At 36.0% G+C, this 72,089-nt stretch overlaps 1 protein-coding gene and 1 long non-coding RNA gene across 2 annotated transcripts in view; one reads left to right on the forward strand and one right to left on the reverse strand.

Annotated features, from left to right (window-relative positions):
- The first annotated feature begins 27,037 nt into the window (after positions 1-27,037).
- Positions 27,038-27,760, forward strand: LOC136040221 (uncharacterized). Its single transcript, XR_010620642.1, has 2 exons — positions 27,038-27,392; positions 27,457-27,760. It is a non-coding gene; the product is annotated as an uncharacterized LOC136040221 (long non-coding RNA).
- A 36,313-nt stretch (positions 27,761-64,073) lies between these two features.
- Positions 64,074-72,089, reverse strand: part of LOC136039984 (ubiquitin carboxyl-terminal hydrolase 36-like) — a 22,046-nt gene continuing 14,030 nt past the window's right edge. Inside the window, exon 5 of the mRNA XM_065724048.1 lies at positions 64,074-64,652. Within this exon, the coding sequence (XP_065580120.1) occupies positions 64,074-64,652 (579 nt within the window). The remainder of the gene's footprint in view (positions 64,653-72,089) is intronic.

Genomic DNA, 72,089 nt, shown 5'->3' on the forward strand with positions numbered 1-72,089 from the left:
AAACTAATAAAAAAAGTAAAAAAGCTAAAAAACTAAAAAAACCAAAAAAAGGCAAAAACTACAAAAAAAAAACTAAAAACTAATAAAAAAGCTAAAAAACTAAAAAAACTAAAAAAAGGCAAAAACTACAAAAAATACTAAAAACTAATAAAAAAAATAAAAAAGCTAAAAAACTAAAAAAACTAAAAAAACTAAAAAAGGTAAAAAACTAAAAAAACTAAAAACTAAAAAAAACTAAAAAAAGGAAAAAAACTGAAAAATAAGCTAAAATAAAGGTAAAAACCAATAAAAAACTAAAAAAAAAACTGAAAAACTAAAAAAAGGCAAAAAACTACAAAAAAACTAAAAACTAATAAAAAAAGTAAAAAAGCTAAAAAACTAAAAAAACTAAAAAAACTAAAAAAACTAAAAAAAGGTAAAAAACTAAAAAAAAATAAAAAATAAAAAAAAACCAAAAAAAAGGAAAAAAACTGAAAAATAAGCTAACATAAAGGTAAAAACCAATAAAAAACTAAAAAGAAAAAAAGGAAAAAACTAAAAAAAATTTTCATCTAAAAAACTAAAAAAAACTAAAAAAGGTAAAAACTAAAAGAACTAAAAAAGAAAAAAATAAATGACGACACTCAAAGAGAAAGCGACCAGGACAAAAGGAATGTTCGATTAGCAATCAACAAAGCACCGGGACACAGGGAGTATAAATGACGACCAGGACATAAGTAAAAAAAAAAAATTAACAAAACTAAAAAGAAGGTAAAAACTACAAAAAAACTAAAAAGAAAAAAAAACTAAAAACTAATAAAAAAACTAAAAAATCTAAAATCTAAATAAACTAAAAAAGAAAAAAAAAGGAAAAAAATAAAGGAGAAAAACAAAACTAAAAAACGAATGTATATACAGACCGGTACACCGGGATACAAATGACGACCGGAACACAGGGAATATAAATGACGACCGGGACACAGGGACACAACTACAACGGGGACACCGGGGGAAACAGGGGGATATAAATGACGACCGGGACAAAAAAACTAAAAAGAAAAAAAAAACTAAAAACTAATAAAAAAACTAAAAAATCTAAAAATCTAAATAAGCTAAAAAAGAAAAAAAAGGAAAAAAATAAAGGAGAAAAACAAAACTAAAAAACGAATGTATATACAGACCGGGACACCGGGATACAAATGACGACCGGGACACAGGAAATATAAATGACGACCGGGACACAGGGACACAACTACAACGGGGACACCGGGGGAAACAGGGGGATGTAAATGACGACCGGGACACCGGGACAGGGAATGGTCGATTAGCAATCACCATCAACAAAGCTCAAGGGCAATCATTAGAATCATGAGGTATAGATCTGAATACAGATTGTTTTCCCATGGACCATTATATGTTGCATGTTCAAGAGTCGGTAAACCTGACAATCTATTTATATGCAAAGACAATGGGACAGCAAAGAATGTTGTATATTCGCAAGTTTATATCTATATATATAAAAATAAGTTGTCTGTGGATGGATGGATGGATGGATGTGTCAGGTGACGTCACCTGAAAAAACTGGATCAGGTGACGTCAAAACTGAAAAAACTAAAAAAAGGCAAAAACTACAAAAAAAACTAAAAACTAATAAAAAAAATAAAAAAGCTAAAAAACTAAAAAAACTATAAAGGTAAAAACCAATAAAAAACTAAAAAAAAAACTGAAAAAACTAAAAAAAGGCAAAAACTACAAAAAAAACTAAAAACTAATAAAAAAAGTAAAAAAGCTAAAAAACTAAAAAAACTAAAAAAAGGTAAAAAACTAAAAAAAATAAAAATAAAAAAAACTAAAAAAAAGGAAAAAACTGAAAAATAAGCTAAAATAAAGGTAAAAACCAATAAAAAACTAAAAAAAAAAAGGAAAAAAACTAATAAATGACGACACTCAAAGAGAAAAAAAAGGCAAAAACTACAAAAAAAACTAAAAACTAATAAAAAAAATAAAAAAGCTAAAAAACTAAAAAAACTAAAAAAAGGCAAAAACTACAAAAAAAACTAAAAACTAATAAAAAAGCTAAAAAACAAAAAAAACTAAAAAAAAGGCAAAAACTACAAAAAAACTAAAAACTAATAAAAAAAATAAAAAAGCTAAAAAACTAAAAAAAACTAAAAAAACTAAAAAAAGGTAAAAAACTAAAAAAACTAAAAACTAAAAAAAACTAAAAAAGGTAAAAACTAAAAGAACTAAAAAAGAAAAAAATAAATGACGACACTCAAAGAGAAAGCGACCAGGACAAAAGGAATGTTCGATTAGCAATCAACAAAGCACCGGGACACAGGGAGTATAAATGACGACCCGGGGGAAACAGGGGGATATAAATGACGACCGGGACAAAAAAACTAAAAAGAAAAAAAAACTAAAAACTAATAAAAAAACTAAAAAATCTAAAAATCTAAATAAGCTAAAAAAGAAAAAAAAAGGAAAAAAATAAAGGAGAAAAACAAAACTAAAAAACGAATGTATATACAGACCGGGACACCGGGATACAAATGACGACCGGGACCCGGGACACAGGGAATATAAATGACGACCGGGACACAGGGACACAACTACAACGGGGACACCGGGGGAAACAGGGGGATGTAAATGACGACCGGGACACCGGGACAGGGAATGGTCGATTAGCAATCACCATCAACAAAGCTCAAGGGCAATCATTAGAATCATGAGGTATAGATCTGAATACAGATTGTTTTCCCATGGACCATTATATGTTGCATGTTCAAGAGTCGGTAAACCTGACAATCTATTTATATGCAAAGACAATGGGACAGCAAAGAATGTTGTATATTCGCAAGTTTTACGTAGTTAAAACCATATATATATATCTATCTATATTCACAGGTGGGACATAGGGACACAACTACAATGGCGCGTAACTATTATGGCGCGTAACGACTTACGCGCGCGGGGGGGCTTGGGGGGGGCGCGAAGCGCCCCCACCAACTAGGTGTTGGGGTGGCGCGAAGCGCCACCCCAACAGCTAGTATATATATATATATATATATATATATATATATATATATATATATATATATATATATATATATATATATATATATATATATATATATATATATATATATCTATATTCACAGGTGGGACATAGGGACACAACTACAATGGCGCGTAACTATTATGGCGCGTAACGACTTACGCGCGCGGGGGGGCTTGGGGGGGGCGCGAAGCGCCCCCACCAACTAGGTGTTGGGGTGGCGCGAAGCGCCACCCCAACAGCTAGTATATATATATATATCTATATATATAAAAATAAGTTGTCTGTGTGTGGATCTGTGGATGGATCAGGTGACGTCATGTTTGTTCGCATATGACGTCTGAATTATTTCACACTAATACAAAAGAAGAAAAAAACTAAAAAAGGTAAAAACTACAAAAAAACTAAAAAGAAAAAAAAACTAAAAAAGCTAAAAAACTAAAAAAAAAACTAAAAAAATGTAAAAATCTAATAACTAAAAAAAACTGAAAAAAATAAAAAAAGGCAAAAACTACAAAAAAAATAAAAACTAATAAAAAAACTAAAAAAGCTAAAAAACTGAAAAAACTAAAAAAAACTAAAAAAAGGTAAAAAACTAAAAAAACTAAAAACTAAAAAAGAAAAAAACTAAAAAAAAGGAAAAAACTGAAAAATAAAAGAGAAAACGAAAACTAAAAAAATATGAATAAATATATATAAAAATAAGTTGTTTGTGGGTTATGTCTGTCTGTCTGTCTGTCGAGTGACGTCGTGTTTGTCCGCATATGACGTCTGAATTATTTCACACTAATACAAAAGAAGAAAAAAAACTAAAAAAGGTAAAAACTACAAAAAAACTAAAAAGAAAAAAAACTAAAAAAGCTAAAAAACTAAAAAAAACTAAAAAAAGGTAAAAAACTAAAAACTAAAAAAAACTGAAAAAACTAAAAAAAGGCAAAAACTAAAAAAAACTAAAAACTAATAAAAAACTAAAAAAGCTAAAAAACCAAAAAAACTAAAAAAAGGTAAAAAACAAAAAAAAACTAAAAACTAAAAAAGAAAAAACTAAAAAAAAGGAAAAAACTGAAAAATAAGAGAAAAAGAAAACTAAAAAAATATTAATAAATATAAAAATCATAAATATAAATATAATATAAATTAGCAATCAACAAAGCACCGAGACACAAATGACGACCGGGACACAGGGAGTATAAATGACGACCAGGACATAAGTAAAAAAAAAAAAAAACTAAAAAAACTAAAAAAATGGTAAAAACTACAAAAAAACTAAAAACTAATAAAAAAACTAAAAAATCTAAAAATCTAAATAAACTAAAAAAGAAAAAAAAGAAAAAAGGAAAAAAATAAAGGAGAAAAACAAAACTAAAAAACGAATGTATATACAGACCGGGACACCGGGATACAAATGACGACCGGGACACAGGGAATATAAATGACGACCGGGACACAGGGACACAACTACAATGGGGACGCCGGGGGGCACAGGGGGATATAAATGACGACCGGGACACCGGGACACAAGGAATATAAATGACGCCCGGGACACTCAAAGAGAAATCACAGACTGGGACACTCTATCTATAGAGTGTCTATATCTATCTATATACACAGGTGGGACATAGGGACACAACTACAATGGCGCGTGGCTAATATGGCGCGTAACGACTTACGCGCGCGGGGGGGCTTGGGGGTTGCACGAAGCGCCCCCACCAATATATATATATATATATATATATATATATATATATATATATATATATATATATATATATATATATATATATATATATATATATATATATATATATATATATATATATATATATATATATATATATATATATATATATATATATATATATATATATATATATATATATATATATATATATATATATATATCTATCTATTCACAGGTGGGGCACAGGGACACAACTACAATGGCACGTAACTAATATGGCGCGTAACGACTTACGCCACCCCAAACAGCTAGTCTATATATATAAAAATAAGTTGTCTGTGTGTGTGTGGGTCTGTCTGTCGGGTGACGTCATGTTTGTGTGTCGACTGACGTCATGTTTTCAACTGACGAAATTACAGACCGGGACATCGGGACACAAATGACGACCGGGACACCGGCACATAGGGAATATAAATGACGACACTCAAAGAGAAAGCGACCGGGACAAAAGGAATGTTCGATTAGCAATCACCATCAACAAACCACCGGGACACAAATGACGACCGGGACACAGGGAGTATAAATGACGACCAGGACATAAGTAAAAAAACTAAAAAAACTAAAAAAAAGGTAAAAACTACAAAAAAACTAAAAAGAAAAAAAACTAAAAACTAATAAAAAAACTAAAAAAGCTAAAAAACTAAAAAAACTAAAAAAAAAAAAATAAAAAAGGAAAAAAAAAATGAAAAATAAAGGAGAAAAACAAAACTAAAAAAACGAATGTATATACAGACCGGGACACCAGGATACAAATGACGACCGGGACACAGGGAATATAAATGACGACCGGGACACAGGGACAAAACTAGAATGGGGACGCCGGGGGGCACAGGGGGATATAAATGACGACCGGGACACCGGGACACAAGGAATATAAATGACGCCCGGGACACTCCAAGAGAAATCACAGACTGGGACACCGGGACACAAATGACGACCGGGACACAGGGAATATAAATGATGACCGGGACACAGGGACACAACTACAAAGGGGACGCCGGGGGCACAGGGGGATATATAAATGAGGATGGCGACACAGGGAATGGTCGATTAGCAATCACCATCAACAAAGCTCAAGGGCAATCATTAGAATCACGAGGTATAGATCTGAATACGGATTGTTTTCCCATGGACCATTATATGTTGCATGTTCAAGAGTCGGTAAACCTGACAATCTATTTATATGCACAGACAATGGGACAGCAAAGAATGTTGTATATTCGCAAGTTTTACGTAGTTAAAAACATATATATATATATATATATATATATATATATATATATATATATATATATATATATATATATATATATATATATATATATATATATATATATATATATATATATATATATATATATACTAGCTGTTGGGGTGGCGCTTCGCGCCACCCCAACACCTAGTTTGTAGGGCGCTTCGCACCCCCCCCAAGCCCCCCGCGCGCGTAAGTCGTTACGCGCTATTGTACTTGTGTCCCTGTGTCCCACCTGTGAATAGAGATAGATATAAATATATGTTTTTAACTACGTAAAACATGCGAATATACAACATTCTTCGCTGTCCCATTGTCTGTGCATATAAATAGTTGTCAGGTTTACTGACTCTTGAACATGCAACATATAAATGTCCATGGGAAAAACAATCCGTATTCAGATCTATACCTCATTATTCTAATGATGTGTCCCTGTGTCCCGGTCGTCATTTATATTCCCTGTGTTCCGGTCGTCATTTGTGTCCCGGTGTCCCAGTTTGTAATTTCTCTTTGAGTGTCCCGGTCGTCATTTATATTCCCTGTGTCCCGGTGTCCCGGGCGTCATTTTTGTCCCGGTGTCACGGTCTGTAATTTCTATTCGAACAATCCCTGTGTCCCGGTCGTCATTTATATATCCCGCCTGTGCCCCCGGCGTCCCCGTTGTAGTTGTGTCCCGGTCGTCGTTTATATTCCCTGTGTCCCGGTCGTGATTTGTGTCCGGGTGTCCCAGTTTGTAATTTCTCTTTTAGGTTCCCGGTGGTCACTTATATTCCCTCTGTCTCGGTCGTCATTTGTGTCCCGGTCTGTAATTTGTCTTTGAGTGTTTTTTCTTTTTATTTTTTTTTAGTTTTTTACCTTTTTTCTTTTTTCAGTTTTCTTCTTCTTCTTTATTTTTCAGCGTCACTATGAAGTACATATCGACGAACCTTTGTTTTTTTTAACTTAAATCTGGTAGGCATTGATGACCTTATCCAAGTCAAAATCCCAAACCTAATCATCTTCGCTATCATTTTCAGTTTTGATATGTTTTGACTCTCGCTGTCCAGGTGGATTTTCATCTAACTGCGCGGTTTTGCGTTCTTTAGCCGCAAGCCTGTTTTCTTGCTGTTCTTGTGATTCCCCGGCACGCTTTCTTTTCTTACTTTCTCTATCAGCTGCAAGCCTGTTTTCTTGCTGTTCTTGTGATTCCTCGGAACGCTTTCTTTTCTTACTTTCTCTATCAGCAGCAAGTTTTTTGGCATAAACTCTTTGAGCAGCTTCCTCGGCTGTTGCCATTGTAGGTTCAGTCATTTTACAATTAAACATTTTTCCGTGAACAAATGTCTTAAATACCGTTAATGACATCACCGTCATAGCAAAATGACGACAACTAACTTCATGACGTCAGTCAACACAGAAGCATGACGTCACCTGACAGACAGATAACTTATTTATATATATATATATATATATATATATATATATATATATATATATATATATATATATATATATATATATATATATATATATATATATATATATATATATATATATATATATATATATATATATATATATATATATATATATATAGAAGATATATACATGTATATATACATATTTCTTTTCTCATATATATTTCTCATATATATGAGAAAAGAAATCATCAATACAACACAAATACAGAAATAAACATAAACTATAAAAAAAACAGACAGAAGGAGAAAGGAAGACTGTTTTCCTACATTAGTAATTAAATTTATAATATACTTTATATTTACTTTATATAACTTTATAGCTTATGTAGTTATAGTTATTATATACTTTAATAATATATATATATATATATATATATATATATATATATATATATATATATATATATATATATATATATATATATATATATATATATATATATATATATATATATATATATATATATATATATATATATATATATATATAACGAAATTAAGCAATTGTCACGTTATAAAGCTAATTTACGTTATTTGAGATACTTGTATATATTGATGCAACAAATTGCCTAGCAATACAAAGCTTAGACACTATATTTTTCTTTGAATCAATTTTATATTATTGGAATTTTAAAATCTTTTTTTGTTTCTTTTTGTATTCTGAGCCTGAAACTTTTTGTTACCTGAGTTATTTGGGCATGATGAACTCTGCCGCGATAAAGATAGGACAGGACGTAAATTCCAGCTTTGCTCCCACTTTCTCTGACAACAAAAGCCCTAAGAAAAAATAACACAAAAACTAAATAAAACAGAAGAAAAAACAACTTGAAACTTCAATACATATAAGTTATACAATCTGCGTTACGTTCTTCTTATTAAAATGACTCTCAGGTTTTCAGCAAAGATATGTGCTTATCTAACCTTCGTGCATTACTCGTTAAATAGTAGACAATTATTTGATTCAAATAAGCAGTGAGACGGTCAAAAAGAGAGAGAAGGAGTCACATTTCCCATTCTGAAACCTGAAATTACTTGTAAGCATGTATTTTTTCAGGCATGTCATTGGTTAAGTTTTCCCCCCTCAAGTGGACCGCCACTTCCTCACGAAACTAATATAGCGGTTATACCCCTCTTCATTGGCATCTATTACTAAGATAGAAAAAAAAATTGTGCATCAAAGGCGGACATCCTTTCTTCCTACATAATCTGCTTCTCTTATATAACATAAGCCATCACGTCTTTCTTTTTGTTTTACTGGTCTTTTGTCAAATTAAAATTAAATCGCCAAAAAGTTTCAATAAGTTTCTTCTGGGTCCTCAAATTCTAATGAAGTCTTGATAGTCCCCATGATTCTATCAAGCTCAAAGACCTAGAAAACAGATTCTATTGAAATTCTTTCTTTTTTTCTTTTTAGGAGATAATCTGGAATCTTTCGAAGTTTTATCAAATAGAAATTACTTCCTATTGATATGCTTACTTAAAGGAGCCCAAAAATTATAAACCGTGCTCATTGGCAAAATTTTCAATTTGAAGAATAAAAACAATTTTCATTTCTGTACTGTTATTATTATTGTGATAACCATGTTATTTTCAATCTCATGTGTTTAATTTTCAATACTTTTCTGAAAGATGTTACCACCCTGTAATAATATAACTAAGGTCGCATTGCCAACGCTATATCATTTTTTGATTGAATAGATGCCAGAATCAGTTTTATCACAAACGTTTTACCAGTACCTCCTGGCGCATCCAAAAAGAAAATTTCTCCAACTTTGTTATCGACACAATGCATTATCGTATTATAAATGTCTTTTTGTTCCGACGTTAACTTGGAAATGTTATTTTGTATATACGACAATAGATCAATCGTTTTGTAACTTTTTTCACGATCCAATTCTACACATGTCGAAACAGCAGCGATACGGTTAGGTGAAGGCATTCCCAAATCCTGAAGAGGTTTGTTTGCCATACGTACGCACAAATCTTCTATAATAACTAAAGTGTAGTAATAAATTTCTGATGTAAAATCAAAAGTCATATCTGACGTCTCTAACTGTTTTCGATGGAGTATATCTTCGGACATTTTTGACTTATATTTTTCCCATAACTCTGTAGGAGCTGATGGAGAGCAAGTTGTTAAAATGATGCCAAACAATGCACGAATTTGACTTCGGGTTGACGTTTCGCACGCGTCATTGATGCAGTTATCCCAGTGTTGGTCATTCTCCAATAAATTCAGAGCTTGGCATGCACTACGGTAAGTGTCATGTATAGTACCGTTTACAGTTCTCAAATACTAAAAGGATGTCGGACCGGGTACATTCACCAAAAGCAGGCGTAGAAAGAAGCATTCATGTTGATTGGGGTGAACGGTGTAGAGTCTTCCTATCGTGGTATTTTTGAAGATGGTAGGTTGGCCGTCGACTGACTTACCCTGTTTTCGATGTTCAAATACTTTATTTTTAGTATTCCACGTGTAATACGAAGGCACTTCAGTATACAGCAGTTTTTTGCAAAAGAATCATTTTTGCAAAGCGAAAAAAAGCTGTGAATGTTGTATCCGGTGGATTCAGGGCTCTTTGTTGCACGTTGGTTTCCGTGAAATAAACACATTGACCATTCTGTAAATGTACCGCTAAGTGAACAACAGCTGGACTACGTTCATGTATCGGAAATGAAAGAATTCGCCAAACAGCTTCATTACTGCTTATGTATCTTCCAGCCTGATATTGTACGATTTCGTCGAAATCTTTGATTTCGGGCTGCAAACCAAAAACTGCCATGTCACTGCCTTTGTTGACGTATTTACATATGTATTTGATTGCCTTTACGGAGTTACAGTATTCAACGTTTATGTGTGCATTAAATGTTTTTGATAATAATGGGGAATATGGAACAACCCACTGGTTATCTACTTCGATGGTGGTACCGTTACGCTTCTTTATTATTGCTGTTTTACTGCCATATTCAGTAGATCTTCTTCTATATTGTGGGTAACCATCATTGCCAGTAATTGTCTTTGATATTAAAAGTCGAGGATATTGCTTTGTGCACCTTCCTTTGGCCATGCATGGTGAATTTTCGTTCAGTGCACCGCAAGGTCCATGTATCATATTTTTTACAGTAACATCATGTAACCCCTTATCGACATTTTTATCAGGTATTTCAGCGGAAATCACATCATCAATTTCGTTCGAAGTAATTTTTTTATGTAGCCAGATTAGTATATGTGCGTGTGGCAAACCTCGTTTTCGCCATTCCACTGAGTACATCCAGCATCGCACTGACCCAAACACTTCAAGTTTTACTATGTAGTTTATCAGTGATTTCAACTTTTGCCGGATGACACGGGCCGTAATGTCATGCCTATGAACCGCCGAATGGCCTTGAAGTAAAAGCTTCAGTATCTCGTCCCAAGATTGATTACATGTAAATGTAATAAATAAATCTGGACGACCATAGAGACGAACATACGCTATAGCATCTTGAGCATATTCATGCATATGACGGGGACTGCCAGCATATGACGAAGGTAAAATTGTTAATCTTCCAACGTTTGTGGTATTACCGTCATTTATAACTGCATCTCGTAAATGAATGTATTGTTCAGAGCGGAGCTTGGTCTGATTCAGGCGGATATATAGCAAACCTTCTGATTCAATTTTAGCATACATATCAACGACAAATTGGTGAAACAATTCACGGCATTTTAAAATATGATTTTTTTCATCCTGCCGAATCATTAGTCTATAGGAATAATAATGCATTGCACTGCATTTCTTATTCATTTCTTTGTTAGTGGCTGGATTCATCAATTTAATATTAAAGTGATAGCCGTCGGCTCCATCCCAAAAAATGATAGGATATTGTAGGGCATCGTAGTATCGATGAGTTTCAGCAATTCTTAACAACTGAGCGTTTCGATTATGAAGAATAATATCTCGAGGTAAAAACTGATCACCGACCATAACGATTGCTACTTCGTCGATAGTTTGAGCATTGTATCTACGCACATGTTGGCCAGGATGCGTTTTGTCAGCGGAAATAACAATTTTATGCGTATCAGTAGGCATCAAATCGATGGCTGTTTTGAACAGACACACTAAATTATTATTTTCGAGGAAAAGATGTTGCAATTGGGAAACGATTGTCCTTTCAACCTTGGGAGAAATTTCGCAACGTGCATTCAATTCAGAATTTCTATCACTGATGAAGTACAATTGTAAAAATTTATGATTCTCGCCTGAGAATGGTAGAAGGGACCCTGCTCTATGATAAATTTGCCCTTTTACTTTGAAAGTAGACATAAATTGATCTGGATTTTCGACTTGGGCTCCAAACGACGTCATTTGGAAACATGAGGAGTATTTTCTGATTTGTGACAAAAAACGCTTAGATTCTGACGTAGATCCAGTAAGGAAAGTCTTCAATGGCTCTGGTGGTGCAGCCAATAGAGGAAGTTTAACTTTTCCTGAGGCGCAACACATTCGCATTGTTTCACCATTGAATTTCAAGGCCTTGCAATAGGGACAAATTTTAGACATTGTCCCGATTTGAACACATCTACTCAAGCTATAATCATCGACTGGGCTGTACCTGAATGCCAGGCGATAACTTTCAGATTGCTCTGATTCCTCGGCACGCTTTCTTTTCTTACTTTCTCTATCAGCCTCAAGCCTGTTTCCCCGCTGTTCTTTTGATTCCTCGGCACGCCTTCTTTTTTTACTTTCTCTTTCAGAAGCAAGTCTGGTTTCTTGTTGCTCTGGTAGTTCCTCGATACGCCTTCGTTGACGTAAATTGCACATTCTTAATCTGGCCATTTCTCTTTGAACCGCAAGCCTGGTTTTGCTTTTTGGTAACATTCTATCTTTTTCAAGGAAAGTCTTCAATGGCTCTGGTGGTGCAGCCAATAGAGGAAGTTTAACTTTTCCTGAGGCGCAACACATTCGCATTGTTTCACCATTGAATTTCAAGGCCTTGCAATAGGGACAAATTTTAGACATTGTCCCGATTTGAACACATCTACTCAAGCTATAATCATCGACTGGGCTGTACCTGAATGCCAGGCGATAACTTTCAGGTTGCTCTGATCCCTTGGCACGCTTTCTATTCTTACTTTCTCTATCAGCAGCAAGCCTGATTTCTTGCTGTTCTTGTGATTCCTCGGCACGCTTTCTTTTCTTACTTTCTCTATCAGCAGCAAGCCTGATTTCCTGCTGTTCTTGTGATTCCTCGGCACGCCTTCTTTTTTCACTTTCTCTTTTAGCAGCAAGTCTGCTTTCGCGTTGCTCTGGTAGTTCCTCGACACGCTTTCTTTTCTGACTTTCTCTATCAGCAGCAAGTTTTTTAGCATAGACTCTTTGAGCATCTTCATCGGCTTTTGCCATTGTAAGTTCATCAGTCATTTTAAACTTAAACATTAATAGATTCCTACGTGAACATATATGTCTTAAATATCTTTAATGACGTCACCGTCATAGCAAAAATGACGACAACTAACTTCATGACGTCAGTCGACACAGAAACATGACGTCACCTGATCCACAGACAGACAACTTATTTTTATATATATAGTAGTGTATGTTTACCTTTTTGGTTATATATGGCTCATTTTTCAGTTTTCGCAGTCATTTTCATTTGATTTGGGAAAATAGGTCCGAACTTTGCCCCCTCAACTGAATTTTGACCAAATTGCATCACTGATGTAAAAAGGTGGAAATATATTTTAAAACGTATCAGAATTATTTGAAAGTACTGACAGGCTATTTTGAATTAAAAGAAACCGTCCAGAAGGACAATTTGATTGCCCTTTCGTTATCAAATTACCCTCAAATCAAATGAACATAATTTAATTCAATTCAGGTTTTTGGCCAAGTAAGCTTACATAAAGAACTGAGAGAAGCTATTTAATCTTGATTAAAGGTGGACAGAACTAACACGATCAGCTGTTAGGAAATAATGACTGAAAAATGGTGTCGAAGGGGGTTCTAGCCGTCCTCATATTTAGTAAATAATACCAAGAACATTGTTTTTCATCAATTGAAAGGTAAAGATTGAGTTTTATGTTTAATTCGTCTTTGTTTTTGTTACACAATAGTGTTAACGAACTATATGGAAGGGCTTATACTAATACTTACCAGAGCTCTTTAAAACGAGTTTCCATATTTAAAAAAAATATATGTATGCTAAAAGAATTAGCTTATTATGGTGATTCCAAACATAAAGCATTTCAAAAGCTTATAGTTACACACCAAAAGTCAAGAGCCTTAGAAACTGTGCTTACTTTCGAAAATGGGAAAATTACCCAAAAAGGGTGAGTGGTATTGACGACCTTTACAATATGAAATTCAGCACATAAGATAGTAAATATCAAGTTCTAACCTACAAAGTGTAAAATTTTGTAGTGTGAAATATCAAGTGTGATTCATTCCCCAGCGAGTTAACTTCAGGGGATCTTGTTTTACATGGTGTATTGTATGCTGTATAGTGTATTTAGTATTTAATAAATGAATGAAAGAATAAATTGTATTTTTCCGAGAAGGTTGGTCACGAATGTGTTTTTATTTGTTTGTTTATTAATGCTTTGTTTTTTGTTTTTTGAAGCGGTGATGGTATTGAGTCAATGGTCCTAGAATATCAGAATAGGGATCATTATAAAGGAGAATCGAATATTCTGCAAACCTATTTGGAACAAAAGATTGCACCGTAACAAAACGCCCCTTTCTCCCATTTTGTGGCAAAAATAGCAATTTAGCCTCAAAGGGGGCCAAACAGGCTCGAAACAAGTGTTGATTCCATGCAAAATTACGTTTTCTACTTAAGCAAGCATTGGACTTAGATCAATTTTTATACAACCGGGGGCATCCCACTCGATTTTCAAGCCCTGAAGAAACAAGTCTTGAAGATATGTTGAAATAAACATTTGCACAGATAATTCTTTTACGTAACAACCAAAGAATCACTTGAAGAAAAAACATTAAGTATTCCACAACGCCCAGTTCTACATAATAATTACCAGCGTCTTGAAGAAAATCAATAGCACCTGCTGGTTATTAGGGACCTGGAACCAGTTGCTATGGCTTGCAGTCAAAATCTGAATTCACCCACTATTCCTGTGTTAGTCGGTGAAAACAAGAATAGAATATATATCACTAATCTTTAAAATAAAATATTTTTCTTCCAAAATTCATTTTTCCTGATATGTTCCCCTTGGCTCCCTCCTAATGTAAATCAAAACCTATTGATCACCCAATAAAAATTGAAACCTGTTGGGTATAGAACTTTAAGCCCGTCAAACACTCCCACAGATATCGGCTGGATCTCTTAAGCTGTCCTGGATAACTGGGACGCACATTGAATCTTATTAGCTTTGCCCTTTCCTCCGAGTCCCAATACAGCTTGCTCTTTCCCCTACACCTTGATTTACCATTTTCCTTAACATTGAGACGGGCAACTGCCCTACCACTTCCAATTAGCACAACCAGCCCCTTTGGCTATACCCGTAAATAGCTACTGTGCCTAGGGATAGACATACACACAATAACAGAAACACTTACCGATATGAGATTATTTTGTAGTACTTCAAAATTAATCAGTTCAAATTTCAAGGCTAGTTATAAATTTCATGACACTTAGGAAAATCTCACGGTACAATAGTGGGTGTTCAAAATTACGATTATTAAATTGTTATTCTTCGTAATTTGGCAAGCAAATAGGAAGATTTATTTGCAAAAGAACTATTATTCGAGGAGAATTTTGGCGGGGGGGGGATCAACTCTTACGCAAGAAATACCGGAAAACACAGAAAAAGGAAATTTTCTTCCCCCATGACAAATTCCTCGATGGAAAGTTCCCCCAGTATATCCTATCTTCTCAACCCCTCCCCCAAACCAAAAAATGCTCCTGAAAACGCCTGTACACTTCCCAATAACCATTACTATATGTAAGCACTGGTCAAAGTTTGTAACTTGTAGCCCCTCCCACGGGGACTGTAGAGGAGTAAGTCGTCTCCAAAGACATAGTTATAAGGTTTTTCGACTACTCTGAATAAAATGGCTATCTCAGAATTTTGATCTGTTGACTTTGGGAAAATAATTAGCGTGGGAGGGGGTCTAGGTGCTCTCCAATTTTTTTGGTCACTTAAAAAGGGCACTAGAACTTTTCATTTCCGTTAGAATGAGCCCTCTCGCGACATTCTAGAACAACTGGGTCGATATGATCACCCCTGGGAAAAAAAAACAAATAAACACGCATCCGTGATCTGCCTTCTGGCAAAAAATACAAAATTCCACATTTTTGTAGATAGGAGCTTGAAACTTCTACAGTAGGGTTCTATGATACGCTCAATCTGATGGTGTAATTTTCGTTAAGATTCGCTAAGATTCTTTTAGGGGGTGTTTCCCCCTATTTTCTAAAATAGCGCAAATTTTCTCAGGCTCATAACTTTTGATGCGTAAGACTTAACTTGATGAAACTTATATATTTAAAATCAGCATTAAAATGCAATTCTTTTGATGTAGCTATTGGTATCAAAATTCCATTTTTTAGAGTTTTGGTTTCTTTTGAGCCGGGTCGCTCCTTACTACAGTTTGTTACCACGAACTGTTTGATTTTTCTGTGTTTTCCTGGAATTTCTTACGTAAGAGTTGATCCCACCCACCCCCGCCAAAATTCTCCTCGAATAATAGTTCTTTTGCAAATAAATCTTCCTATTTGCTTGCCAAATTACGAAGAATAACAATTTAATAATCGTAATTTTGAACACCCACTGTTGTACCGTGAGATTTTCCTAAGTGTCATGAAATTTATAACTAGCCTTGAAATTTGAACTGATTAATTTTGAAGTACTACAAAATAATCTCATATCGGTAAGTGTTTCTGTTATTGTGTGTATGTCTATCCCTAGGCACAGTAGCTATTTACGGGTATAGCCAAAGGGGCTGGTTGTGCTAATTGGAAGTGGTAGGGCAGTTGCCCGTCTCAATTTTAAGGAAAATGGTAAATCAAGGTGTAGGGGAAAGAGCAAGCTGTATTGGGACTCGGAGGAAAGGGCAAAGCTAATAAGATTCAATGTGCGTCCCAGTTATCCAGAACAGCTTAAGAGATCCAGCCGATATTTGTGGGAGTGTTTGACGGGCTTAAAGTTCTATACCCAACAGGTTTCAATTTTTATTGGGTGATCAATAGGTTTTGATTTACATTAGGAGGGAGCCAAGGGGAACATATCAGGAAAAATAAATTTTGGAAGAAAAATATTTTATTTTAAAGATTAGTGATATATATTCTATTCTTGTTTTCACTGACTAACACAGGAATAGTGGGTGAATTCAGATTTTGACTGCAAGCCATAGCAACTGGTTCCAGGTCCCTAATAACCAGCAGGTGCTATTGATTTTCTTCAAGACGCTGGTGTCCCTTTCAGTGGGATATAATAGATTAATCACTGGTTCTAAATCGCTCTGAACATAACCTGCGCCTAAAACGTTCTTTTGAGGCTTCAGTCTTCTTCCACCTATCCGCTACAATACTACAGATTAAAGTTAATCTGTATTTTCCGATGTACGTGCTTTTTGCATTACTAAATTAAAAAAAATGCTACTTTATATCTGCTGTTTCGAAGGTTTTGCCCCCCCCCCCTGAAAAAAAATTCCTGCGTACGTGCCTGACCATCCCATTTAAATTATTTACCTAATTTCTTCCCAGAAGATGGTTCTTCAGTCTACTCTTAAACTGGCTAACATTATCTGATAACCTTGTACTCGTTGGTAAAGAATTCCATACTGCTGGTCCAGCAAACCTCGGATAAAAACTTGCCCTCTGAGAGCTGCGACACTCGTATATCAAATCATCGATATTTCTAGTCTCATAACTGTGGTACGAAGGATTCCTTGTAAGCATTTGACGAAAAATTTCAGGGGACAAACTATAAATACTCTGAAATACAAAATAGCAAGTTGATAATCATGAAGATGGCTAACATTAAGAATCAAGAGTTTCCTATAACAATTAACTGTATCATTTTCACCATGGACATAATTCCCTAATAGTCTAATAGCTTTATTTTATAAAACCTGAGCACGTTTAAAATTTGTATAAAATACACTAGTCCATATCATGCAGCGATAAGAAATACAAGGCATGACATTATAATGATAAAGAGTGAAAAGGGCAGAACGAAGTAACTTATTTCTCAGACCCCGAATCAGACAAAGCCCTCTAGTTACCTTAGCTGCCACCCTGTGTTGCCACTTATGCCGCATTTCGCGGCATTACGCCGCTATTCTGAGAGAAATGCCGCATAAAATTTTGATCATGCCGCACGCCGCGATTATGCCGCGAAATGGCTTTTTATACCGCATTTGTTCCTGTATGTAAAATTTGTCCAACTTTAAGTTTCTTATCTTTTGCAAATGTCTTTGTTGCATAAAATGGGGATTTCAAAGTTTCGCGGAAGTCAACTACGGAACTTAATTAATGACCCGTCGGTCGGCAGCTTGTCCCCTGGGAGGCCAGTGTGTTCGAAGGGGGTTGAGTTATTTTTGCGGGTTTGACGAAACTTTGACGTTTGAGTTTCTCAGTTCTTCTCATGACTCCATGACCTCTGTCAGCTCAGCCCAAGTGTTTTCAAGTTAGCAATAAGGACCAAACAGACTTGTCTTATTTCACAGGATTGTCTGATGGCATTGATGGTAAGTAGTAACTATATTTAAGTAGCCTAGGTGTCGTAAGAACCGTTATTAGCCGAAATGTGTGGGGGGGGGGAGGTATTTATCGACTGGCTGGTCATTTTTACCGACTGTTTTATGCAGACCAAAACGACTATTATGGAGAAAAAACGACTGTGTTTTCAAAAATTCGGCTGATTTTAAGAAAAACAACTATTTTTAAGAAGAAATTGACTGTTTCTACGAAAAATCTACTGTTTCCAAGTAAAAAATTGACTGTTTTCACGAAAAATAGCGGCGCTGCGCATTGACTCGGTTACTTTTTATCGACTGGCCGACAATATTCGGGGGGTGGGGGGCGCGCCCCGCCTCCCACCTAGTCGTTATGGCCCTGGATGTAATCAGGTCAGAAAGAGTTTATTGAGCCAAAAAGTACTGGCCTATCCTAGGGGGTGGGCGGCTTCTATGATCTGTTTTCTATTTACCAAAATGCGTGTTTTAACTAGTTGCCAGTTCGTTACTTCATCATTTCAAAATTCGAATTCATCATATGGTATCAACGAGAGGTGTAGCTCTTACCGAAAATTTTGAAAGCCCGATTCTCACTAGAAGAGATCATCAAAATCACGATGATGAAACAGCTAAGAAATATAATTTTTTTCGAAATTAGCAATTTCCTTGTTAGCACTTGTCGACTGTGTCCAGCCTTTCTACTCTCCGACGCGGCTGGCTGGATGCAAAATATCTGATAACTGAATGTGCCTCTGTGAAAGTGAGAAACAAGACCAAAGGTTCTATGGGATCCCAAAAATTCAATATTTAATCCAGACATTGGGTTTTGTCTTCGCTAGATCCAGTCTTCGCCAGACTCCTTGAACATTTTTACTCTTAAAGATATAGAAACAGATTAAGGCCAAATAGCTAATATTCTGAGAAAACCAATTTCAGATTTAGATTCAGCATGTGTGTTTACCTCTATAAGTCATATCTATTTTGACGATACCGATCGAAACGATCCTGCCTTCTGCCAATTTTCCGGTTTCGCCGATATTCTGGAGCTACTTGTCTGACGAAAAATAGAAGCTCAGAAACGAATTTAGCGTATCTCCTTGAGTCCTTACCCCTAGTTCCAACATCTAGTCAACTTCAAATGAAAAATATACGTATAACAAATTATCCGGTTTCAGCCGGACTCCGGACGAAATATATGTCCGGCTAAAAAACAATTGTCATATACGGTTTCGTCATGCCCTCTTACCCCAAAATCGAACATCTTATCAACTTCAAATAAAACTTTTACTTTTAATTAACTTTCTGGTTTTGGTCGGATTCCAGGTGAACAACTTGTCCGGCGAGAAGATGGTTTACATTGCCGTGTTCAGCATGTTTTCTTACCCCATAATCGACTATCTCATTAGTTTTTTAAAAATATTTTGTCTGTCCCTTAATTTGAATCCTCACCCTTAAGTTTAGGGCTACATAGCCCATCTACAAACTCAACCTTTCCCTTGACCCAAAGGATCCTCCCACCGAGTTTCATCAAAATATCTCATTCATTTCGACAGTTATCGTGCTTAGGCTACAGACGGACAGACGGACAACTTTTGCAATGTCATAGGTATCCCTCCACTGACGTTTTGGGATCCCGACAAGCAAAACAAAAGAAGTCCAAAACGGATGATAGTTGAACAGGTATCATAAATGAACAAAACCAAAGGTTTTTATGGAATCCCAGAATTTAATCTGTGATCCAAACAATTGGCTCTTGTAGGTATCCGTTCTTCACCGGACTCCTTAAAGTTGAACTGAAAAGCAAATTTTTGTATGTGTATTTTAAGTGAATACAATGCAATATCGGATGGTGTTAAGAGGAGTTTTTGGCAATTTTACTGTTTTCTCTAGCATGATGTTCAGAATATTTAAGGCCATGCTCACAGCGCTAAGTTCTACTATGACGCGGAAACTTTGAACCTCAATACGAACTCGGCTTTTCAGTGGCCCAATCAAGTGAGCTTGCTTAACACTGCTCAGTGTTTGAACGCCTATTTGTCGTAAATCGTTTTCGTCAAGCATGCAACACAGTTACTAGCTGTAGAGGTACCCCAAATCTGACAGGGAATATCACTTTATGGAATTTTATTAATCGCGAATATATTCAAGTATACAACGGATATTTTGGCCCTTCTTGGCAAGGGTCCTCGTCAGGCTGTCAAACTTCATGATCAACCTTAGGGAAGGATACTTTCTCTGAATAGGATCGTAATTGACGTATCCGTTTAATTCGTTGCTTGAATCCAAGTCAGCATGGGCCCAAGTCATAGCAACGAAGTAACGCATTTTCATTTGGTCTTTCAGCCCTTTTCGGTAAACAAATTTTACTATTCAGATTTAGAAACAGAAATTTTCATTGAGTGATTTTTGTTGTTGTGTGTGTTATTTTGTACTCTCCCTATTTCTTTCCTAAATATTTAGCTAAACATTTCTCTTGTTTATAGAACAAACGTGTTACAACATAATAGCGGAAGTGATAGATATCGATCAGGAATATGAGGACGGTGATAAAGACTCGGACGATAGTGAACCCTCCAACAAAAAACCGAGGATCACAAAGAAAAGGGCAGACCAAAGATAAAAGACTGAGTGGGAAAGAGAATCTGACTTTAATGAATAGTTACGAAAAGGAAAGGTGCATACCGGTGAAAACAGTGGATATTTAGCTCACTGTCTTTACTGCAAAAAGGATTTCATTTGTAATAAATGGAAACACGACGCAAAAAGGCACAAACAGACCAAAGCTCACGAAGAAAATAAAAAAGCGTGGATAACTTTGTCTTCTAAGACCATGCCATTGACTCTTCATTTTTCTGGTGATTCAAAAATCGAAAGAGTGGCCACTGTTGAAGCGAAGCTAGTGACATTTCTCGTTGAGCATGATCTACCCTATTCGCTTTCTGAAGACTTTCTGAAACTTGTGAAAAGTATGCCAGGCCCAGATCTTCTAAGCCAGGCCACTCTTGGTAGAACTAAAGCAACCAATATTGCTCGACAAGCGTTGGCCCCTCATTTTCATGAAACGCTTCTTGAAAACCTGAAAACGAATCTTTTCTCCGTAGTAATTGACGAGACCACAGATTCCTCTGTAGCCAAACAACTTGCTGTTTATTTCAGCTTTTGTGACGAAGCAATAAATATGCAGGTAGATTTGCTCGCTCTTGTCGAATGCAGCGACGGATCAGTGTCTGGTCTATTCAACCAGCTAATGAAGGTGATGGATGATGTCAAGAAGGCGGGTGTTCCTCTACAAAACTGGGTCGGATTCTGCTCTGACACAACGAATACTATGATGGGGATAAACCACTCAGTCAAAACACTTGTTGAAGGGAAATATTCCTGGGTTACAGTTGTGAAATGTGGCTGCCATCTGTGTGCCCTAGTTGCAAGCCATGCTTGCAAAAAACTGTCCAAGAGCCTCGAAGGTCTATGTCGGATTGTGTGCAATCACTTCAGGCACAGTGCAAAACGCCAAGATGCATATAGGAAGGAATTTCAAGCCTTTACTCAAGTGGAACAGCACAGATTCCTTGCTTTGGCTCCAACACGCTGGTTGTCGTTCCAAAACTGTGCACGCTGTATTCTCGAACAGTGGGATACTCTTACGTTGTACTGTGACTCGTTGGTACTTGATGATCCCTGGCATGCTAATGATCATGTAAGAATGACACTAAACAACCCATACTCGAGGGTTATGATGTTTTTTGTCGAGAAAGTGTTGGGAGAGCTTAATGAGTTCAACACCATCTTCCAGTCTGAAAAACCACTATTTCACCTCATGAAAACCCAGGTGGAAAAACTTCTTCGGACATTAGCCATGAACTTTATGAAGCCTTCATATTTTAGAACAGTCAACCCTTTTGACATGAATCCGTATGACGAAGTGAACTATCTTCCCGACGAAAATGTCAATATTGGCTACAAAGGGTACGATTTCCTTGTGGGGCTCGAAACGAGAGAAGTTACCAGTGGCCGTTTTGTAGCGGAAAGTCTCCGAATTCGTCACTCCGCGAGGGATTTCTACGTCGAAGCTGTTCAACAAATTCTTGACCGTTTTCCATTCTCTGAAAACATCTACGACCTGGTACACTTGCTTACCCCAAGCTCTAGTTATGAACTGAAAGTTCCCAGTCTTCGTCAGTTCTTCGACTAATACGATTCTGCGCTTTGGAATAAAACAAAGCTAGAGCAGGAATGGCGGTCTATACCGAGTGTAGCTCTACCTAGTACTGTCGATCTCCCTGACGTAGATGACATGGACATTGTCGTTTACTGGCGCCACATCTTGGAAACGAAGTCACCAAATGGTAGTCGGATGTTCCCAAATGTCGGAAAAATGGTATAGTACTTTTTCTCACTCCCTTTCTCAAACGTTATTGCCGAGCGTCTCTTCAGTTTGCTCAAGGAAGTGAAAACTGATAAGCAAAACCGACTAAGTGCAGTGACTCTTTCGGCAACACTGAAAACCAAGTGTGACCTTAAGCTCAATTCTAAAGGAGGGCTTGACTCGGGCAAGTCAGTGCTAGAGCTAGAACCCGGACTAGTCAAGCGTGTACTCAAAGTGAAGGCTAGTGCTTCTTCTCGTGACTGTAACGTTTTCAACCAAAGCATTGTGTATGGTCTGGCCAAAGATATTGTTTGTGACACACGTGAACAGTCCGATTCCGATTAATCTTGTCTGTTTGTCTTTTATTATTTATCTGAAATTAATCTTGTCTGTTTGTCTTATATTACTTATCTGAATGTTCCTTCTTGAAGCTTTTGATATTGATTTTCATTAAACATTAATCGAAAAAGGTTGAGATACGAGAATCTAGTTACCCATCAATTATTCTATTGGATAGGCTTGAAGGCCCAAGGGAAAATCGCTTTTAATTTTTTCACTATTCACTTCACATTTATACGGTATTCCCAAAGTGGACTTTCCCTGCTGTGGTACCTCTGCACTTTTCCTTCTGTTGCGTGCTTGACCAAAACGATGAACGACAAATGTGTGTTCACGGACTGAGCTGACCATGCTTACCTTTGACTGCTGAAAAGAAGGATAGAAAGCACGTGTTTTCTCAAATTTATGACAGATCTTCACCAACTTCACTTGAAACTGAATCAACATTCATACTAAAGCGAGATTTTTCACGCATTCTCTCTGAAAAATACAAAACACAGCTTTTCCGAGAATTTCGGGCATGCCGCGGTTTTTACCGCATTTTGGTTCAAGGATGCCACGGAAATGCCGCTTTTTGATTAAGCCGCCGCCGCGGAGCGGTGCCGGTTGAGTGGCAACACTGCTGCCACCTGATCACCATGTACTTTACACCTCAATTCTCTTTACCATTTTAAGTGCTTGTGTCCAATCCAGAGACTAGGGAATGTGCCATTTTGACATTCAATGTTTTCAGTTGCTAAGTCAGTCCATTAGCAATCGCGAATAAATAAGATGATACAAACATCTTATGAAGAATTGTTAGGCTGAATAGTGAAGATCAGGGTATCAACCTTCAGTCTATTCAGCATTTAAAAAATTATAAAACAAATATTTTATAAAGAACAAAAAAATTAAACACTTGAGCTTAGTATATTAGTATTTATAGAACAAAAATATACCAAATATGAATCACCAGTGATTTATGTTTGGTTTATATTTACACAACTCAAAATGGTAAGCAGATTTCATTTAAAATGTAAAATGTTTTCCATAAGATAAGTCGTGTAAAGTAATTGAATACAACTTTTTAAGAGTCCCTTTTTAATTTTGTTGCTTTAGCATTAGAAAAATAAAATGCTTTTGATTGCCTTTTTTAGTAAAGCTGATGTGAATGGGAGAACAGCTCATGATTGAAAATGTCTCTAATAAGTAGATATTTAAAACAGTGACGTAGTTTGCTATGGGACAGGGGGGGGGCAAATGCCCTGATAGACCTTGGTTTGCCCTCCTCCAGACCCCAGTTCCTCCTCTAGGCTTAAATTTAGTTTCTTCAAAAATATTGTCCGAACTAAAATAAGCCTACATAATTCAAGCACCAATAGAAACATGTCAGTTTTCTTTAGTGTATGTTTACCTTTTTGGTTATATATGGCTCATTTTTCAGTTTTCGCAGTCATTTTCATTTGATTTGGGAAAATTGGTCCGAACTTTGCCCCCTCAACTGAATTTTGACCAAATTGCATCACTGATGTAAAAAGGTGGAAATATATTTTAAAACGTATCAGAATTATTTGAAAGTACTGACAGGCTATTTTGAATTAAAAGAAACCGTCCAGAAGGACAATTTGATTGCCCTTTCGTTATCAAATTACCCTCAAATCAAATGAACATAATTTAATTCAATTCGGGTTTTTGGCCAAGTAAGCTTACATAAAGAACTGAGAGAAGCTATTTAATCTTGATTAAAGGTGGACAGAACTAACACGATCAGCTGTTAGGAAATAATGACTAAAAACTGGTGTTGAAGGAGGTTCTAGCCGTCCTCATATTTAGTAAATAATACCAAGAACATCGTTTTTCATGAATTGAAAGGTAAAGATTGAGTTTTATGTTTAATTCGTCTTTGTTTTTGTTATACAATAATGTTAACGAACTATATGGAAGGGCTGTTATTGTGTTATTGTGTGTATGTCTATCCCTAGGCACAGTAGCTATTTACGGGTATAGCCAAAGGGGCTGGTTGTGCTAATTGGAAGTGCTAGGGCAGTTGCACGTCTCAATGTTAAGGAAAATGGTAAAGCAAGGTGTAGGGGAAAGAGCAAGCTGTATTGGGACTCGGAGGAAAGGGCAAAGCTAATAAGATTCAATGTGCGTCCCAGTTATCCAGAACAGCTTAAGAGATCCAGCCGATATTTGAGGGAGTATTTGACGGGTTTAAAGTTCTATACCCAACAGGTTTCAATTTTTATTGGGTGATCAATAGGTTTTGATTTACATTAGGAGGGAGCCAAGGGGAACATATCAGGAATAATAAATTTTGGAAGAAAAATATTTTACATTAAAGATTAGTGATATATATTCTATTCTTGTTTTCACTGATTAACACAGGAATAGTGGGGGAATTCTGGATTTTGACCGCACGCCATAGCAACTGGTTCCAGGTCCCTAATAACCAGCAGGTGCTATTGATTTTCTTCAAGAAGCTGGTATTGATTGTGTAGAACTGGGTGTTGTGGAATACTTAATGTTTTTTCTTCAAGAATTCTTTGGTTGTTACGAAAAAGAATTATCTGTGCAAATGTTTATTTCAACATATCTTCAAGACTTGTTTCTTCAGGGCTCGAAAATCGAGGGGGATGCTCCCGGTTGTATAAAAATTGATCTAAGTCCAATGCTTGCTTATATAGATAACGTAATTTTGCATGGAATCAACACTTGTTTGAGCCTGTTTGGCCCCTTTTGAGGCTAAATTGCTATTTTTGCCACAAAATAGGAGAAAGGGGTTTATTGTTACGGTGCAATCTTTTGTTCCAAATAGGTTTGCAAAATATTCAATTCGTCTTTATAACGATCCCTATTCTGATATTCTAGGACCATTGACTCAATACCATCACCGCTTCAAATAACAAAAAACAAAGCATTAATTAACAAACAAATAAAAACACATCCGTGACCAACCTTCTCGGAAAAATACAATTCATTCTTTCATTCATTTATTAAATACTAAATACACTATAAATATAAATTGCTGTTTTTTGCCACAAAATGGGAGAAAGGGGTGTTTTGCTACGGTGCAATCTTTTGTTCCAAATAGGTTTGCAAAATATTCAATTCTCTTTTATAACGATCCCTATTCTGATATTCTAGGACAATTGACTCAATACCATCACCGCTTCAAAAAACAAAAAACAAAGCATTAATTAACAAACAAATAAAAACACATCCGTGACCAACCTTCTCTGAAAAATACAATTCATTCTTTCATTCATTTATTAAATACTAAATACACTATAAATATAAATTGCTGTTTTTTGCCACAAAATGGGAGAAAGGGGTGTTTTGTTACGGTGCAATCTTTTGTTCCAAATAGGTTTGCAAAATATTCAATTCTCTTTTATAACGATCCCTATTCTGATATTCTAGGACTATTGACTCAATACCATCACCGCTTCAAAAAACAAAAAACAAAGCATTAATTAACAAACAAATAAAAACACATCCGTGACCAACCTTCTCGGAAAAATACAATTCATTCTTTCATTCATTTATTAAATACTAAATACACTATAAATAAAAATTGCTGTTTTTTGCCACAAAAAGGGAGAAAGGGGTGTTTCGCTACGGTGCAATCTTTTGTTCCAAATAGGTTTGCAAAATATTCAATTCTCCTTTATAACGATCCCTATTCTGATATTCTAGGACCATTGACTCAATACCATCACCGCTTCAAAAAACAAAAAACAAAGCATTAATAAACAAACAAATAAAAACACATTCGTGACCAACCTTCTCGGAAAAATACAATTTATTCTTTCATTCATTTATTAAATACTAAATTCACTATAAATATAAATTGCTGTTTTTTGCCACAAAATGGGAGAAAGGGGTGTTTTGCTACGGTGCAATCTTTTGTTCCAAATAGGTTTGCAAAATATTCAATTCTCCTTTATAACGATCCCTATTCTGATATTCTAGGACCATTGACTCAATACCATCACCGCTTCAAAAAACAAAAAACAAAGCATTAATTAACAAACAAATAAAAACACATCCGTGACCAACCTTCTCGGAAAAATACAATTCATTCTTTCATTCATTTATTAAATACTAAATCTATATATATAAAAATAAGTTGTCTGTCTGTGGATGTGTGGATCAGGTGACGTCACCTGAAAAAACTGAAAAAAACTAAAAAAACTAAAAAAAGGTAAAAAACTAAAAAAAAATAAAAAATAAAAAAAAAACTAAAAAAAAAGGAAAAAACTGAAAAATAAGCTAACATAAAGGTAAAAACCAATAAAAAACTAAAAAGAAAAAAAGGAAAAAACTAAAAAAAATTTTCATCTAAAAAACTAAAAAAAACTAAAAAAGGTAAAAACTAAAAGAACTAAAAAAGAAAAAAATAAATGACGACACTCAAAGAGAAAGCGACCAGGACAAAAGGAATGTTCGATTAGCAATCAACAAAGCACCGGGACATAGGGAGTATAAATGACGACCAGGACATAAGTAAAAAAAAAAATTAACAAAACTAAAAAGAAGGTAAAAACTACAAAAAAACGACCAGGACATAAGTAAAAAAAAAATTAACAAAACTAAAAAGAAGGTAAAAACTACAAAAAAACTAAAAAGAAAAAAAAACTAAAAACTAATAAAAAAACTAAAAAATCTAAAAATCTAAATAAACTAAAAAAGAAAAAAAAAAGGAAAAAAATAAAGGAGAAAAACAAAACTAAAAAACGAATGTATATTCAGACCGGTACACCGGGATACAAATGACGACCGGGACACAGGGAATATAAATGACGACCGGGACACAGGGACACAACTACAACGGGGACACCGGGGGAAACAGGGGGATATAAATGACGACCGGGACAAAAAAACTAAAAAGAAAAAAAAACTAAAAACTAATAAAAAAACTAAAAAATCTAAAAATCTAAATAAGCTAAAAAAGAAAAAAAAAGGAAAAAAATAAAGGAGAAAAACAAAACTAAAAAACGAATGTATATACAGACCGGGACACCGGGATACAAATGACGACCGGGACACAGGGAATATAAATGACGACCGGGACACAGGGACACAACTACAACGGGGACACCGGAGGAAACAGGGGGATGTAAATGACGACCGGGACAGGGAATGGTCGATTAGCAATCACCATCAACAAAGCTCAAGGGCAATCATTAGAATCATGAGGTATAGATCTGAATACAGATTGTTTTCCCATGGACCATTATATGTTGCATGTTCAAGAGTCGGTAAACCTGACAATCTATTTATATGCAAAGACAATGGGACAGCAAAGAATGTTGTATATTCGCAAGTTTTACGTAGTTAAAACCATATATATATATATCTATCTATATTCACAGGTGGGACATAGGGACACAACTACAATGGCGCGTAACTATTATGGCGCGTAACGACTTACGCGCGCGGGGGGGCTTGGGGGGGGGCGCGAAGCGCCCCCACCAACTAGGTGTTGGGGTGGCGCGAAGCGCCACCCCAACAGCTAGTACACTATAAATATAAATTGCTGTTTTTTGCCACAAAATGGGAGAAAGGGGTGTTTTGTTACGGTGCAATCTTTTGTTCCAAATAGGTTTGCAAAATATTCAATTCTCTTTTATAACGATCCCTATTCTGATATTCTAGGACCATTGACTCAATACCATCACCGCTTCAAAAAAAAAAGCAAAAATAAACAACCAAATAAAAACACATCCGTGACCAACCTTCTCGGAAAAATACAATTCATTCATTCATTCATTTATTAAATACTAAATACACTATACAGCATACAATACACCGTGTAAAAACAAGATCCCCTGAAGTTAACTCGCTTGGGGATGAATCACACTTGATATTTCACACTACAAAATTTTACACTTTGTAGGTTAGAACTTGATATTTACTATCTTATGTGCTGAATTTCATATTGTAAAGGTCGTCAATACCACTCACCCTTTTTGGATAATTTTCCCATTTTTGAAAGTAATCACAGTTTCTAAGGCTCTTGACTTTTGGTGTGTAACTATAAGCTTTTGAAATGCTTTACTTTTGGAATCACCATAAAAACCTAATTCTTTTAGCATACAAATATTTTTTTTAAATATGGAAACTCGTTTTAAAGAGCTTTGGTAAGTATTAGTATAAGCCCTTCCATATAGTTCGTTAACACTATTGTATAACAAAAACAAAGACGAATTAAACATAAAACTCAATCTTTACCTTTCAATTGATGAAAAACAATGTTCTTGGTATTATTTACTAAATATGAGGACGGCTAGAACCTCCTTCAACACCAGTTTTTAGTCATTATTTCCTAACAGCTGATCGTGTTAGTTCTGTCCACCTTTAATCAAGATTAAATAGCTTCTCTCAGTTCTTTATGTAAGCTTACTTGGCCAAAAACCCGAATTGAATTAAATTATGTTCATTTGATTTGAGGGTAATTTGATAACGAAATGGCAATCAAATTGTCCTTCTGGACGGTTTCTTTTAATTCAAAATAGCCTGTCAGTACTTTCAAATAATTCTGATACGTTTTAAAATATATTTCCACCTTTTTACATCAGTGATGTAATTTGGTCAAAATTCAGTTGAGGGGGCAAAGTTCGGACCAATTTTCCCAAATCAAATGAAAATGACTGCGAAAACTAAAAAATGAGCCATATGTAACCAAAAAGGTAAACATACACTAAAGAAAACTGACATGTTTCTATTGGTGCTTGAATTATGTAGGCTTATTTTAGTTCGGACAATATTTTTGAAGAAACTAAATTTAAGCCTAGGGGAGGAACTGGGGTCTGGAGGAGGGCAAACCAAGGTCTATCAGGGCATTTGCCCCCCCCCCTGTCCCATAGCAAACTACGTCACTGTTTTAAATATCTACTTATTAGAGACATTTTCAATCATGAGCTGTTCTCCCATTCACATCAGCTTTACTATAAAGGCAATCAAAAGCATTTTATTTTTCTAATGCTAAGGCAACAAAATTAAAAAGGGACTCTTAAAAAGTTGTATTCAATTACTTTACACGACTTATCTTATGGAAAACATTTTACATTTTAAATGAAATCTGCTTACCATTTTGAGTTGTGTAAATATAAACCAAACATAAATCACTGGTGATTCATATTTGGTATATTTTTGTTCTATAAATACTTATATACTAAGCTCAAGTGTTAATTTTTTTTGTTCTTTTTAAATATTTGTTTTATAATTTTTTAAACGTTGAAAAGACCGAAGGTTGATGCACTGATCTTCATCATTCAGCATAACAATTTTTCAAAAGATGTTTGAATCATCTTATTTATTCTCGAGCGCTAATGGACTGACTTAGCAACTGAAGACATTGTATGTCAAAATGGCATATTCCCTAGTCTCTGGACGCAATCACATAAAAATGGTAAAGAGTATTGAGCTGTAAAGTACATGGTGATTAGGTGGCAGCAGTGTTGCCACTCGACCGGCACCGCTCCGCGGCGGCGGCTTCGTCAAAAAGCGGCATTTCCGTGGCATCCTTGAACCAAAATGCGGTAAAAACCGCGGCATGCCCGAAATTCTCGGAAAAGCTGTGTTTTGTATTTTTCAGAGAGAATGCGTGAAAAATCTCGCTTTAGTATGAATGTTGATTCAGTTTCAAGTGAAGTGTGGTGAAGATCTGTCATAAATTTGAGAAAACACGTGCTTTCTATCCTTCTTTTCAGCAGTCAAAGGTAAGCATGGTCAGCTCAGTCCGTGAACACACATTTGTCGTTCATCGTTTTGGTCAAGCACGCAACAGAAGGAAAAGTGCAGAGGTACCACAGCAGGGAAAGTCCACGGTGGGAATACCGTATAAATGTGAAGTGAATAGTGAAAAAATTAAAAGCGATTTTCCCTTGGGCCTTCAAGCCTATCCAATAGAATAATTGATGGGTAACTAGATTCTCGTATCTCAACCTTTTTCGATTAATGTTTAATGAAAATCAATATCAAAAGCTTCAAGAAGGAACATTCAGATAAGTAATATAAGACAAACAGACAAGATTAATTTCAGATAAATAATAAAAGACAAACAGACACGATTAATCGGAATCGGACTGTTCACGTGTGTCACAAACAATATCTTTGGCCAGACCATACACAATGCTTTGGTTCAAAACGTTACAGTCACGAGAAGAGGCACTAGCCTTCACTTTGAGTACACGCTTGACTAGTCCGGGTTCTAGCTCTAGCACTGACTTGCCCGAGTCAAGCCCTCCTTTAGAATTGCGCTTAAGGTCACACTTGGTTTTCAGTGTTGCCGAAAGAGTCACTGCACTTAGTCAGTTTTGCTTATCAGTTTTCACTTCCTTGAGCAAACTGAAGAGACGCTCGGCAATAACGTTTGAGAAAGGGAGTGAGAAAAAGTACTATACCATTTTTCCGACATTTGGGAACATCCGACTACCATTTGGTGACTTCGTTTCCAAGATGTGGCGCCAGTAAACGACAATGTCCATGTCATCTACGTCAGGGAGATCGACAGTACTAGGTAGAGCTACACTCGGTATAGACCGCCATTCCTGCTCTAGCTTTGTTTTATTCCAAAGCGCAGAATCGTATTAGTCGAAGAACTGACGAAGACTGGGAACTTTCAGTTCATAACTAGAGCTTGGGGTAAGCAAGTGTACCAGGTCGTAGATGTTTTCAGAGAATGGAAAACGGTCAAGAATTTGTTGAACAGCTTCGACGTAGAAATCCCTCGCGGAGTGACGAATTCGGACACTTTCCGCTACAAAACGGCCACTGGTAACTTCTCTCGTTTCGAGCCCCACAAGGAAATCGTACCCTTTGTAGCCAATATTGACATTTTCGTCGGGAAGATAGTTCACTTCGTCATGCGGATTGATGTCAAAAGGGTTGACTGTTCTAAAATATGAAGACTTCATAAAGTTCATGGCTAATGTCCGAAGAAGTTTTTCCACCTGGGTTTTCATGAGGTGAAATAGTGGTTTTTCAGACTGGAAGATGATGTTGAACTCATTAAGCTCTCCCAACACTTTCTCGACAAAAAACATCATAACCCTCGAGTATGGGTTGTTTAGTGTCATTCTTACATGATCATTAGCATGCCAGGGATCATCAAGTACCAACGAGTCCCAGTACAACGTAAGAGTATCCCACTGTTCGAGAATACAGCGTGCACAGTTTTGAAACGACAACCAGCGTGTTGGAGCCAAAGCAAGGAATCTGTGCTGTTCCACTTGATTAAAGGCTTGAAATTCCTTCCTATATGCATAATGGCGTTTTGCACTGTGCCTGAAGTGATTGCACACAATCCGACATAGATCTTCGAGGCTCTTGGACAGTTTTTTGCAAGCATGGCTTGCAACTAGGGCACACAGATGGCAGCTACATTTCACAACTGTAACCGAGGAATATTTCCCTTCAACAAGTGTTTTGACTGAGTGGTTTATCCCCATCATAGTATTCGTTGTGTCAGAGCAGAATCCGACCCAGTTTTGTAGAGGAACACCCGCCTTCTTGACATCATCCATCACCTTCATTAGCTGGTTGAATAGACCAGACGCTGATCCGTCGCTGCATTCGACAAGAGCGAGCAAATCTACCTGCATATTTATTGCTTCGTCACAAAAGCTGACACAAACAGCAAGTTGTTTGGCTACAGAGGAATCTGTGGTCTCGTCAATTACTACGGAGAAAAGATTCGTTTTCAGGTTTTCAAGAAGCGTTTCATGAAAATGAGGGGCCAACGCTTGTCGAGCAATATTGGTTGCTTTAGTTCTACCAAGAGTGGCCTGGCTTAGAAGATCTGGGCCTGGCATATTTTTCACAAGTTTCAGCAAGTCTTCAGAAAGCGAATAGGGTAGATCATGCTCAACGAGAAATGTCACTAGCTTCGCTTCAACAGTGGCCACTCTTTCGATTTTTGAATCACCAGAAAAATGAAGAGTCAATGGCATGGTCTTAGAAGACAAAGTTATCCACGCTTTTTTATTTTCTTCGTGAGCTTTGGTCTGTTTGTGCCTTTTTGCGTCGTGTTTCCATTTAATACAAATGAAATCCTTTTTGCAGTAAAGACAGTGAGCTAAATATCCACTGTTTTGACCGGTCTGCACCTTTCCTTTTCGTAACTATTCATTAAAGTCAGATTCTCTTTCCCACTCAGTCTTTTATCTTTGGTCTGCCCTTTTCTTTGTGATCCTCGGTTTTTTGTTGGAGGGTTCACTATCGTCCGAGTCTTTATCACCGTCCTCATATTCCTGATCGATATCTATCACTTCCGCTATTATGTTTTAACACGTTTGTTCTATAAACAAGAGAAATGTTTAGCTAAATATTTAGGAAAGAAATAGGGAGAGTACAAAATAACACACACAACAACAAAAATCACTCAATGAAAATTTCTGTTTCTAAATCTGAATAGTAAAATTTGTTTACTGAAAAGGGCTGAAAGACCAAATGAAAATGCGTTACTTCGTTGCTATGACTTGGGCCCATGCTGACTTGGATTCAAGCAACGAATTAAACGGATACGTCAATTACGATCCTATTCAGAGAAAGTATCCTTCCCTAAGGTTGATCATGAAGTTTGACAGCCTGACGAGGACCCTTGCCAAGAAGGGCCAAAATATCCGTTGTATGCATTACTTGAATATACTCGCGATTAATAAAATTCCATACAGTGATATTCCCTGTCAGATTTGGGGTACCTCTACAGCTAGTAACTGTGTTGCATGCTTGACGAAAACGATTTACGACAAATAGGCGTTAAAACACTGAGCAGTGTTAAGCAAGCTCACTTGATTGGGCCACTGAAAAGCCGAGTTCGTATTGAGGTTCAAAGTTTCCGCGTCATAGTAGAACTTGGCGCTGTGAGCATGGCCTTAAATATTCTGAACATCATGCTAGAGAAAACAGTAAAATTGCCCAAAACTCCTCTTAACACCATCCGATATTGCATTGTATTCACTTAAAATACACATACAAAAATTTGCTTTTCAGTTCAACTTTAAGGAGTCCGGTGAAGAACGGATACCTACAAGAGCCAATTGTTTGGATCACAGATTAAATTCTGGGATTCCATAAAAACCTTTGGTTTTGTTCATTTATGATACCTGTTCAACTATCATCCGTTTTGGACTTCTTTTGTTTTGCTTGTCGGGATCCCAAAACGTCAGTGGAGGGATACCTATGACATTGCAAAAGTTGTCCGTCTGTCCGTCTGTAGCCTAAGCACGATAACTGTCGAAATGAATGAGATATTTTGATGAAACTCGGTGGGAGGATCCTTTGGGTCAAGGGAAAGGTTGAGTTTGTAGATGGGCTCTGTAGCCCTAAACTTAGGGGTGAGGATTCAAATTAAGGGACAGACAAAATATTTTTAAAAAACTAATGAGATAGTCGATTATGGGGTAAGAAAACATGCTGAACACGGCAATGTAAACCATCTTCTCGCCGGACAAGTTGTTCACCTGGAATCCGGCCAAAACCAGAAAGTTAATTAAAAGTAAAAGTTTTATTTTAAGTTGATAAGATGTTCGATTTTGGGGTAAGAGGGCATGACGAAACCGTATATGACAATTGTTTTTTAGCCGGACATATATTTCGTCCGGAGTCCGGCTGAAACCGGATAATTTGTTATACGTATATTTTTTATTTGAAGTTGACTAGATGTTGGAAATAGGGGTAAGAACTCAAGGAGATACGCTAAATTCGTTTCTGAGCTTTCTATTTTTCGCCAGACAAGTAGCTCCAGAATTTCGGCGAAACCGGAAAATTGGCAGAAGGCAGGATCGTTTCGATCGGTATCGTCAAAATAGATATGACTTATAGAGGTAAACACACATGCTGAATCTAAATCTGAAATTGGTTTTCTCAGAATATTAGCTATTTGGCCTTAATCTGTTTCTATATCTTTAAGAGTAAAAATGTTCAAGGAGTCTGGCGAAGACTGGATCTAGCGAAGACAAAACCCAATGTCTGGATTAAATATTGAATTTTTGGGATCCCATAGAACCTTTGGTCTTGTTTCTCACTTTCACAGAGGCACATTCAGTTATCAGATATTTTGCATCCAGCCAGCCGCGTCGGAGAGTAGAAAGGCTGGACACAGTCGACAAGTGCTAACAAGGAAATTGCTAATTTCGAAAAAAATTATATTTCTTAGCTGTTTCATCATCGTGATTTTGATGATCTCTTCTAGTGAGAATCGGGCTTTCAAAACTTTCGGTAAGAGCTACACCTCTCGTTGATACCATATGATGAATTCGAATTTTGAAATGATGAAGTAACGAACTGGCAACTAGTTAAAACACGCATTTTGGTAAACAGAAAACAGATCATAGAAGCCGCCCACCCCCTAGGATAGGCCAGTACTTTTTGGCTCAATAAACTCTTTCTGACCTGATTACATCCAGGGCCATAACGACTAGGTGGGAGGCGGGGAGCGCCCCCCACCCCCCGAATATTGTCGGCCAGTCGATAAAAAGTAACCGAGTCAACGCGCAGCGCCGCTATTTTTCGTGAAAACAGTCAATTTTTTACTTGGAAACAGTAGATTTTTCGTAGAAACAGTCAATTTCTTCTTAAAAATAGTTGTTTTTCTTAAAATCAGCCGAATTTTTGAAAACACAGTCGTTTTTTCTCAATAATAGTCGTTTTGGTCTGCATAAAACAGTCGGTAAAAATGACCAGCCAGTCGATAAATACCTCCTCCCCCCCCCCACACATTTCGGCTAATAACGGTTCTTACGACACCTAGGCTACTTAAATATAGTTACTACTTACCATCAATGCCATCAGACAATCCTGTGAAATAAGACAAGTCTGTTTGGTCCTTATTGCTAACTTGAAAACACTTGGGCTGAGCTGACAGAGGTCATGAAGTCATGAGAAGAACTGAGAAACTCAAACGTCAAAGTTTCGTCAAACCCGCAAAAATAACTCAACCCCCTTCGAACACACTGGCCTCCCAGGGGACAAGCTGCCGACCGACGGGTCATTAATTAAGTTCCGTAGTTGACTTCCGCGAAACTTTGAAATCCCCATTTTATGCAACAAAGACATTTGCAAAAGATAAGAAACTTAAAGTTGGACAAATTTTACATACAGGAACAAATGCGGTATAAAAAGCCATTTCGCGGCATAATCGCGGCGTGCGGCATGATCAAAATTTTATGCGGCATTTCTCTCAGAATAGCGGCGTAATGCCGCGAAATGCGGCATAAGTGGCAACACAGGGTGGCAGCTAAGGTAACTAGAGGGCTTTGTCTGATTCGGGGTCTGAGAAATAAGTTACTTCGTTCTGCCCTTTTCACTCTTTATCATTATAATGTCATGCCTTGTATTTCTTATCGTTGCATGATATGGACTAGTGTATTTTATACAAATTTTAAACGTGCTCAGGTTTTATAAAATAAAGTTATTAGACTATTAGGGAATTATGTCCATGGTGAAAATGATACAGTTAATTGTTATAGGAAACTCATGATTCTTAATGTTAGCCATCTTCATGATTATCAACTTGCTATTTTGTATTTCAGAGTATTTATGGTTTGTCCCCTGAAATTTTTCGTCAAATGCTTACAAGGAATCCTTCGTACCCCAGTTATGAGACTAGAAATATCGATGATTTGATATACGAGTGTCGCAGCTCTCAGAGGGCAAGTTTTTATCCGAGGTGTGCTGGACCAGCAGTATGGAATTCTTTACCAACGAGTACAAGGTTATCAGATAATGTTAGCCAGTTTAAGAGTAGACTGAAGAACCATCTTCTGGGAAGAAATTAGGTAAATAATTTAAATGGGATGGTCAGGCACGTACGCAGGAATTTTTTTCAGGGGGGGGCAAAACCTTCGAAACAGCAGATATAAAGTAGCATTTTTTTAAATTTAGTAATGCAAAAAGCACGTACATCGCAAAATACAGATTAACTTTAATCTGTAGTATTGTAGCGGATGAGGGGAAGAAGACTGAAGCCTCAAAAGAACGTTTTAGGCGCAGGTTATGTTCAGAGCGATTTAGAACCAGTGATTAATCTATTATATCCCACTGAAAGGGACATTTTAGGGTTAACAGTGCAATATGGGTGCTATGGGGGGTAGTTCTTCAATTGCAAAAACGTAGATTTTAATGAAAAATGATAGTTTCCAAAACTGATCCATTAAAAGCTGTACTTTATCCTGAAAAGGGGGGATAAACGCCCTAATATCAAGGATAATTCTATTTTGCTGTGGAAAGCAAGCTCTCTTTACAAAAAAAAAAAAAATAACAGTACAATTGCTAATTACTTCAAAGAGGGTAAAAAGTTAGACAGAAAATGGATTAATAATTGGGCAGTGACTTAACCGGATAACTGCATACTCTAAAATCCCCCCAAAAAGGCTTCACACGTGTATCTAGATTCTTAATAAATGACCTATTTTTGCCAGAAATCTCAAGAAACCATGGGAAAATTAAACATTTCACAAAATTTTTTTGGGGGGCCGGGCCCAAAGGCCCTCCCCCTTGCGTACATGCCAGGGGATGGCTTATTGTCTTGTTCTTTAAGTAGGATTTTTTTCTCCTCTCTCTCTCTCCTTCTTTATTTTCTTTTTATTTTCTGTTCCCACTATTTTGTCTCATTTTAATTTGTTTTGATTTTGACTTTCTAAAGTCAAAATTTTATTTTGACTTTCTAAAGTGGCTGATGTGGTACTTGTGTATATTGATGATATGTATATAATAAAAGTATATATCTCTCTCTCTCTCTCTCTCTCTCTCTCTCTCTCTCTCTCTCTCTCTCTCTCTCTCTCTCTCTCTCTCTCTCTCTCTCTCTCTCTCTCTCTCTCTCTTTAATTCAGGAGACCAAAGCAGGGTTGCCAACTTGCAAACTTTTCGTGTCAAATGTACTTTTTTTCAGTGCACTCTTTCACATCACAGACCGGATTTGCACTCTTTTTACCCATTATTTTCTCTTTGCACTCTCTATAAAATGATTATAGAAAAAGTATTAAACAAAATATAAAACGGTACTTGACTTGACTACAGTAAAGTCGCCTATAGTTCACAACTTGGACTTCTTATATTCCTTTCAAAACATTTGGATAAAATGGAGACAAAACTTCAACTAAAGATTTGATGCAGTCAACGATAGTTCAGTTAAACATCCAATCAATCAAAATAAACACCTGCAAACTTCTAGCAGAGGATTAGGTTAAAAAAGAATGATAATCATTAACTAACCCATTATTTAGAGGTTGATGTAAGTGGAGAGTCCTCCTAACTCTATTTTAAATAAATTAAAAAAAATTAAAGTTTGTATTTTATTGATCCGAGGATAACTGATAATTATTTGTAAATGGCATAAGAGTGGTCACAGCAGTGAAAAGGGCCACGTGAGTGGCAGCAGCCGCACGCACGCAAATTTTTTACTTGCACTCTTTTTTAACAACTTGCATTCTTTTTTGGCTCTGATTTGCACTCTTTTTTGGCGTCAACAGTTGGCAACTCTACCCCAAATTGCCAAAAAAGGATACATTTTCTAAATTTACGACACAAAAAGAAACATTTCCCGATTGGGTACATATTTTGGTAAGAAAAATACATATTTTCAGTGCTTCTTCTCGGTATTTTTTTTTTTTTTTTTTTGAGCGTTCAGGTTTTCCCATAGATAGTCGCAAGTAAAAATTTTCACTAAAGTACGGGATTTACATATTTATATGATTTTCCAACTTTCACTCTTAGTCTATTTGTGTGAATGTTTATATGGATCTTTTTCATGTTAACCATATTTGGTGTTAATTAGCCGTTTTGAGAGAGGCTTAGAAAGCGTCTTTTGTTCAGTAAAACAAATGATGAAAGAAAACTTTGGCCTTTGCGATTTCAAGATGGACACATTTTTACTAAGAAAAAATAACACATTTTTAGATGCTCGAAGGACACATTCATGGACTAGGCCAGTGGTTCTCAACCTTTTTTCCCCATGGACCCCTTTTCCCTTCTTTTTATCTTGGTGGACCCCTTCATAGCTATTGGACATAAGAGCAATTTTTTATTCTTCACTAATGTAAATTTTAAGGTTTTAATTATCAAACAAATAGCATACGATTAAGCTATTTATTTATTTAAATGGAATTTAATACCATTTATTTTTAAATGGAAACTAATTTAATACAAATAATACATTCTAATATAATAATAATGATTATTATTATTATTACTATTATTGTGATAATAACTACAATATTACAAGTTTCTACAAGCTTCTTCGATTGGCAAGCAACTAAAGCTCATGGAGAGTAGAGCTCCTCAGGCTGTTTAATTCACTCCAAGATGATTTTTGTAAACTGGATAAAAAAAAGCAGTTGAAATTAAGTGTGTGATTAAAAAAAGGAAAAGGCATGTTTATTCAATGAGACCCCTGTGGTTGATGCTTCTCGACGAGTTTCTTTATATTTGGTTCTATCGATGTTAATGATAGTTTATCACCCCTTTTCACAATTTCAAGTCTATTGCGAGCTTTTGATAAAACTTGAGAAACACGACTAAATCCCGCTTCAACAAGATAAGATGTAGGAAAAGCCATAACGTAGAACTGCGCTTTATCCCAGAGCAAAGGGTACTTTGTAGCAACATCATTTGTTTTCCATATATTGTACTTTCCATCTTTGAATTCTGCACGCATTATTTCATCACTTTGTAATTCGATGAGGGGCTCTGGCAAAAATAATTCTATTTCGGCAACATTAACTTCGAAAGGAATTGAAACCAAAATCGGTGTATCCATTCCGAGTAGGTCACTAAACCGGTTCAAAATAATGTAAGTAGAAATTGAATTCTTAAAAATAAAGAGCGTTCTGAGTTGGTTTTCTTCATGGACCCCGGAAATATTACATGGACCCCTAGGGTCCATGTGGACCCCAGTTGAGAACCATTGGACTAGGCAGTTGACACCGCTGCTTACAGATAATGCACAGTGTCGGCAGTGTTGCGAGATCTGAAGGAGAGGATCATACCCTATAGAGACCAAAATTACCCTTTGTTCGACTGAATTATGCTACGCTTTTTGTTCTATTTCCCAAATTTAACGAACAAGTTAATCAGTTGTATTTTGGATGATATTTACTCTGAGGAGAGACAATTCGATTTCTGTTTTATCCTAACAAAGGCTCTGAACAGAATATAATCAGATAAAAGTAGTAATTCCTTTCTTACTCACTAAGGAGCAAAAGGTGGCGTAATTAATCCGCATTAATCCATGGTTCTCTAGGCTTTTTTTCTTTTCTTCACAATTTCTATCGGGTAACAAGAATCAAACTGGTAAAAGCACATTGAAAAACTTATCGAAAGCGACTGAAACACCTTCCTTTTCTTTTAAAACTTCATCCCATGATATAAAATTAATAGTCTCTTGAAATCCTCTCAAATTTGCCGACTTAGGTTGCCTTATTTTCATTTTTCTTGACTCCCAGACTTCTCTTTACTCAAAGATTTGAGTGAACGAATTATAGGAATATTATCAAACCCCGGTACAATCATAACATCACAAATGCATTTAGAAATCAAACTTCCAGGCAAAAAAAATTGTCAATTAAAGTTGCTGAATGATCAGTTATTTTAGTTAGAATTCCAACTGTGGGAAAATAATCAGGCGAAACCATTAAACTAAAAAAATCAACATTCACCCCATTAAGATGTAATAGGGTTAAAATCAAAATCACCTGCATAAATACAAACTAAATTACTCGCTATTATTCGCGACATAGAAGATTCAAAAATCTCAAAGAGCTTCTCAGGGACAAACCCAGGAGGCCGGCACACGAGCCAAAATAATATCTTTTTGTTTTCTAGCTCCACCTCTATTGTAACAGTCTCAATCTTACCTTTAATCCAACAAGTGAAATAACCCCTTCCCCTGTACCTTAGTCGATCCTTCAGTATGAGAGCAAGTCCAACCGCTGCATTATTGTTCTAGTTTCTGAAATCCATGAATAACCTGGAAAAGAATACGAGGAGAGAAAGACTCTCATGTTAGTGGTAAGAAAAGACTCACAAATGCCAATAATATCAATTCGACCCTCACAAGTCTCTAAAAAACTCCCTGTAAATACGACACCTGTATGTATGATGACGTATCATGGCAATTCCACAGTGAAATACACAGTGGTGAATCCTCCGACACATTTATTACCCCACTCATAAAATCCGTATATTTACTATTTCGCCATGGCTTGATATTTATATCTGCAACATCATTTGCAATATTCGATGCCAAAAACTTATTCGCTTGAAAGGGATTACTTTCAAACAGTTGAGGCTGTGAACGTCGGTCTTAATTATTACTATTTGATGATATTTCATGGCACAATTTGAACAAGGGATTAACAAAGGAAAAAGAGTTTTCAATTCACAAAGCACAACCATATGATAAAATAATTCATAAACGAGACTTGACCAAAGTCTACGTGGAGTGTTCCTATTGGGAAAGCGGACAAAAACACGCCCTTTATCAGACCAAACAAACTTGTTCCGTATTTTTCACGAGCTGTGTTAAGAATATGCCGCCGCTTGCGGGTTAGATTTTCCGAAACCAAAATACTACTTTTTGCAAGTTTCATCTTAGCTGAATAAACACTTTTCGCGGTCTCTTTGTCATTGAATGTAATCAGTACCAGGACAACTTTATTCGGCCGAACAGAAATTCCAAATGTAAATTGGATCACTTTGCTTATGTCAGCATCAGTTATTCTGGCAAGTTCCATCTTTCCTCGGAGTATATTTAACATATTACAACATATAAAGTCCGTTTTGTTTAACACCATTGAAGTTGAGGGAATCTAATTTCTAGTCTTCGTCGATATCATCTATGCGCCACTCAATCCGAAGTTTAGTTTTTTTAATGTATTTATTTATTTGCTATTGTTTATGCGAATTAATTAATTAATTAAGTCACTACACAGGTTATTTGACCTTCTAGTAGTGGCTAATTTTATTTTATTTGATTTCTTGTTTTGTGAATTGTTTAATAAAGGAATATATATATATATATATATATATATATATATATATATATATATATATATATATATATATATATATATATATATATATATATATATATATATATATATATCTATATATATAAAAATAAGTTGTCTGTGTGTGGATCTGTGGATGGATCAGGTGACGTCATGTTTGTTCGCATATGACGTCTGAATTATTTCACACTAATACAAAAGAAGAAAAAAACTAAAAAAGGTAAAAACTACAAAAAAAAACTAAAAAGAAAAAAAACTAAAAAAGCTAAAAAACTAAAAAAAAATAAAAAAAGGTAAAAATCTAATAACTAAAAAAAACTGAAAAAAATAAAAAAAGGCAAAAACTACAAAAAATAAAAACTAATAAAAAAACTAAAAAAGCTAAAAAACTAAAAAAACTAAAAAAAAACTAAAAAAAGGTAAAAAACTAAAAAAAAACTAAAAACTAAAAAAGAAAAAAACTAAAAAAAAAGAAAAAACTGAAAAATAAAAGAGAAAAAGAAAACTAAAAAAATATGAATAAATATATATAAAAATAAGTTGTTTGTGGGTTATGTCTGTCTGTCTGTCTGTCGAGTGACGTCGTGTTTGTCCGCATATGACGTTTGAATTATTTCACACTAATACAAAAGAAGAAAAAAAACTAAAAACGGTAAAAACTACAAAAAAAACTAAAAAGAAAAAAAACTAAAAAAGCTAAAAAACTAAAAAAAGGTAAAAAACTAAAAACTAAAAAAACTAAAAAAAGGCAAAAACTAAAAAAAAACTAAAAACTAATAAAAAAACTAAAAAAGCTAAAAAACTAAAAAAACTAAAAAAACTAAAAAAAAGGTAAAAAACAAAAAAAACTAAAAACTAAAAAAGAAAAAACTACGACCAGGACATAAGTAAAAAAAAACTAAAAAAACTAAAAAAATGGTAAAAACTACAAAAAAACTAAAAACTAATAAAAAAACTAAAAAATCTAAAAATCTAAATAAACTAAAAAAGAAAAAAAGAAAAAAATAAAGGAGAAAAACAAAACTAAAAAACGAATGTATATACAGACCGGGACACCGGGATACAAATGACGACCGGGACACAGGGAATATAAATGACGACCGGGACACAGGGACACAACTACAATGGGGACGCCGGGGGGCACAGGGGGATATAAATGACGACCGGGACACCGGGACACAAGGAATATAAATGACGCCCGGGACACTCAAAAAGAAATCACAGACTGGAACACCGGGACACAAATGACGACCGGGACACAGGGAATATAAATGACGACCGGGACACAGGGACACAACTACAAAGGGGACGCCGGGGTGCACAGGGGGATATATAAATGACGATGGCGACTCAGGGAATGGTCGATTAGCAATCACCATCAACAAAGCTCAAGGGCAATCATTAGAATCATGAGGTATAGATCTGAATACGGATTGTTTTCCCATGGACCATTATATGTTGCATGTTCAAGAGTCGGTAAACCTGAAAATCTATTTATATGCACAGACAATGGGACAGCAAAGAATGTTGTATATTCGCAAGTTTTACGTAGTTAAAAACATATATATATATATATATATATATATATATATATATATATATATATATATATATATATATATATATATATATATATATATATATATATATATATATATATATATATCTATATTCACAGGTGGGACATAGGGACACAACTACAATGGCGCGTAACTAATATGGCGCGTAACGACTTACGCGCGCGGGGGGGCTTGGGGGGGGGGGGGGGGGGCGCGAAGCGCCCCCACCAACTAGGTGTTGGGGTGGCGCGAAGCGCCACCCCAACAGCTAGTATATATATATAAGTTGTCTGTGTGTGTGTGTCGAGTGACGTCATGTTTGTGCGTCGACTGACGGCATGTTTGTCAACTGATGAAATTAAATACCGGGACACAAATGACGACCGAGACACAGGGAATATAAATGACGACCGGGAACCTCAAAGAGAAATTACAGACTGGGACACCCGGACACAAATCACGACCGGGACACAGGGAATATAACTTACGACCGGGACACAGGGATACAACTACAACGGGGACGCCGGGGGCACAGGCGGGATATATAAATGACGACCGGGACACAGGGATTGTTCGAATAGAAATTACAGACCGGGACACCGGGACACAAATGACGACCAGGACACCGGGACACAGGGAATATAAATGACGACCGGGACACTCAAAGAGAAATTACAAACTGGGACACCGGGACACAAATGACGACCGGGACACAGGGACACATCATTAGAATAATGAGGTATAGATCTGAATACGGATTGTTTTTCCCATGGACAATTATATGTTGCATGTTCAAGAGTCAGTAAAACTGACAATCTATTTATATGCAACATATATACATATATATATATATATATATATATATATATATATATATATATATATATATATATATATATATATATATATATATATATGTATATATATATATATATATATATATATATATATATATATATATATATATATATATATATATATATATATATATATCTATCTATCTCTATTCACAGGTGGGACACAGGGACACAACTACAATGGCGCGTAACTAATATGGCGCGTAACGACTTACGCGCGCGGGGGGGCTTGGGGGCGCAAAACGCCCCACCAACTAGGTGTTGGGGTGGCGTGAATCACCACCCCCACAGCTAGTATATATATATATATATATATATATATATATATATATATATATATATATATATATATATATATATATATATATATATATCAGACATCCTATTAAGGTCGTGATTAAGTGAACTGATGGAACTCAAAAATCCCATGCTAAAATCGAAAATTTATATTTGAAAAATACTCAAGTATTCATTGGCGGAAAGATACCGCTTTTAATATCAGGCCTTAGCTTCTTGAAGATGCTATAAAGTATTTGATAGGATTTTGCTCTATTTCCTCTAATAGTCTAGAAATTTTAGAAAATGCTCTGCTCTTTTTCACAAGTGTACTCTATGAAGGATATTGCTTTTAGAACAAAATCTGTACTATCATGAGCAGAAGACAATAACCTGTAAGATGATTGCAACCATTTTTCGATGTATTTTCCTGTTTTCTAACATTCCCATAGAATGTTTTCAGCTACCTGAAATTTTTACAAGTCGGTTGCCAGAAAAAATCGTTTCAAATCGCCTATACACCCCTAGAGACCAGATTGACAAGCTGGTATAATTAACCTCAGCTGCTTGTTAATAGATTGTGAAATTTTCACAATTATTTCAATGCAATGAAGAAACCTAGAAGCGAAAAATAGCCAGGAGCTTTCAGCAAAGTTATGCACACAAAGCCGAAATCATGGGGGAAATTGAATCAAAGCGAGGTATACATGTTAAAAGTGCTATCACACATAGACAGCGCCTTTGTAAAAAGTATTTGGAGCTTAGTCGATGCATTTTTAAAAATACAAGAAAGATTTCTTCTGAATCTTGATAAACTTTTCAAAGATTCAAAATTTTTCAAACAAAGAAGAAATCTATAATTTATGGGTTTTGATGTGACCCCAGTAAAGAAGTCAATCAGGAAAGTATGGGGGCAAAAAGGAAAGTATTAGGCCGCACACAAAAATGAAAAGTGAAATCCATACCGAGAGTACAAACGGAGAAATAAATTGCAAGTCCTTGCTTGAATCCTGACTCGGTGATGACGGAATAGTTCGGCATTTCCCCTATCAGTATTAACGTAATAATTTATATGTAACCGGAGACAAAATTTAAGTAAACGCACAGAACCCATCTCTAGCGATCGCTGATTAAACGATTATTCGATATATTTAAAAAAAATAAAATAGTAATTTGTCAGCGCGACAATCTTCGAGATTATTTTTTTAATTAAGACAAAGTGGCAGGCTCGTCATTAAATTACCCTCAAATCAGTGCTGCAACAAGTACTCCAAATTTTTACTTAATTATCAAGTATTAAGTACACATCGTTTTTTACTTAAGTATCAGGTAATAAGTACTTCCCAAATTCTTACTTATGTATCAGGTATCATGTACTTGCCAAAATTTTACTTAAGTAGTACTTCAAGTACTTATTCTATGTATTTTTACACAGCTTATATGTATATATATATATATATATATATATATATATATATATATATATATATATATATATATATATATATATATAGGCTGTGTAAAAATACATAGAATAAGTACTTGAAGTACTAGTCTGTAATATATATATATATATATATATATATATATATATATATATATATATATATATATATATATATATATATATATATATATATACTAGCTGTTGGGGTGACGCTTCGCGCCACCCCAAAACCTAGTTGGTGGGGCGCTTCGCGCCCCCAAGCTCCCCCGCGCGCGTAAGTCGTTACGCGCCATATTAGTTACGCGCCATTGTAGTTGTGTCCCTGTGTCCCACATAAATAGATTGTCAGGTTTACCGACTCTTTAACATGCAACATATAATTGTCCATGGGAAAAACAATCTGTATTCAGATCTATACCTCATTATTCTAGTGATTGCCCTTGAGCTTTGTTGATGGTGATTGCTAATCGAACATTCCCTGTGTTCCCGTCGTCATTTACATATCCTCCTGTGCCCTCCAGCGTCCCTGTCTTTGTTGTTTCCCTGTGTCCCGGTCGTCATTTGTGTCCCGGTGTCCCGGTCTGTAATTTCTCTTTGAGTGTCGCGGTCGTCATTTATATTCCCTGTGTCCCGGTGTCCCAGTCGTCATTTTTGTCCCGGTCGTCATTTGTGTTCCGTTGTCCCGGTCTGTAATTTCTCTTTGAGTGTCCTGGTCGTCATTTATATTCCCTGTGTCCCGGTCGTCATTTGTGTCCCGGTGCTTTGTTGATGGTGATTGCTAATCGAACATTCTTTGTGTCCCGGTCACTTTCTCTTTGAGTGTCCCGGTCGTCATTTATATTCCCTATGTCCCGGTGTCCCGGTCGTCATTTGTGTCCCGATGTCCCGGTCTGTAATTTCGTCAGTCGACAAACATGACGTCAGTCGACACACAAACATGACGTCACTCGACAGACACACAGACAACTTATTTTTATATATATATATATATATATATATATATATATATATATATATATATATATATATATATATATATATTATTTATATATATATATATAGATATATTAACACAGTGCACGCAGAGTTGAACTTGTGGCAATTAGTGTTCAGTCAAATCTGGCGCGTTTAAAGAAATACAGATCTATTCTGAAACGTGTGGGAATGGCGGAAAAAATAGGGAAAGTAGAAAAACAAACTTTGGATTGGCTTTAAAACAGATTAAATAAAAAAAAACTAGTTTTTTTAACTGAAAGTAAGGAGCGACATTAAAACTTAAAATGAACAGAAATTACTCCGTATATGAAATGGGTTGTCCCCTCCGCAGTCCCTCGCTCTTTAAGCTAATGCTTTTAATTGTTTTAAAAAGTAGAATTGTGGCAAAGAGTCAAACTTTAGCGTAAAGAGTGAGGGACTGCGGAGGGGACAACCTATTTCATATACGGAGTAATTTCTGTTCGTTTTAAGTTTTAATGTCGCTCCTTACTTTCAGTTAAAAAAAACCAGTTTTTTTATTTAATTTCTGAACGTTTTTTAATTAATGCATGTTTGATTTTGGCTCTCCGCACATAAATTATTGAAATGAAATTAGTATATTAATTTTTTTTTTTGGCTAAATGGCTTTCTCTTAGTTATGATCAGACGATTTTGACAAATAAGGGGTGGGGAAGGAGGCCTAGCTGCCCTCTAATTTTTCGGTTACTTAAAAAGGCTACTAGAACTTTTAATATTCAACGAACGTTTTTATTAGTAAAAAATATACGTAACTTAAGAATTAACTTACGTAACAAACTTTTATATTCTTATATTTTTATTATGTGTACGAGGGGGTTTGTACCCTCGTTAATACCTCGCTCTTTACACTAAATCATAAGTTTTGTCCCAGTTCTTTAAGAATGACCCCTGAATCAAAAAGGACGTAGAATAAATAGTTGAAATTATTAAAAATATTTTAGCATAAAGAGCGAGGTATTTATCTCCTCCTAAATACCTCGCTCTTTATGCTAAAGTATTTTTAGAACCCCTCATATGCGTAATAATCTCTGTTCGTTTTAAATTTCAATGCTATTCCTTACTTTCATTTGAGAAAAGTTTTCATGTTTATTTTTTCATTGTTTTTTTTTATAGTAATGCTAGAAAATCCTGCGCCCTTTTCATTGAATTTTTCTTCCCCCATGACATATTCCTCAAAGGAAAGATCCTTCCACAAAGCCCTCCCCCATCAACCCCGGCCCCAAAACCAAAAAATCCCCATGAAAACGTCTGTACACTTCCCAATAACCATTACTATATGTAAACACTGGTCAAAGTTTGTAACTTGCAGCCCCTCCCCCAGGGATTGTGGGGGAGTAAGTCATTCCCAAAGACATAGTTATTATGGTTTTCGACTATGCGGAACAAAATGGATATCTTAAAATTTTAATCTGTTGACTTTTGGAAAAAAATTAGCGTGGGAGGGGGCCTATTTACCCTCCAATTTTTTATCACTTAAAAAGGGCACTAGAACTTTTCATTTCCGTAAGAATGAGCCCTCTTGCGACACTCTAAGACCACCTGGTTGATACGATGACCCCTGGGGAAAAGAAAAAAAAACAACAAACAAACAAATAAACACGCACCCGTGATTTGTCTTCTGGCAAAAAATATGAAATTCCACATTTTTTTTTAGATAGGAGCTTGAAATTTTCGCTATAGAGTTCTCTGATATGCCGAATGCGATAGTGTGATTTTCGATAAGATTCTATGACTTTTAGGGGATGTTTCCCCCTTTTTTCCAAAATATGGCAAATTTTCTCAGGCTCGTAACTTTTGATGACAATGACTAAATTAATTGAAACTTATATATTTAGAATCAGCGTGAAAATTCGATTCTTTTGATGTATATTTTAGCATTAAAATTCCGTTTTTTAGAGTTCCGTTTACTATTGAGCCGGGTCGCCCCTTACTACAGTTCTTTACCACGAACTGTTTGAAAAGAAAATAATTCGGTATTTTGGGGCTTCTGACATTATTACTCCTTTCCGGAAGTTAGGCTCAAAATTGAAAAAGGATTATATTTTTTCTCTGGGCCCCTTCCACCTCTTAGTTCGTTTATTTTCCCGTTAGTTTTCACCTGTTTTCGCTTTATAGTTGTGTTATCTCTTAGCAGTTCTTTCGTTAGTTGAGTTATGGTTGTGGTATATATGTTTTATCGCTCGTATAGTTGTGTTATTTTCAAATTATACTCCATAATAGAGAGGCTCCGAACACCCAGCATTGTATATTAAGCTCTGAATTTGACGTTTTTTTCTAACGTGACCAGATTCGTCCTGCGCCCTTTTCATTGAATTTTTCCCCCATGGCATATTTCTCCAAGGAAAGATCCTCCCACATAGCCCCCTCCCTCAACCCTACCCCCAAAACCAAAAAAATCCCCCTGAAAACGTCTGTACACTTCCCAATAACCATTATTATATGTAAACACTGGTTGAAGTTTGTAACTTGCAGCCCCTCCCCCAGGGACTGTGGGGGAGTAAGTCATCCCCAAATACATAGTTATTATGATTTTTGACTATGCTGAACAAAATGGCTATCTCAAAATTTTGATCCGTTGACTTTGGGAAAAAATGAGCGTGGGAGGGGGCCTAGATGCCCTCCAATTTTTTTGGTCACTTAAAAAGGGCACTAGAACTTTTCATTTCCGTTAGAATCAGCCCTCTTGCGACATTCTAGGACCACTTGGTCGATACGATGACCCCTGGGGAAAAAAAAAAACAAAAAACAAAAAAAAACAATAAACACGCACCCGTGATTTGTCTTCTGGCAAAAAATGCAAAATTCCACATTTTTGTAGATAGGAGCTTGAAACTTCTACAGTAGGGTTCTCTGATACGCTGAATCTGATGGTGTCATTTTCGTTAAGATCCTACGACTTTTAGGGGGTGTTTCCCCCTATTTTCCTAAATAAGGCAAATTTTCTCAGGCTCGTAACTTTTGATGGCTAAGACTAAACTTGATGAAATATATATATTTAAAATCAGCATTAAAATGCGATTCTTTTGATGTAGCTATTGATATCAAAATTCAATTTTTTAGAGTTTTGGTTACTATTGAGCCGGATCGCTCCTTACTACAGTTCGTTACCACGAACTGTTTGATAAAAGGTAATAAGTAAAAACCTTAGCAACAACAAAAAAAAAATCAAATTTAAAAGTAAGGAGCCAAGTGAGTCAGTTGCAGGCTTTTTAAATAAGAGAAATCAAAGCTCAATGAAAAGGAAGAGCAAAAATCCACACTTTCGGTAGCTAGCTTAAGGTCACTGGCTGTCAGCGTGCTGAAAGAAAAGAACAGTATGAAAATGAAGTTTTCGACATGCCTCGCCCTCAGCACCTTTGCAAGGAAACTGCCTCAAGTTTTCAAGTTAAATTTGAGACGCGCTATGAAAATATATGGCATATGCATCTTTTGGCTAGTTTTCACTCAAGCAAGCTGCGTGGTGCGTAGTCAATTCAGATGGTTGGTAAAACTCTCTACAAACGTATATTGTAAAATCACGGGCCTGCATCAAGCCCGCTGAATCAGACGCATTCCATACGGTTGGTCAAACTGCAGAAGTTGCAATCTAAGGAGAAAACCACCTGTTTTAAATAAGTGAAAAGAGTGGGATTTCCATTTAAGGTCATTGTCCAAGTACACACCAAGTAGCTTAACCATATTTAAATTTGGAATGCAAAGGTAATTATTGATTGGGGGTATATTTTTTTAAAAAGGAGAATAGCATTAAACTGCTTTTCGGTATGCTCAGATTGAGTTTAAAATTGTCAAGATCACTGTTTAAGTTGCTAATGAGTGAGTCAAGTTTAACGCCCAAAGTGTTTGAGGTTTGACAAAGGTTAAGTAATGTCAAATCATCCGCAAACTTAAAAGTGTTGTCAAAGTTTGGTAAAAAAAATTGTTAAAAACAATTAAGAATGCTAAAGGACCCAATTTAGTCCCTTGGGGTGCTCTATAGGAAGTCAAGGTAAAACCTGATGAATCTCCGTTAGCAAGGACTACACATTGCTCACGACCATATAAAAAACTAGCTACCATACGTAAAACAAAATCTGTGACACCTAAAGTCCTTGCATTATCAATAACTGTCTGATGATCCAAGTTGTCAAAGGCTTTACTAATATCAGCAAAAACAGCCTCAACATAGGAACTACTTAGCTCAAGATGTTTGAAAACAGTGTCAAGTATATAGCATAAACAATGAGCGGTGCTATGATTCGGCCTAAAGCCAAACTGATTTGGGTTAATTTTATCTTGAATATCGTCAAAGAGGAAGTTATAAATAAAACTTTCAAAATTTTAGAGAAAATAGAGGTTTTTGATATTGGTCTTAAGTCAGAGGGAACTTTTGGGGTCTTGTTTTTCGGTATAGGTGATATAATAGCTCGTTTAAAACACACTGGAAAAATGCCATCTACAAAACATTGGTTAAAAATTGCAGTTAGAGGTACACTTAAATAATGGGCACATTTCACAATCAATTTGGTAGGGATATCACCTGGGTAAACTGACTTATTTGTATCAAGATTTTCGAGTTTAAGCTGGGTCTGATGTATTTCAATCACAGGAATGTCACTCACTGCACTGTTGGCCGGCATATTTTGGAGTGGCGGGTGACTTTTACTAGTTGAAGTAAAATAATCGTTTATGATGTCTGCACTCACTGGGTTGCCATTACTATCCAGTAAGAGAAACTTAGAAGAGACCTTTTCCATGAGATCTTGGATACATTTGTGGAAATTCTTAGGGTTAGAATACAGTAACTTATTGAGCACGTGAGCACCATGCTCTTTTCTTGCTTTACGAATTTCACTAATAACAATGTTTCGAAGTTTTCGAGATTCCTGGAAAAATCCTTCCTTAAAGAGTCTATCACGTTCATTTATTAGGCACAAAATTTTTTTATTTATCCATGGTTTACAATTGGATTTGCAATTGACTTTTTTTCACTGGAAAGGTGTCACAGCATAACTGGAAAAGTTCTGCTGAAAACTTAGAAGCCATTTCATCACCATTGGTAAGACATAGGATCTTGGCCCAGGATTTGGAGCTAAGTTTTACTTTGAAATGGGCAATCTTCTCGTCAGTAATGGGTCTATATGAATAACTGATCAATGGTTTAGGGGGAAAGGATGATAAAGGGGTCCAAAAGATGCATAGATGGTCACTTGACCCTAATGGAGGGGCTATTCTTGGGGCGTATTTCAGTAGTATTACTACTGAACAGTAGTAATCTTCAATGTTAGTAAAAATCAAGTCTAGGGTTTTATCACTGCGTGTAGGTGACTTGACTCCCTGGTCAAGACTAAGAGCAGCACTAAGCCACTTTTGGTCTAGCTCATTAGAATCACCACATAATGTAATTGCAGCATAGGGGTAATTGCTGCGAATTCTGTCAGTATAAAGTTGCAGATATGCCGTCAGCTCCTTCTTAAATCCACTACGAAGAGGGTAATAAATAATACAAAAAATCATGCAAGATACGTCTTTTGGGAGGTTTTTGGGTCTGGTCCAGAGCCATAAAACTTCAGTTTTGGAGTTGTTCTCTATTTCAGAAAATGAAAGAATCCGATTTGGGAGGGTACACTTACAAAACAAGCCACTCCTCCACCATGAGATAGAGGAATACCATCTTTATCCAATCTGGGCTTAAAATGGGAGTCATAATTGGGAATCGAGCAAGAATTTTCTGTAGCAGACCATGTTTCTGTAAGGCAAGCAATATCAATCTGGTTTTTGCCAAGAATAATTTTTAGTTCCTCTATTTTATTTACCAGTGACCTTACATTCGCAAGAAGGGTTCTAGGAAATGAGCAGGAGTGACGTATCGTACCAGGATTATTGACAAACACTTTCCTAGCCGGGTTTTCTTTCCCCTTGTCAGTAATAGAGCTGCTGCTAATAGTCTTATGCTCAATTAGTTTTTTGGTCCTCTTGAGAGAGGCTCACTATTACTACCAGCTGTTCTAAACCGTGTGGGTACATCATTGCGAAAGAATGTTTGTAGGCTTTTTCTTTTCACATAAGACATTTGCACAATCTTTCTTTTCAGAGCAATTTCTGATTCTGGCAGCTGAATTAGAAGGGGCTGGTATCTTGAAACAGAGTTCTGAGCGGTTGGTTTTTTCTCCCCTAGCCTGGTTGTCTTTAATATTGTTGGCACTGGAAGTTGCAGCTGGTTTTGAATTATTTGCTTTACTTGAGTTACATCATCAGCTCATTCTTGTTCCGGTAAATTTTTTACAACAATATTCATTTTTCCCCGTTGTGCTTCATGATGGCAGAAGGTTTCTTCCCTTATAATTTCTCGTATCTCATCAGTCTGCTGGGAAGTCTGGGTGTATTTTTCTTCAATTTTCTGCAACCGAGAGTTAAGGTCCAGAAATGCACCATCTACATATTTATGCATTTCTTCATTGCTAGGCTTCTGGGCAAGCTCAGTTCGTAGCAGAGCTATTTCAGATGAAATCTGTCGGACTGAAATATCAATTCTTGTAATCAAATCATACAGCATGTATATATACACATATATACATGTGTATCTTTTTTTTTACCATAGCAAATTTAGAAAACCAATTTAGAACTACAAAACGAAATCCAAACCCGATGTTCCTCCCTGTAAAAACATCTATGGCCTTCTCGGAGCGGAAATGTCTCTATGGATGACAATCAAGGCTAAGCTTTTCGGCCTTTCATGTTCCCTTGTATTTTTCACCAGGTTCTTGGCCTTCTAAGTGAAGAAAAGAATTTTTCCGGAGTAGCAGTAATGACAGGCAACATTACAAGGACAGCCAAAAGAAGGAATCAATCTGAAAAAAAAGGTTGAGTTGCATTCGTAAAGAGAAGATACAATCAAAGAAGAGCTTTCTTGCGGCACCAAAGCTCAAGCTCTTGCAGCAAACAGTCTGAAGAATTTACTGATATGAATCAAGGAAAGGCTACAACTTCATAGTTTTGGGATCAATAGATACAGTCTTCAAAGGGATAAGAACGCTAGGATGAGACAACAGATTCTGATGAAGTTTAAAGCACTTGATATGAATCAAGGAAAGGCTACAACTTCATAGCTTTGGGATTAATAGATACAGTCTTCAAAGGGATAAGAACGCTAGGATGAGACAACAGATTCTGATGAAGTTTAAAGCACTTGATATGAATCAAGGAAAGGCTACAACTTCATAGTTTTGGGATCAATAGATACAATCTTCAAAGGGATAAGAACGCTAGGATGAGACAACAGATTCTGATGAAGTTTAAAGCACTTGATATAAATCAAGGAACGGCTACAACTTCATAGTTTTGGGATCAATAGATACAGTCTTCAAAGGGATAAGAACGCTAGGATGAGACAACAGATTCTGATGAAGTTTAAAGCACTTGATATAAATCAAGGAAAGACTAAAACTTCATAGTTTTGGAATCTATAGATACAATCTTCAAAGGGACAAGAACGCTAGGATGAGACAACAGATTCTGGTGAAGTTCAAAGCACTTTTTCAAACCCAACATGAAGTGGTCTAGAGAATGATATATACAGAAATCGAGCATACATAAAGGATCGATATAGTTTTCTATAAATGGGGATTATGTATGTTTCCTTAGTATTATGGCTGTATGGATAGCTGGAATCAAGTAAAGAAAAAATATAGGCTTGAAGTAAGTAAAATTTATGATAATACAAGTATTTTTGGCAAATTTGCTTTCTCGGAGTATAGTGCCATATTTAACTTACTTATCTTCCTTACTCTCTAAGTATACAAAGAAACGAATGGAAAAAAAATCCACGAAACAGCATAATTAAACCTATCAAAACATAATTTAAAATAAGGCACCTTCGAAATAGACAAGAAAATACACTGACAAAGCTGGCATAGACAAGTCTAACAATAAAAGAACATAACTAAGAATATCAAAGCATAACTTTAATAAAGGTGCTGTAGAAAAAGACAAGGAAACTATCGAAAAAACCAGTACAGACAAGTCAAATCAAACATTAAAACTAAAAACTTCAATGCATAACTTTCAAACAAATATGTTCTGACTATAACTGTTTGGAATCAAACTTCGCGGTCATGAACTGTAGTAAGGAGCGACGCGGCTCAATAGTAACTAAAACTCTAAAAAATTGAATTTTGATACCAATAGCTACATCAAAAGAATCATATTTTAATGCTGATTTTAAATATATAAATTTCATCAAGTTTAGTCTTACCCATGAAAAGTTACGACCCTGAGAAAATTTACCTTATTTTAGAAAATATGGGAAACATCCCCTAAAAGTCATAGAATCTTAACGAAAATCACACCATCAGATTCAGCATATCAGAGAACCCTAATGTAGAAGTTTCAAGCTCCTATCTACAAAAATGTGTAATTTTGTATTTTTTGCCAGAAGGCAGATCACGGATGCGTGTTTATTTGTTTGTTTTTTTTTTTTCCAGGGGTGATCGTATCGACCCAGTGGTGCTAGAATGTTTCAGGATTGCTCACTCTAACGGAAATGAAAAGTTCTAGTGCCCTTTTAAAGTGACCAAAAAATTGGAGGGCACCTAGGCCCCCTCCCACGCTAATTATTTTCCCAAAGTCAACGGATCAAAATTCTGAGATAGCCATTTTATTCAGCATAGTCAAAAACATAGTCAATAACTATGTCTTTGGGGACGACTTACTCCCCAACAGTCTCCGTGGGAGGGGCTACAAGTAACAAACTTTGACCAGTGCTTACGTATAGTAATGGTTATTGGGAAGTGTACAGACGTTTTCAGGGAGATTTTATGGTTGGGGGAAGGGGTCGAGAAGAGGGGGATATGATGGGGAAACTTTCCATCGAGGAGTTCCTCATGAGGGAAGAAAATTTCCATAAAGGGAGCGCAGGATTGAGCGCAGGATTTTCTAGCATTATTTAAAAAAAAAAAAACAATGAAAAAATAAATATGAAAAAGTTTTTTTCAACTCGAAGTAAGGAGCAGCATTAAAACTTAAAACGAACAGAAATTATTACGCATATGAGGGGCTCAGCTCCTAATACCTCGCTCTTTACGCTAAAGTATTTTAAGTAATTTCAACTATTTATTCTACGGCTTTTGTGATTCAGGTCATTCTTAATGAATTGGGACAAAATTTAAACTTTAGTGTAAAGAGCTAGGGGGTGAACCCCTCATATATGTAATAAAAACATGAGAATACAAAAGTTCGTTACGTAAGCTAATTTTTAAGTTACGTATGTCTTTTACTAATAAAACATTCGTAAAAATTAAAAGTTCAAGTTGACTTTTTAAGTAACCAAAAGAATCGGAGGGCAACTAGGCTTCCTCTCCCGCTCTTTTTTTCTCAAAATCATTCGATCAAAACTATGAGAAACCCATTTAGCCAAAACAAATAGATATGCAAATTTCGTTTTAATTATTCCTCTGCGGAGAGCCAAAATCAAAACATGCATTGATTCAAAAACGTTCAGAAATTAAATAAAAAAAAAAGTTTTTTTTAACTGAAAGTAAGGAGCGACATTAAAACTTAAAAACGAACAGAATTTGCTTCATATATGAAAGGGGCCCCACTCTTTACGCTAAAGTTTGACTCTTTCTCTCAACTCTTCTTTTTAAAACAGTACAAAACTTTAGCGTAAAGAGCGGGGCGTTGATGAGCAAGCAGCCCCTTTCACATACGAAGTAATTTCTGTTCGTTTTTAAGTTTTAGTGTCGTTCCTTACTTTCAGTTAAAAAAACTTGTTTTTTTAATTTAATAAACAAAAAAACACTGACCTGAAAAAATAGCAAAGAAAGATAAATCCACTATATAGCATAAATTAATATATCAAATTATAACTTTCAAAAAACACACCTTGAAACCGTTGACAAAAATAGCAGAGACAAGCCAAACCACAATATAGCATAAATAAACATGTAGACCATAACTTTAAAAAAAAAGCACCTTCGAAATATACAAACAAACCAACGACAAGACTAGCACTGAAAGAGCATGACTAAATATGTCAAATAATAAATTTCTACAAGGTACAATAGAAATAACTTTTAACAAGGCATCTCCGAAATAAACAAAGAAAACACTGACGAAAAAGAACAGACAAGTCAAACCACAGCTTAAGTAAACAACAAGTCATACAGCCTAACTAATTATATCAAACCATAACTTTTGAAAAAGTGTCTTCAAAATATACAAGGAAACCAACAGAAAAAACGAACACTGACAAGTCAAACCATGGAACACATTATAAATCAGCATATCAAGGCACCGTAAAAATATACAAAGAAATTAACAATAAAACCAGTGCACACAAAAACACCATTGACGAGTCAAACCACGAATCATTATTTTCAACCAAGGCAATTTCAAAATAAACAAGGAAACATCCGACAAAGCTAGAAGAGACAAGTCAATCCACAATAAAGTAAACGATGTCACATGATGAAATAGCATAAAAAAATTCAAAGCATAACTGTCCAACAATGCTGTGTCAAAATAGATTAAAAAATCACTGATAAACCTAGCAAAGACAAGTTAAACCATAATACAGCAGAAACATGTTAAACAGTAACCTTCAAAAATGTATCTTCGAAATATAAAAAGGAACCACCGACAAAGTGACCATAGACGAGTCAAATAATGAAACAGCACAACTAAGAATATTGAAGGATAACTTTAAAACAAAGCATCTTTTGAAATCAACAAAGAAACCACTGACAAACCTAGCAGACACAAGTCAAATAATGAAACAGCAAAACTACAAATCAAAGTATAAATTTAAATCAAGGCACCTTCAAAATATACAAGGAAACCACGAACAAAAATAGCACGTACAAGTCTGACAATAATACAGCAAATCTAAATATATCAAACCGTAACTTTCAAAAAAGGCACATTCGAAATAAACAAAGATAAAAACAAAGGAACCACCGACAGAGCTAGCACACAAAAGTCAATCAATAATAAAGCATGATCAAAAATACGAAAAGATTAATTTAAAAAAAATTACCTACGAAACATGCGAAGAAATCACTGAAAAAAATACCATGGATGACTCAAACCACCATCTAACATAACTAAACATATACAACCATTACTTTCAAAAAAGGTATCTTCAAAATATACAAAGTGATCAACGACCTGTGGGGGCGCAGTGGATTTGAACCTTAATATAGTTCCAAAGTGCAAATTAATTATTTGAAAGCCCGGCTAGCTCGGTCGGTAGAGCGTGGGACTTTTAATCATAAGGTCAAGGGTTTAAGTCCCTTATCGAGCGAATTTTTGTCCTGTGGTGGCGCAGTGGGTTTGACCTTAGCTTGGTAATACGGGACCCAGAGATCGAATCACGCTGCAGGAATGCACTGCAGGGCCGACGCAGGGACCATAGTAGTCAAGAAGCGTCGTTAATTCTTAATCTATCTATATATATAAAAATAAGTTGTCTGTCTGTGTGTCTGTCTGTCAGGTGACGTCATGTTTCTGTGTCGACTGACGTCATGAAGTTAGTTGTCGTCATTTTTGCTATGACGGTGACGTCATTAAAGATATTTAAGACATATATGTTCACGTAGAAATCTATTAATGTTTAGCTTTAAAATGACTGATGAACTTACAATGGCAAAAGCCGATGAAGATGCTCAAAGAGTCTATGCCAAAAAACTTGCTGCTGATAGAGAAAGTCAGAAAAGAAAGCGTGCCGAGGAATCAAAAGAACAGCAAGGAAACAGGCTTGAGGCTGATAGAGAAAGAAAGAACAGAAAGCGTGCCGAGGAACTACCACAGCAACGCGAAAGCAGACTAAGACTTGCTGCTAAAAGAGAAAGTGAAAAAAGAAGGCGTGCCGAGGAATCACAAGAACAGCAAGAAATCAGGCTTGCTGCTGATAGAGAAAGTAAGAAAAGAAAGCGTGCCGAGGAATCACAAGAACAGCAAGAAATCAGGCTTGCTGCTGATAGAGAAAGTAAGAAAAGAAAGCGTGCCGAGGAATCAGAGCAACCTGAAAGTTATCGCCTGGCATTCAGGTACAGCCCAGTCGATGATTATAGCTTGAGTAGATGTGTTCAAATCGGGACAATGTCTAAAATTTGTCCCTATTGCAAGACCTTGAAATTCAATGGTGAAACAATGGGAATGTGTTGCGCCTCAGGAAAAGTTAAACTTCCTCTATTGGCTGCACCACCAGAGCCATTGAAGACTTTCCTTACTGGAAATATGTCAGAATCTAAGCGTTTTTTGTCACAAATCAGAAAATACAACTCATGTTTCCAAATGACGTCGTTTGGAGCCCAAATCAAAAATCCAGATCAATTTATGTCTACTTTCAAAGTAAAAGGGCAAATTTATCATAGAGCAGGGTCCCTTCTACCATTCTCAGGCGAGAATCATAAATTTTTACAATTGTACTTCATCAGTGATAGAAATTCTGAATTGAATGCACGTTGCGAAATTTCTCCAAACGTTGAAAGGACAATCGTTTCCCAATTGCAACATCTTTTCCACGAAAATAATAATTTAGTGCGTCTGTTCAAAACAGCCATCGATTTGATGCCTACTGATACGCATAAAATTGTTATTTCCGCTGACAAAACGCCTCCTGGCCAACATGTGCGTAGATACAATGCTCCAACTATCGACGAAGTGGCAATCGTTATGGTCGGTGATCAGTTTTTACCTCGAGATATTATTCTTCATAAGCGAAACACTCAGTTGTTAAGAATTGCTGAAACTCATCGATGCTACGATGCCCTACAATATCCTATCATTTTTTGGGATGGAGCCGACGGCTATCACTTTAATATTAAATTGATGAATCCAGCCACTAACAAAGAGATGAATAAGAAATGCAGTGCAATGAATTATTATTCCTATAGACTAATGATTCGGCAGGATGAAGAAAATTATATTTTAAAATGCCGTGAATTGTTTCACCAATATGTCGTTGATATGTATGCTAAAATTGAATCAGAACTATATATCCGCCGGAGAAGCTATATATCCGCCTGAATCAGACCAAGCTCCGCTCTGAACAATACATTCATTTGCGAGATGCAGTTATAAATGACAGTAATACCACAAACGTTGGAAGATTAACAATTTTACCTTCGTCATATGCTGGCAGTCCCCGTCATATGCATGAATATGCTCAAGATGCTATTGCGTATGTTCGTCTCTATGGTCGTCCAGATTTATTTATTACATTTACATGTAATCAATCTTGGGACGAGATACTGCAGCTTTTACTTCAAGGACAATCGGCGGTTCATAGGCATGACATTACGGCCCGTGTCTTCCGGCAAAAGTTGAAATCACTGATAAACTATATAGTAAAACTTGAAGTGTTTGGGTCAGTGCGATGCTGGATGTACTCAGTGGAATGGCAAAAACGAAGTTTGCCACACGCACATATACTAATCTGGCTACATAAAAAAATTACTTCGAACGAAACTGATGATGTGATTTCCGCTGAAATACCTGATAAAAATTTCGATAAGGGGTTACATGATATTATTGTAAAAAATATGATACATGGACCTTGCGGTGCACTGAACGAAAATTCACCATGCATGGCCAAAGGAAGGTGCACAAAGCAATATCCTCGACTTTTAGTATCAAACACAATTATTGGCAATGATGGTTACCCACAATATAGAAGAAGATCTACTGAAGATGGCGGTAAAACAGCAATAATAAAGAAGCGTAACGGTACCACCATCGAAGTAGATAACCAGTGGGTTGTTCCATATTCCCAGTTATTATCAAAAACATTTAATGCACACGTAAACGTTGAATACTGTAACTCCGTAAAGGCAATCAAATACATATGTAAATACGTCAACAAAGGCAGTGACATGACAGTTTTTGGCTTGCAGCCCGAAATCAAAGATTTCGACGAAATCGTACAATATCAGGCTGGAAGATACATAAGCAGTAATGAAGCTGTTTGGCGAATTCTTTCATTTCCGATACATGAACGTAGTCCAGCTGTTGTTGACTTAGCGGTACATTTACAGAATGGTCAACGTGTTTATTTCACGGAAACCAACGTGCAGCAAAGAGCCCTGAATCCACCGGATACAACATTAACAGCTTTTTTTTTCGCTTTGCAAAAATGATTCTTTTGCAAAAAAACTGCTGTATACTGAAGTGCCTTCGTATTACACGTGGAATACTAAAAATAAAGTATTTGAACGTTGAAAACAGGGTAAGTCAGTCGACGGCCAACCTACCATTTTCAAAGATACCACGATAGGAAGACTTTACACCGTTCACCCCAATCAACATGAATGCTTCTTTCTACGCCTGCTTTTGGTGAATGTGCCCAGTCCGACATCCTTTGGGTATTTGAGAACTGTAAACGGTACTATACATGACACTTACCGTAGTGCATGCCAAGCTCTGAATTTATTGGAGAATGACCGACACTGGGATAACTGCATCAATGACGCGTGCGAAACGTCAACCCCAAGTCAAATTTGTGCATTGTTTTGCATCATTTTAACAACTTGCTCTCCATCAGCTCCTACAGAGTTATGGGAAAAATATAAGTCAAAAATGTCCGAAGATATACTCCATCGAAAACAGTTAGAGACGTCAGATATGACTTTTGATTTTACATCAGAAATTTATAACTACACTTTAGTTATTATAGAAGATTTGTGCGTACGTATGGCAAACAAACCTCTTCAGGATTTGGGAATGCCTTCACCTAACCGTATCGCTGCTGTTTCGACATGTGTAGAATTGGATCGTGAACAAAGTTACAGTACGAGTGATCTATTGTCGTATGTACAAAATAACATTTCCAAGTTAACGTCAGAACAAAAGACATTTATGATACGATAATGCATTGTGTCGATAACAACGTTGGAGAAATTTTCTTTTTGGATGCGCTAGGAGGTACTGGTAAAACGTTTGTGATAAAACTGATTCTGGCATCAATTCGATCAAAAAATGATATAGCGTTGGCAATTGCGTCGTCCGGAATAGCCGCAACATTGCTGCCTGGTGGAAGAACTGCTCATTCCGCTTTGAAATTGCCTCTGAATTTGCATTCTACAGAAACTCCCACGTGCAATATTTCCAAATCATCTGGGATGGGTAAAGTATTGCAGCAATGCAAACTTATTATTTGGGATGAGTGCACAATGGCACACAAAAAATCGTTCGAGGCTCTGGATCAATGCTTGAAAGATTTAAGAGGGAATCCGAAACCCTTTGGCAGCACATTAATATTGCTTGCGGGAGATTTCAGGCAAACATTACCTATAATACCTAGATCAACTCCTGCAGACGAAATGAATGCTTGCCTGAAAAATTCTAATTTATGGGCACACGTAACAATATTAAAATTCACTACAAATATGCGTGTCCGATTGCAAAACGATGACTCTGGTCAAACATTTTCAGATCAATTGCTGGCAATTGGAAACGGAAAGCTCCCAGTAGACTCAATTTCAGGACGTATACAACTACCTGCTGATTTCTGTAATTTAGTGACGTCCAAAAATGAATTGATTGAAAAAGTATTTCCGAATATTCTAAAGAATTATAAAAATAATAAATGGCTAAGTGGAAGAGCGATTCTCGCACCCAAAAATATAGACGTCCACGAAATCAACAATATTGTTTTGACCAAGATTCAGACCAGGCAGTCCTTTACAAGTCAGTCAACACAGTTTTGGAACCAAATGAAGCGGTTAATTATCCATCTGAATTTTTAAATTCCATAGATCTTTCAGGGTTTCCACCACACGTGCTACAACTAAAAATAGGCGTACCAATAATACTTTTAAGAAATATCAACCCACCAAAGCTTTGCAATGGCACGCGACTTGCCGTAAAAAAAAACAATGGAAAACCTAATAGAGGCCACAATCTTGACAGGGCCTTTTGAGGGTGATGCTGTTCTTATTCCTCGCATTCCCATGATTCCAACGGATCTGCCTTTTCAATTTAAAAGATTGCAATTCCCAATTCGATTAACATTTGCAATCACCATTAACAAAGCTCAAGGTCAATCATTAGAAAAATGTGGTATAGATCTTAATACTGATTGTTTTTCCCATGGACAATTGTACGTTGCATGTTCGAGGGTCGGTAAACCTGACAATCTATTTATATGCAGCGACAATTGGACAGCGAAGAATGTTGTATATTCGCAAGTTTTACGCAGTTAATTTGTATTGTATCTATCTATCTATCTATATATATAAAAACGAGTTGTGTGTATGCATGTTTGTTTGTTTGTAAAAAGAGCGTTTGCATATGACGTCATTATTAGTACATACGGCTTTGTATATGCACAGACAATGGGAAAGCCAAGAATGTTGTATATTCGCAATTTTTACGTAGTTTGAAACACATATATAAATCTATCTATATTCACAGGTGGGACACAGGGACACAACTACAATGGCGCGTAACTAATATGGCGCGTAACGACTTACGCGCGCGGGGGGGCTTGGGGGGGGGGGCGCGAAGCGCCCCACCAACTAGGTGTTGGGGTGGCGCGAAGCGCCACCCCAACAGCTAGTAAATATATAAATAACAAAGTGATCAACGACAAGAATAGTACTTACTAGTTAAACCATTAAACAGCATAACTAACCATATCAAATCACAACCTTCGAACAAAGCATCTTTGAAATAGACAAAAAAGAACCACATAACCAAAAATATCCAAGCATAAACTTCTAACAAGACACTTCAGAAATGAACAGGTAACCGCTAACAAAAATACCATAGACAAGTCGAACCGTAATAGATCCTAACAAAACAAGTCAAACTATAACTTTCAAAACAGGCACCATTGAAATACACAAAGAAACCAACAACAATAGCACTGAGAAGGACTACAAGTATAAAAGCACTGGCCTAACATAACCCAACATAACTTATCCTAGCCTAAAGTAACCTACGTAGTCTAACCTAGACTAAGGTAAACTAACGTAACCTAACTAAGCCTAGCTTAACCTAACCTAACCAAACGTTACCTTACTTAACGTAACCTATCATAATCTAACCTAACGTAACCTGTCCTAACCTAACGTAAGCTAAAGTAACCTAGCATAACCATAATGTTCTCGAACCAGGCTATTCCAAACTAAACACAGCTCGCGCCAGTTAATCTCGGGTTCCTCAGTAGAATTGTCAGTTCTTAGATTAGCAGAAGGCTCTTTTCTTGAGCACAGCTTCGTACCATATTGCAACAAATTATCTCGAGTTGTTATTGCTGCACATTCTACTTTTTGCATCTTCTCCAAATCTTTTTCCAAATTTACTATGCTTGAATTCAATTTTGCGATTTGAAAGCTAAAGCTGGATATGATTCCTTTTGAATTGCGCTTTAGAGTTTGGTTCTGGTAAGTTTTAAATTTTTCCATAAGTGAATTTGTATGTCGTATAGAATCCATTATTGCTCTTCGTAGTTTGAAGCTTTTCTTCAGTGCTGGTGACCTATAAAACATCGATAGCTTTTCGGCAATTACCACAATCTCTTTGTGAAGTTTTTCGAACGGATCAACCTGTTTACTTCCACCCATCTTTTCAGTTTTTGACAAAACGGCAGCCTTTTTGTGCATCCGACCTGAATAGTCATTTTTCAGTTCCGCTTCTTTAGCATCATGTCGCAGCTTAGAAGTAAAATCGCCTTGAACAGGATTAAGGTAAAAGGTAAAGGATACGTGTCTGAGAGGACGAGGGTTCGAATCCCAGTGTACCCAATTCTTCAGTTGGGACGGGGGTCAGTGGCGTGACTCTGTAAGCTTAGCCAGAGTTTGACATCAAGATACTAAACGATTCGAAACTGATTACAAACAAGACAACTTATCTTTCAGTATTTTTATTTTGTTTTAGTTGATTGATCCCCATAAGATTAATACAGGCCAATCAACAGAAAGATTTTTTTGCACTTTCCCCCAAATTACCTTCTGTTCTCACTTTTTTGCTGGTTTGATAGCTACTTCTTAACAGGTTGAATACTTGTGACGTCATATCTTTTTACTTTTCATAATGTCAGCAACATTTTATGAATATTTTTATTAGATTTAAAGCTTAAGTCATAATCAAGAAGGATAAAATCAAGAATACGGCAAGAATTCAGGAATATTCGGGGAAGATGTGACATCATGCTGGAAATTTCTATGGCATCATAGAAATAACAGTTGGCATATCCTGTTATTTTGGAAAAAGCCTGCTTATAACTTAGTTTAACTTATTAATTTTTATAACTTCTCCATTCCTCAGTTTCATACAGACAATTTTCTATTAACACAAAACTAACAGAAGAAAGCTGTGTATTTTTCAGATTGACCTGATGCCCTGCGTTGTTCCAGAGACTCAGCCTTCGACCTTCACAAATTGACTTTCTTTTTTATGTACAGCTCAGCCTTCTGATCTACGAAACTTTTAGCTTACCTTCCTTGTGATATGTGTTTCTTTCTTGTTATTGGTCTTCCAGGTAGTTCTTAATCAAAGCAATAATACCTAAATATGACTATAATAATAATGGTAATGTATAATACTGGGCCAATGAGCTTAGAGGAGATACGTGTACCTATAAACAAATCAATTTGGTGACTAATATTAAAAGTAAAGGCAATTAGGGGAAAATTATAAAGATATTGCCGTTGCGGAGTGTGGGGTAGAGATACTCTTACAGACAACATCCACCGTGGCCCTTAGCTTTCGTTAAATATTATACCTTTTTGCACACAGTGTTTTAAAGAACTTGTTCCAAACTTAAGACTTCCATATAAGATTCGTCTTACAGCCTTCCACAATGTGTTTTTAATTTTTGGATGGACATGGGGCGGGGGGGGGGAGCACAGTAATAATTGCTACTTTGTCTGATGTCTTTTCCATTTTGGCAAGTTCCTTAAAGTTGAAGATGCCCACATTTTTCACATCCACACTAGAAGTATTGGCAAAATTTGGAGAAAAAGTTTAATTTTTAAGAAAATCAAACAGTCTGTTTTAATAAACTGTAAGTTTTGAGAGATTTCTGCGAACTGTAGCCGTAGCTCCAATAACAGGAGTTTTGATAAAAACTTTTGTAAATGAAAACATATCTTTTTTTTTCCAGCTTTCATGTCAGAGGCCAGAATCTTATTTTAGTTCTAAACTCTTAAAGTTGTGCTCTTATCTTTCAATTTTGAAACGGTATATTATAGGGGCTGTCAATTATTTGTAATGTCTTTTTTTGTTTGGTTTTTCTAAGAACATGCTATGTTTATTTGCTCATAAAGTATACCGAGTTTTTCATAAGTTATCAACTTTTCCGAATAATACAACTTTATAATTCCGTAATGTTATTTTATCTTTAACGATACTTGTTTTGATACCTTTCAATTTTTTCTTTGCTTTGGTTTCATCGTCACCTCTTTTCACCCCTATACAGTTCATCCCAGAAACTTTACCCCCATAGAAAATTGTTCATTTGGAAAATAGCCCCCCTGCTGAAGTACCTACCCCGCTCCCAAAACCTCTGTATTTATCCCAACAGAAAATCATACATGTAAACCATGGGCAAACTGAATAACTTACAGCCCTTTTTTCATAAGCTGTGGGGAATCTTGTGTCCCAAAGGCCGTTTAGCTATGCTGGAAAGGCCGACTCGCTCGAAATTTTGGTCAGCTGACTTTTGGTAAAAATGGGCGTGGGAGAGGGGTCAGTTACCATCCTTACATCTGATTACAACCTTGAATATAAGGAATCTTAACGTAGTATATTCTGTTTTAATTGCTTGTTTGTTTAAATAGGGGTATTTTTAGGTAATTTATTAAAACTGTTTTGTTTTGTTCTTAAAAAAAGATGTTATGAATCGATAAAACAATGTTTAATTCCTGAATGAAGTTTTCTTGGCTTGAAATTCCAATTGAGATATCTTCATGGCCTCATATTTAAAAGCAGATTTATTTTACTAAACGAGAAATAGTGGCACATAATTATGGTGTGTATATATTTTTATATATGTATACAATTTTCCCCGGTCCGATCATTTCCCCTGAAAATTGGCATAAAACAATTTTCAAGAATACAAAAAAATTAAACTAGATAGGTCAAAACTCTGGTGAAATTCGTCCCCCTTTTCCAAAACGCATTATGTGCCTTGGTTGTAGCGCCCGCTGCAACCTAGTAAAAATCGGTTCATGACCTATAGCAGCCATAAGTTTAAAAATATCTTTGAAAATTTTCCATAAATTGTTCTGGTAGAAATTAGCTGACTGAAATCAACCGCCAACCTGAAGTTTGATTATAATGAATTATACTAACTTTCAACCTGATGGTTTTTAATAGGTATAACATGAGGAGTGTTCATATCATTACTATTCTTGTTTTCTTGTGTTTATTTTCTGTTGCGAAAAAGTCGATCTAGGCGGGTCAAGAATTTGGGGAATTCGTTCAGAGCCTTAATTTGGAAAAATATTTTTTAATGAATGACGTCACCTTCATGTGCTTTTCTCATCAATCTTTTTCACTTTTTATTATTTACAAATCTGCTTATCACATTGAAAAGCGTATTAGTCCTAATATGTAAAGATGACGAGTTTGACTCAAACAAAAGTTGAATTTTCCCAAGTCAAAGTTTCCCAAGATCTTCCGAGTTAATGACGTAAAAAATTAATGGAATGGTTATAATAAATTTTGCTCAAGATGAGAGTTAGCACTGAATAAGCACATTACAATTTAATTTAATTTTCAAGAGTATAGAATAGTTCATCGGCAGAAATGTGCAAAAAGGTTTATGGAGTAAACTAAAGAAAAATTAGAGTTCTTAAAAAGTGTCTCTCTTTTCACCGGGTGAAGTTCGGTCTTAATGTTAATCAGTGAAAACGAGAATAGAATATTTCACCCTAATAATTTAACATTAAAACATTTTTCTTCCGAAATTTTTTATTCCTGATATACTTCCCTTGGCTCCCTCCTAATAGAAACTTAGGCTTACTTGATCGCCCAATAAAAATTGAAAGTTATCGGGTATAAAACTTTAAACCCTTTCAATATGCCCTTAGAGTTTCGGCTGGATCTCTTAAGCTGTTCAGTATATTTCTTCTCCGGAGCTAGCTGGGCACTAGAACATCATAGAAAGCTGTTTAGTGGCTCATTTTAAAGAAAATTGATACATATAGTCGCCTTTACAATCCACAAAAAAAAATATATTTGAAATAAAATTAGTTTTTTACAAAAAAAATATATTTTCAAATACAAGATGATGGTATACTTTAAAAAATGTCTGGGGTGATAACGTAGTTCGTTCTTTACTACTTCCTGCTAACTTACAGTCCCTTGGCTTGAACGATAAAAATCCATTGGCTTGAAAAACAAGGAAAGTTGGTGCAGCCTAGCAAAATCTGCGTGGGAAGTATCTTTTTTCTGCTTTTTTCCACAGCTAGCGGGGCACTGGAACTTCATGGAAAGCTGTGTAAGGGCTCATTTTATCACGCATCTAGTGCCTTAGGTAATAAACAAAAATTCATTTTTTGGGAAAAGCTGCATTTTCGTTACCTGCTAGCTTGTCTGCTAAAACAAAGCTTTCCAATAGCAGAAACATGGCTCCAAGAAATTAAAGCTTGGCTGAACGACTTCAGAAAGCCTATCTGACATTGATTACAAAACTCCACTTTAGCTTTCACACTGTAGGCTCTGGCTTGAGGATAAGCAAAATCCGCCCTGTATGCCTCCAATCAAGAATTATACACAACTTTTAAATATAATGTCATTTTTATCAATACTACCAGTGGCGTAAACTTAGTGCAAAAACTACGGATACTAGCCCCTTATCAAACGTCGAAATAAACTGAAATTTAAGGCCTAAAAAAAGGGACTTTAATCCCTACCAATGGCGCTGATCTCCACTCTTGGCCCTTCAGCCAGGAAAGGCAATGGGGGGTTGGGGAACAACCATCCTGTGTTTTCGCACACCCTTCCTGTTTACCTTGCCCAGATTTCTCCAGGTACCCATTTAGAGCTGGGTTGACTCTGGCTGAGCTTACAGAATCACGCCACTGACCCCCGTCCCAACTAAATGTTTGAATACACTAGGATTCGAACCCTCACCCTCTCGGACAGAGGATCCTAAATCCAGCGCACCAGTCTACTCGGCTAGGAGCAAAGTATTGCTCCATGAAAAAAAAAAGAAAAAAAAAAAGAAATCTACTAAATCAAAACTGTAAACCGAAATACTCGATCTTTCCTGAAAAATTTACCATTCAGCATTAACAAGTTCATTTGTTCCGATAATATTTTCTACATGATAATTCCTGAAGTTGAAGTTTCAACTACCTAAGCTAATTCGAAAACGAAAATAACTTCTTTAAGCCAACTATGATCGTAGAACAAAGACTTTTGTTTTTATAGAAATTATACTGTCATAAGTTTATACAATTTAACCATAAACGCAACTTATCACTTGTATCAGCCAAATAAAACGGAAGATATGTCAGGAATTAAGCAAAAACTCTTCTTGGAAGTTCTGGCGTGCCCTGAAAAAAGAGAAAAATTAAAAGAGATTTATTTATCTATTTTATCTATTTGATTTATCTATTCTATTTTTATTCGATTCTGTATTATTCTTTCATTTTTTCTATTCTAAAAAAATCTATTTATCTATTTGAGATATATTAGAGATCTAAATCTATTTTATTAATGAAATACTGAGTCGAATTTGCATGGGGAAATCAAATTATCCTTTCGGGATAGAAGGAAAAGGAGCTGATACGCCAACAAACTTTTAAGTCAACGTTTTCCTGAAGGAGTCCTTCGAGCCAAACTTAGAATAAAACCCTATCCCGTCCTACTTCACTTTCCAGCTATTTCTAGGTTTGCTTATCCCTCCTTCGGGGAGGATAGAGTGGGAGAGTAAGGTGCAATTTAATAAGGATAAATTTTCCTGTGAGAGTCCTTCAAGCTCGGCTTTGGGCGAAAATATTATCTCCTCCTCAGAAACGTATACGGGGGGGGGGGGGGGCTCCAGACCTAAGCCCTAGAAAACCCCCATGTAGCAATACCCCTAACCATCCCTTTCTCGAAAAAATCATCCGTATGTACCTTCTCCTACCCGATTTCGGACACCTTTACTGTCATTCATATAATTCAGTCATTAATGCCATAAGAAAGCATTTGCCTCCCTTTTTTTGAAAGGGAGGCTTTTCTTTTACTGTTAAAAATAATGACTAGTAATATATTCAAATTACTGAAATTACTATTTCAGCGGCAGTTATCCGTAACTTCATACTAGTGTGTTAGGCTGAATATATATTACGAAAATCCTGAGGAATGCTAATATCACAGGCTTCTTTGCCGCAACGAAAACGTATATATACATTATTAAATAAAACCATTCTATATACATCAGGATGAGTGGAAAACAGGAAACGATATATTCAGTTCAGTTTTAGTTCTCATTCAGTGAACATCTAAAAAGCGGATTATATATACGAAATTGTGAAATACATGGTCCAGCATTCAATTAGTTTCACTTGTGAAATTGCCCTGCAGAATTTGTCGAGAAGTTAATTATCTTTGGATTTTGCTGAGAAGTTCACTCAGTTGGAAAAAAGGAAATTCTTCAGGGTTCAAAGGGCAGTACTGTCTCAAAAAGTGATGCACAATATTTGAAGCCAACATCCATGTATCAGACTGAATAGGATACTAACGGTGCAATGAAATATCAAAGATCCCAAACGAAAGCCACGTATTTGTAAAAAAAAAGAAACAGGTAAATGTTAATAAATACAAGGAAAATCGTACAAATATATATATTTGGGTGAAATAACGAACCAGAAGACCCCCCCACCAAGTGCCATGATAAGAGTATTTTTAGGGGGAGGGGGTTGAGGTTAAGAAACCAAGTTTTTTTTTGCCCGAAAATGGTGGCGTTCCCCAAGATTTACAAATGCTACACTTCTTCCTTATTATACAATCATAATAAGGGGGGGGGGGGGGCATTAATGCCAGGTTTGCTTCTTACTCCACTGGACTATCAGTCTTGGCCTTTTCTACAATTACCCATGACTTGATGGTCACAACTATTCCATTTTAATTCCAAATGCGAGGTATTAAACACTTATTTGACCCTCTCACCAGGTTCCCATGGAATTCGCATGCATTCGTCTTAGAGGTGAAGAGATTTGTATTTTCTTGACGAATTAATTACATTTATTTCCAATTTGTATTTATATCACCAATTATTGACAACAAAGACCAAATGTACGATATTCTTTTCCGAAGGGGGGGGGGGAGAATACCAAAAGAATGAAGAAAGAGAGTTAAACCCTTCGTGGACTTTGTATACCATTCTTAAATAATATTTTTTCTTACTTGTATTTTTACGACCAGTTTGCGAATTGGAAACATATTTGTGGTGGGGGGGGAGAGAGCTAAGACGGGGTAATCCCCTCCCCTGAATACGGTACTCCCAGTTACATTACTAAAAAATCATTACAAAAAATCATTATAAGTATTGTAAACATAGTTTGGTTTTTTAAGAAAATTTGTAGATGTTTAATAACTTTAAAATTACACTTGGACTGATGTGGACGAGGACTTACTTCGTGCGCAAAATATATCTAATAAAATATTGAGATTTACTTACTTTTTAAAATATTATTTTTTTAATATTTTAAACAGTTGCTGGTGCAACGACTGGATAGCATTTGGCGAGCTCTGTTACTTACAATTATAAATAAAAAAAAACTTCTTTGCATTCTGACCAAAGGTCTGTGTTGCGCAGGTACAGCCTTCAGCCTGGGGTGCAATGCGTGGTTAGGGCAAACCACCCGATGCTCCCTGTGTTTTCCCCTCAGATTTCAAGGAGCAAAGTTTTATCGTGAGAGGGAAGGTAGGGAGGGGGTCAAATATGGAAAAGTAATTTGCGGTCTTTTATGCTATTAAACAAACAACGTATATTTTTGTATACAGTACAGGCTTGGAATGCCCTCCCCCAGTAAGAAACTTAGTCGCCCGTTCATATATTCATAGGGTCGAAACAAACTGGACGAAAACGCAAAGATAACTGAAAAACGAGGATGTATACACAGAGGGGGTGGATTTACATGCCCATAGAGAAA

Source organism: Artemia franciscana, chromosome 20 (genome assembly GCF_032884065.1).
Source record: "Artemia franciscana chromosome 20, ASM3288406v1, whole genome shotgun sequence".
Lineage (NCBI taxonomy): Eukaryota > Metazoa > Arthropoda > Branchiopoda > Anostraca > Artemiidae > Artemia > Artemia franciscana.